We start from the raw sequence: 71,939 nt of genomic DNA, 5'->3' as shown, positions 1-71,939 counted from the left end.
CTTAAAGGACTACAGACACCTCATTTTTGGGTTCGTGTTTTAGCATTTGTAATGATGCCTGGGACATTACTGTATACGGATCACCACGTCACATTTGCCTACGACTGCTAGATAATTTATAATCGAATTTCGTTTCTCATCTGTTTCGGCTTCAACAGCCGAGCGATGGCTGTGACGTCCCAGTCAAGTCTAGTCACGCGAGGGATGAAAATACAGCGATATAAGCATTGCTATGTCATTTGAATTCACTACAATGATAAAGCCAGCCTACCTCAAGAGCAAGAATCATTACAAGTGAAGAATGAGCGATTATATCGCTTTTTTTTTTTCATGCCGCGCATCGACATGATTCTGCCGTCACACTCACCTCTCTGATATCGAAACCGATACTATAGTGAGAAAAGAAAATTCAGTTGAACATTATTTAGCGGTCGTAACCGAAAACTGCGTGCAGATTGATATACAGTAATGATTTACGGATCATTAAGAATAAAAATGCCACCACAATTTGGTGTCTGTAGTCCTTTAAAAGTTGTCACTGTTGCTAGATAATGGTTTCCGATTTGGTATTTAAAGGTGGTTCTTTCTTTCGAGTTAGTCATTGCAACAGTTTTTTTAGCGTAATGGCCATTTGCTATGTGGAACACCAGGTCTGCAGTTTAAGGTTACCTATAGTAATAAGAAGTGGATATTTCGCGATAGATTATGCAGCCATCTGCAAAAAGCTTTAATTTTACTGTCATGTCAGCAGTGATTTTATTAATGAAGCCAAAAAAGGAGCGGCCCGAAAACTGAGCCCTGCGGGACGCAATACTCAATTGATGAAAAATTGGAAAGCACATCGTCTATGCTGACGGCCTGGTATATAGACCGTTTCACCCATAAAGTTAATACACAGACTCTAGAGGGAAAGCTGAGCAGGGTAACGCGCTTCCCACTGGTTCGCCGCCATCATCAAATTTATCATTGTGGCCAGCACAGTTTCTGCTCACTGCGTCAAAAATGAACAATGGTTTTAACAAAAATTTTAAAAACCGCTGCCGATAACACAACTGTACAAAATTTCTATACATTTTTTTCAAGTTTCAAGCATATTATATGATCTTTCAGGCACCTTCTTGGTCGTAAAGGAATGATGTAGAACGATTGGAAACCATGTTTGCGAGCAGACGTAGCAGATCAACAGTAAACACACACGAGCACCCTTTGACATTTACTGTATGCAGCACTAGCCATCCCGGATAGATCAAGGGCCGTTGCTGTGGAATTCGTCAGTTTTTTTTTTTAATATACCGTGGTCGTCGTCTTGCACCAAAGCAAATTTCTGACGTGTTTTCAGGTGATCGGGCACAGAGGAGATGCATGTGCGCTCGACGGACGAAATGCATGCGAAGCGCGAAACAATCGCAGGGATAGCCGGCCTTGCGATAACAACTCAGAAGAAGCAGGACATCTATGTGATGTTACAGTAGGTTACGCGACGCAGCATCGTCTGCACGCTGGCTCCGCTGCTAAGGCGTCACCGAAATTTACATCTTTCTTTTACTGATACTATAGGATCGGCAGTAAGACAGTTCCATGAGAGACCATTTACTCTAGCGCTGAGCAATTACAAAGCGTCGTCGGGTGTGCCTTCGATGCGAAACAATTTAGGCCTAGCGACGCTCGACGAGAGTGCCGTAGACCGCCGCGCCAGCGGGCAGGGCCGCTTTCGTAAGCGCTGCTGTATGTGCTGCGAATTTGTCGTCTTCTTTCATGGTGCAGCTGAGAGCGCACGTTTTTCGACGTTTCGCTCAAGAATACGTCGTGCAAACGATGCTGGTACGGGACGGGGGTATACGATGTTGATGCGCCACAAGCGAACACCAAGGCTTTATAAAAACGTCGACGGATGGTACTTTGATACTTCTTTTATGTGCTGGTCTTGAACCGTGGTTTAACTTGAAAGTATACATTTTTGAAGCAGGACAGCTCGATCCTATATCAAAATGGGTCGCACTTCATGTTAAATTAATGCGGCGATAACTGGAAAGCATCTTGCGTAGTATCTTCATTCCGCGTTCGGTAGCTGCCCGTACGGTCCATTCTCTGTGTTTGTGTGTGCAGCTACCATTTCGATTATAAAATATAATTGAAAATACATGTATCGTGAAAGATATAACAGATACATCCTCATTGCGGAAGTGGAGCGCAGTCCTTCGCAGTCACCCCGGCCGCTAGTGCTGTTTCCAACAGCTGCCGCTATGTCAAACGGATGGTATACGGTTTGCTGGCGCGCTCAAACAAAGCACAAATAGCACCAAGGTGTCGGATAGCTTTCACGAGCACCGCGAAACAGCACTTTTACACTGCCGCACCGCAGCAACACGCACAGCACAGCCCAAGATGGCGTAAGAGGAGCCGGAGCGGACGTTCTCAGTTGGGCTCATACGGGGCGCCACCATCAAACTAAGATGGCTGCACACAGGCATCGAAACTATAGTGCCTAGATATTCTAGGCACTGTATCGAAACTAAAAAGCCTAAAAAGGTCTATATATAGATAGATATATATATATAGAAGCATAAGATAGATATGCTTCAATCCAAGCCAGGCATGGGATACGCGATCGAAGGCTTTTTCAAAGTCGAGAAAAATGTTAATTTGGCCTTGCCTGTCTAGAGCAGACATGGAGGAAGGAAACAACTTAGGAGAGGCCATGGAAGAAGGAAACAACTTAGGAGAGGCCCTTGCCATTCCAAATGCATTGGAGAAAGTGTGGCGGAAATGACGTCAAAATTTAGGGTTAGACAAGTCGGGCCATTAGCAACGGCGACGCTGTTGCTATGAAAACTCGGGCCACTAGCAACAGCGTTGCTAAGGGCCCTAGGTACGTGAACGTCGCGGAGAAAGAAAATGCGGAGGGTGAAGGAGGAGGAGAGACGTTGCAGCGTGCAGTCGCGGCGCGGTCGCGCCGGCTTCAAAAATATGACGTCAGGGCCTCTGCTAAGTTCTTTCCTTTTTCCATGGGAGAGGCCCTTGCCATTCCCAATGCATCGGAGAAAGTGTGGCGGAAGTGACGTCAAAATTTAGGGTTAGCCAAGTCGGGCCACTAGCAACGGCGACGCTGTTGCTATGAAAACTCGGGCCACTAGCAACAGCGTTGCTAATGGCCCTAACTGATTGATTTATTTATAGGAAGGGAAAGGCGCGGTAACTGTCTCACTTGTTTTCTGTGGACACCACAACCGCGCTGTAAGGGAAGGGAGGAAGGTGGGAGTGAAAGTGGAAAGAGAGAAAGGGGAGCCGTAGTGGAGGGCTACGGAGTAATTTTGACCACCTGGGGATCTTTAACGTGCGCTGACATCGCACAGCACACGGACGCCACTTCGTTTCGCCTCCATCTAGGTACGTGAGCGTCGCGGAGAAAGAAAAGCGGAGGGTAAAGAAGGAGGAGAGATGTTGCAGCGTCCGGTCGCGGCGCGGCTGCGCCGGCTTCAAAAAAATGACGTCAGGGCCTCTCCTAAGTTCTTTCCTTCCTTCATGAGAGCAGATATGCAAGGTCATGAACTGTTTCTAGTAGTTGTGTTACAGTTGATAGTCCTTTGTGGAAAATGAGTTGTGCGTCAGTAATAATCTGATTTTCTTCGACGAAAACTGAGAGAGAGAGAGTAAACTTTAATTGTTTAACGGAATAGCGTGGGTGGTTTCCTCAGACCAGGATACCATTGGCCTGGGCTGTCTCCCGGGCCCTGGTGAGCAGGCTGCGCTGCTCAGAGAGACCCGTGTGGGCCAGCTCTGCCTCCCACTCCGCTTGGCTGAGCGCTCGAGCTTTATATTTCTCTAATTGCTCTTTGCATTTCCATATCATGTGTGAAGGATGTCCGAGACTTCACCGCATGCAGTGCATGTGTTATTTTTTAATTTTTCGGGCCAGATTTTGTGGTACTTTGCTAGGTTTTGGAATGTCCTAGCCTGTATGTTCATCCAGGTTACTGCCTCCTGCCTGCTGAAGTCATTGTGCGGTTCTGCGTATCGTACTTTCTTTCTCATTTGAAGTATTGTATTAGTTCCCCGTATGTGAGAGGGGTTGAAGGCTCTGGGGCAGCTGACGCAGGTGCCCGGAAAGTATGCCCTCGGGGTATTCTGTCAGCAGCCTCATTGCCGTCGATTCCCTCGTGTGCCGGTATGCACATGATTGTGTGCTTCATGTTGCCCGTCTTTTTTTCCTGCTCCATTATTCGGTGTGCCTGTTTGCATACGCGCCCCAGGAGGAAGGAACGACAGGCCTTTTGGGAATCGCTCAGTATTATGTGTTTTCTACCTTGGTTTCTGGCGTGTTTAACTGCAAGGGCGATTGCAACTTCCTCTGCATCTTCTATGTAGTTATTGGTCTTGATCGATGAGCTGGTCACCTCGGAAACTGAGACGAGCTTGGATATGATGTGCTCAAGCATCATATTTAACATTTAGGAGAAACTTGTTTCATTAAAGTAAGGTTTATAATGTAACAAAACATTATATAACATTATCATAAAATTCAAGTCAACATTAGTAAAATGTTTCTTATGAATGTTCTACTAATATTAGTTTTATGTCACAGAATGTTTGCCAACATTCAGGCAACTTAGATAACAGTTTTATAGCATTATACTAATGTTCGGTGCTACATGGGACACAAAGTTTCGGAACATACTCGGTTCATTCATCAGGTGAACCTGTAAGCGAGTTCTTGGTGGTGGTTTATTAAAAATAATCAAAGAGGAAGTAAAGGAATGTTGCCGGACGCGGCAATTGATATCTGTGGTGGAAGTAGATGGGCCCAGGATCTTTTCGTGCTCACAGGTCAGGCGAGGACTGTGAGGCAGAACATGTCAGCCCGATTGGTTGTATCTTTCTATAACATCGATTGCTCGCTGGAGTGTGTGTTCAATTTCTACGTCACTTCCCCTGCACATCCACAGAATCAGATCATCTGCATATAATGTATGGTGTAGTCCCTGGATTTCCTCTAGTTTTGCGGAGAGGCCAAGCATAGCGATATTAAACTGGGTCGGGGACAACACCGATCCCTGCGGTGTGGCTTTGTTTCCCAGTCGAATACCTTCTACTGTGTGTCCCCCCATACTGATAGTTGCCATTCTATCACTGAGGAAATCGCGTATGTAGTTGTACGTGCGAATTCTCCTACGTCCATGCACTGAGATTCTGCAGAATAGCCGAGTGCTTCACGTTATCAAGCTTTTGGCACGTCTAGACCAACAATCACCCTGGTGTCTACTGTTGAACTGTATATTATTTGTTCTTTTAGCTGTAACATGACATCGCATGCGGCCAAATACGCTCTAAATCCGATCATGGTGTTCGGATAGATATCGTTGTCCTCCAAAAACCTTAGGCGAGCAGCCCCGTGGCATCGCGGAATATCTGCGCCGTTCACCGCAACCCGACCGGTCTTCACGTCGCGACCTTCGCTCTCTACCGCACCCCCCCCCCCTTTCCCCCTTCGCAGCAATCGGCGGGAAAACCTCTCCCCTCGTTGAGAAAACAAAGCCCAAAACCTCTCCCTTCGTCGGGAAAACAAAGCCCGGCGACGTCTGGAGGTGGCGTTGCCGAACCCGTTCCTGTTAAAGAGCCTCCACGTGCCTCGCCCAGTTCCCCAACGCGAACCGACGACCTTTCCGACGACCTTCTCGATGACCATCCCGACGAACTTCGCGTCTAACTTCTCGGCGAACTTACCGATGGAGCTTCCAACGACCCTCCCTGCACAGTGTACCATAATTTTGATGTGATCGACGGATACGACGCGACGGCACTCGTTGACACCAGTGCAGACTATTCTGTTATGAGTGGGGAGCTATGCCGCTGACTCCGCAAGGTAACGACGCAGTGGGATGGCTCCGATATCATGACCGCTGGAGGCCACCTCGTGAGACCAATCGGCTGATGCACTGCTTGTATTGAGATTAACGGCCTCACGTGCCCGGTCACCTTCGTTGTACTATCGAATTGTTCCAGACATTATTCTCAGCATGGATATTTTGAGCGATTGTATCGCTGTAATAGACTTTACCGACCGCCGCCTCACGCTTCGTCGACCTCGATATACTTTGGCGTAAATAAAGCCCCAAGTTTGCACGGTACGCGTCTTGGCGGAGCACGTGACTTTACCGCCTCAGTCTAGCGTGTTTATCCTTGTCACGTCCGACCATGTTGCTTCTGGCGAAGTTCTGCTGGAAGGAAGTGCTCAGCTGCTTCTTGAACAGGGGCGTTGCTCGAGGTCTCGCGCAGCCGGATACTGGCTGCGCACACGTCCTTGTCACCAACTTTCGCGGCACTCCACAGCACTTTACGAAAGGCACGGTACCATCGAGAGCATTAACGCCCCTATTCAAGTTGTTGCCCTGTCCGAAGGTGCTTTCTCTCCCTTGTCTTCGCAGCAGAACGGTGCACCTTTGGGTGTAAGCATTGCGCCAAATCTCTCTGTGAGCGAGAGAGCCAAATTGATAGCGCTGCTTGCGGAATTCCAAGAATGCTTCTCCACGTCACCCAGAGTTCGCCAGACGACCATTGCCAAACACAGAATAATTACCGATGACGCTGCTCACCCTGTTCGTCAGTCGCCTTACCGAGTTTCTTTAAAGGAACGCGAAGTTATTCAGAATCAATTGCGCGAAATGCTGGCCGACGATATAATACCCAACCCTCGCACAGCCCATGGGCAGCTCCAGTGGTACTAGTTAAGAAAAAGGATGGCACTCGATTCCGTGCTGACTATTGCCGCCTCAACAACGTCATCGAGAAGGATGTTTATCCCCTTCCTCGCGTTGATGACGCACTAGATCATCTACGACATCCCCGTTACTTTTCATCCATCGATCTGAAAATTGGTTATTGGCAAATCAAAGTTGATGAGCGCGACCAAGAGAAGACTGCTTTTATCGTGCACCCCGGATGGTCTGTATGAAAGTGATGCCTTTCGGCCTCTGTACCGCTCCAGCAACCTTTCAGCGCGTTATGGACACCGGCCCATACGAGGTCGTTCGTCGTATAGGTGACGTGAATTACGAGGTACTTCCGATTGTACCGAGCACATCTCGTCGGCCCCCTCATTCTGAAGTGGTGCATGTGGTTCGCCTGTGTCAGTCGTAAAGGGGAAGAAGAGGAAAATCGCGCTGAGTGCAGCTCCTGTTTTCTGGCTCCTGCGCCTCAGCGCCCCAACCCCGTCCTTTGACCCTGTCCTTCTAGAGTGATATCCGGGTAGCCGAAAAAAACCTGTGACAATATGACTGCTACGACACCAGTCTGTGCTAACCGAGGCAGTGATGGCGACATAGAACACAACTTACAATCAGCCTTCAACATCATTGTACAATCGCGCACGTGGCCGGCTTAGCCTGCTCCCCTTCCAAATCAGAATTCTTCTGCTTTCCCAGGCCACATGACCCCGCCAAACCTCCCATCTCACTCACGCTAGGTAATCACCCCATTCCCCGTGTCCAAGATTCGCGTCCTCACTCCCACGGCGCGCACGGCGAAAATATGTATAAAAGCTCTCCAAGCCCAAACCCAGCAAGCCACTCGTCTCATCCGGCGCGTGGCGAACTGGCTCGCGGGTCTGCGAGAACGGAACACCCCGCCTCACCCAAGCCTACATCACGAGCCGCACGGCGTACGTATTTCCCTAACCCTGTCCACCCTCCGGTCGAAAATATTTACTTCCCCGGTGACTTGAGACTTCGCCCCCAGAATGCAAGGCCGCAAAATGTCTTTGAAAAGAGTAACTAATAACGCAGTTACAGCCACCTCGCTCACCCGATTCTGTCGTGTTTCTCTCCTTCCGTTCCCTCGCAAAGGTTTTTCACTCTCCTACCCGGTCGTCTAGCCTCCGCAAGACAAATTCCCTTTCCTCCTCTGCGTTTGGCGGGAGGTGGGGCGTGGCACTCCGCCTGCGCGAAAAAAAAAAAAAAAGAAAACGGGCGAGGGAGCGCGCACCTCTGGATTCAGTCGGGCCGTGGCGAGGGAAAAGCGCGCAGCGAGCGGTAGACACCCATCCTTCACCCTCAGACAGCGAGACGGACCAATGGACGTCGTTCGCGGGAAGTACGTCATTACTGTGGCTCGACGGGGCAGCGCAGGAAACGGGGAAGCTGGCTTCCCGAAGGAGAGCGTGAGAGAGCTTTGATTTGTATTTTCGTTGCTTTGCGGTGCGCGTGTCACTGTAGCATTTTGCACAGACTATCTCCGGTACCTGATCGAAACACTGGGCTCATGAGCTGCATGAAGGCAATGAAGGTCGCCCTCCGTTTACCCCCTCCCCCCCCCCCCCCCCCCAGCGCTACTACCCTGCTCCTCAACCTCGGAACACACGTGGGTACTGCGGCAGGCCACACTCTGCCCTCACAGCTGGGCATAACCTCGATCACCCATCTTACCCAACCCAGTCAAAAAATTTCAATGGGTCCAATTGAGAATTTTTCAGTTGAAATGAATTGATCAAAAACCAATTGTGTTTTCACCACCCATTGGGCCTGGCCATTTGATATGAATTGGTGCTTCAAATTGGAAATAATTGGTCACCCATGAAGACCAAATGGTTCACCAATTGAACTCAAATGGCATACCGATGAGCCCAAAATGGTTTGAACTCATATAGCTGAAGAAAAAAAGAGAATTGAGATGCAATTTCATTGTTTTCTGTCCAGAAGTTACAGGGGAGCCGACTTTTATATAACTGGAAAGAAATTACAAGTTTTTACAGAAATTATGAGACAAGCATGCATCACACACACGGAACTAACACAGATTCAATGTATATATCCACAGGATACTTTGCAGACTTATATACTCCATTCTTTGGACAGAGCTGCTGGGACCAGTGGCACCACTCTGTTATTCAGAGTTAACTTATTTAATTATGCCTGCACTTAAAGTGGACACGATAAAATCAATAAGGTTAAGCAGCTTATACTTTTTATAAGAACTTTTCACTGTTGTCTCTTTATAGACGTATGTATATGTGCACATCTCAGTCAAGGATATTACTGACTTTGGAACGTTTCCTTATAACCAATGGGAAGCCCAGTTGAAAGCCAAATTGGTTTCAATTGGGCGTCCCATTTGGGAGAGAAGGAATCCCAATTGAGATGCCCCGTTGGTTTCTTCATTCCCAATTGGGAGTCATGAAACCAACTGAGCGTCCCAATTTGGAGTGAAGAAACCAACTGGGCCCCCCCAATCGGGATATAAGAAACCCATTGGACTTCCCAATTGGGAGTGAATAAACCGGTTGGGCTGGACAGTACCCATTGGACAAGCCATTTGGGATTGGCAGAACCAACTCAATCTGATTGGTCGTCCTAATTGGACCCATTGACTTTTTTTTTTTTTTGACTGGGAGGGGGTCCCCCGTCCTACGTTCCCATCGCATCATCCCTCCGATCCCCACGCACATGCACCCCGAGCACGACGGGGAACGCAGGGCAGCCCGCGCCAAAACCCCGCACAAGGAGTACGGCAACAGTTTCGAGGTAGCCTACATGGATGTGGCAGACTCGTCGGGTTCACGCATGGTCCTCGCCATCGCTAACAATCAGGCACAATTACTTGCATCCGGCTCCATCACCACAGACTCCTCCGAAATCGAAGAGGAAGCAGCCATTGCGCTCGCTCTCATCTCCACATATGCTACCAAAATTATCTCCGACTAAAAACCCGCACTGTCCAATTTCGCTAATGGCCTGGTATCCCGCACCGCGACTCGGCTTCTACACTCTTGGCACCCCACCACCCTGTAACCCTCATCTGGGCTCCAGCATACGCAGGCCTCCCAGATAACGAGGTCCACTCCCTCGCACGCGGTCTCACTTTTTGGGCATGAGTCGGATCCCCACGCCAGCCCAGGAGCGTCTGCTTACCTTTACAGAAATCCTTACCTACTACAGACAGTCGGCATGTTGACGCACCGCCGGCTCTCCTCCCTCCCACTGGTGCCGACTCCAGACGCGTACTGCTCCTTCTGCTCCATGCCCGCTACCCTAGTTCCTCTCCTCCTGTAAGCTCTGCGGGAAACTCGTGTCATCCTCATATGCCCTACCATCTCACATCTACAACTACAGCGGAGTCACTGGGAGATTCTCCTGGCCAGCTCCCCTGCTGCAGACCAGCGCTGGGTCATCAACTCCCTGAATTGGATAGCGCTAGCGCTCCAGGGGCTGTCTTTTGCCCTGAAAGGGCAGCCCCTAAGGGCTGCCTCGTGCCATGTAAGGGAGGGGGTCTGCCCTCTCTACATTTTTTGGCAGTAAATATGTTACCACCACCCTGCTGCCAGACACGGTCGCAGCTTTTTGAGGCTGCGAGGCAGTGCAAGGGTGCCCCTGCCAAGGACATGTTCGTGATATATAAATGCTACGGGGCTTCAAGCGGTAGACGCCAACGTCGCCGATGCACTTTTTTTCTTTTTCACACGGGGCTTCAAACTGTTCACAAAGGGAGTATGCTTCTTTGGTTTATCGTGGCTCTCCCGTTACCTTCACCTTCAGGTCTTACTGCCACGACACTGTTGGCAACTCGCCCTAAATCCATCAGAACACGCTTCTCTCTACTCCCGATTTGGTTGTGGGGTTAAGTTCACAAAGCGACTCAGATTGTGAGGGTCGCAGCAGCAGAGGACTAGTCGGAGATTTCAATCACCTGGGGTTCTTAACGTGCATTGACATCTCACAGTACACGGGCGCCTTGCCTTTCGCAGCCGTCGAAGCGGCTGCCGCGGCCGGGATTTGGTCCGCGTCGTTGGGTTTAGCAGTCGGGCGCCGTAACCACCGAAACTTCCTACTCACCGCCTTCAACAATGCCCGACAGGGCGATTGCCTGCTTTGACCACGCACGCCAAATAGAAAAATCCCGACTACTTGCCTCGCATATCTCGCATCTGGACTACTCAACCGCTGCCACCATAGTTTCTCCCCCGGGCTCCCTCATTATGACCTCGTCTTGCTCTGGCCATCACACCGCGTTGGGTTTCCCTAAAGCCTTGTATACATGGACTCGACAGCACCGGGTCGAGTAAGTGTCGAGTAAGTGAGGAGCCACCATAGTGAGGTCACCATTACTCGACCCGATTGGTGTCTACACGAACTCGCTTTCTAGCGAGTAAGTATCGCAGCGGCGCGTAGCGTCGAGATTTGTAGTTATTGTGCAAATTTTTTACTCGTATTTGATTCCGTTGTCTTTTACTTTGAGAGCTTCGATTATTCTTTTTTATCATTGATGAGGGCTAAAAAGCATTCAACTTCGCTGACGCTCATCGCCGCTCCGGTTGCTTTTTTATCCCTGAGTTCGCCATAACTCGACTCGCTGACTCGACAGCGTCTACATGCTTTTAGACAAGCGGGTCAAGCGAGTTAACCTACCCCCTGCAAGCGAGTTAACGCGACCCGCTCCGCGGCTATTTTACTCGACCCGACTGGGTATACATGAACCCGACAACTGGTTTTTTACTCGACAGGCTTACTCGACCCGACTTTGTCGAGTCCATGTATACAGGGCTTAAGATTTGTTCCGTATTAGTGGTATGCTAGTAGTGGCCCGCGTCATATGTCCTGCGCCACCATACGAAATCCCGGCCTTCCCGAAGTTCAGCGCGACGTAAAAATGTCGCCTGTACCTCAACTAAACCACATTTCTCGTAGTCTCCACTCGAGGTCGCATCAGCGTTGATCGACGAATCAGATTGCGCCACAGTCGCCTCGATAGCATCAAACAATCTCAGAAAATTTCACAGGCACACCTTGGCCCTTCGGAAAACTAGTAGTAATGACAAAATAAGGAACACTCGAATACTCTTCAGCGACCAAGAATCAAGATAACGTGTGTTTCGTCATTTTCCCTTTGAATGAATTTGCGAACGAGTAAAAAGGAAAGGATCGATGCGCTCATATTTGGGCCTCGGCTTGTTCCAGGTATATATCCTCGGCGACCCTTTTGAAGCTCTGCTAAGCAATCGCTTTGCATGAGGGACTGACAACACGAGCTGTGGGCATGTTGGTTTTGCATGATGAATCGACACAGGGAATGTAGAAGCTGACACAACACAGTGCCGAACTGACTTGTATTTGGTGCGCTGAGCGTGTCGTAGGAGACAAAAATAAAGCCATCGCTGAAAATTGTGAGCTCATACTTTCAGGGTACCAAATCATTTTCCCGATAAATGTACTGACGGGGTACTAGAAAGATAGAGCATATCGTTACCGTGTTTAGGTTAGTTTATCGTGTTACCGGACAGCGAACTTTTCGGTTAGCGTTGCAAAACACAGAACGCGTTTTTAGCATAGTGTTTTTAGTTACCATCCTGCTTCTTGATCTCTGTTGCCTTAATCATATACAGCTGATCAAAAATAACCAAAGTTTGGTTTATGGGGTTTAACGTCCGAAAGTGGCTCAGCCTATGAGACGCCGCAGTGGAGGGCTCTGGAAATTTCGAACGCGTTCTTTAACGTGCACTGGCATCGCACAGCACGCGGGCGTAATCGAAAAGGGGAAAAATTGGGACTCAGAGAAGATAGCACGAAAGTGTAGCGGGGTGCGGCAGCAAGAAAGGTCTAGGAGCTTTGATAAAATATACAATGGTGCCCCAGTTCTGTGAGCAGTTCGATAGTATTTTCTTTTTTTGCCCTTAATGTACATTTATACGCTGATCGCGCCAAATAAATGTCGGTTGTTAGTTCATGAATACATTATATTCTGGTTCACTAGTTTCTAGTCTTCCCTCAACTCTTCTCAGGTCGCGTGCCGTTGCGCTGCCTCACGTCTATCATGCTGAAGTGATTGCGCCAAGCATGATCGCGATAGGCTCTTTCATCGCAGTCGATTCAGCAGCACCAGCAAAGTACTAAATGCCGTTTCCTTCCCCGTGCATAACGCAAGCACCGCCACGCTAGCAACCAGAGGACACTGGGGCTTTTTACGTGCTTGGCCTCCATGCCACAGTTCATGCTTCAAATAGCACCGCCCCTTTCAGGGGAGACCCACAAATCCCGAAACTAGGCCTCCTTTAAATGGCTCAGTCGCCGAAACATGACGAAAAAATGACACGGACATTTAAGTGCGTGCGCATCCAAAACTACTGATTTTATTACACGACCACTGTTATGAGATTACAATGTGAAATGGACCATGACAAATTGTGTGGCACAGTTAGGCTCTATTCATCCGGGACAGAGAATTGATGACGCTTTCCGTTGTCAAGTGTGCGCGAATACATGTGCGGTTGCAGCGCAGGAGGGGTGGGTGGAGATGCACGTATACGACTCCAGTGTGCCTGCTCCGGCAACCGCGCGCCCTGGCTTTTGTTCACCTATTCGCGCCACACTGCATATGGTGCAGCAACCAGAGCAGGGCAACGGAGCGTAGACGTGCAGACACCGAGGCTCTCCACTCTAGTAGCGGCGTGCGCGCTTGGCATCCATGTCGTAATCAGCGCGGTCCAAAGCGTCCCTGCGCATCATCATGTCTCGCAGGCCTGCCGGCGCGTTGCGGCCGCCGTTCATGACGCCAGTGCCCAGAGACTGCTGCGATGGCTGCTGGCCGGGGCTTCCTTGGCCGCCGATACCTTGCTCGAACCGGGTCTGCCGCTGCTCGACAAACAGAAGCTGTTTCAGTGCCTGCGGCACTCGCAAACGGCGGAGGGTCTGTCCGTGTTGTGTACACAAGACGCGGGCACTAGCGCAGCAAACCAGAGTAACCGGATCTGGAAACAGTACTTCGGACACCCACGCACACTTCGCTTGTGTCACACCCAGGAACCACATGTGAATCAAAGCTCGCAGTTTTAATTCCATCAATATAGTCGGCTGCAACCACCACTATTGGTGGACAGCTGACGACATACTGGGTAGATCTGCGACAGCCTGAACAATGTGCACAAACTGCCTAAGGTTTCGTGCTACACTCTGAATAACCTTGAAATCCCTCAAAATCTAAGTTCAAGTATTTCACTGTTACCTCTTCAGACTACCAGTGGCTCGGTGACGGCCAGCCTGAGCCACTTCGCACAATCCAACAGGAACGGCAGTGACAATTCATCACTTTTCGAATTGAGAAGATTTGTATGGCTGCATTCAAATGAGACGCGCCGCTTCAAAGAAATGCACATCATTCCTTTGGATAGGACTAGCCCAATCATGCGAACATGTCGAGCCATGCAACAGACAACCCATGACCACAGAAGACAAATATTTTTGCACTTTTGTGCTCGATTTGGCCTCTGCACCGAGAGCGACAATGACACGCAACACTTGCATCACAAGAACTGCCGTTGCACCGTCACAAACACTTACCAAACACATCTGACTGCACAGCTGCAGTGAATAAATTTACAAATCTCAAAAGACAAAGGGTACAACAAAGAAGGAAAATATTGGGCAATCATAACTTTCCACTACAACTTTCATAAAAAAACCCTAACCATGAGAAAAGCGGGTAAACAGAACCAAGGGGATTATTTATTAATGCCTTTACTGCCACACAGAACTAATAAAGGAATATTGAACACTGCTGCAACGGAAGAAAACGGCACATGAAGCAGTGCCCTGGAAAGCCATATCTGACTGTTTCCTACCTCTATTCAGTGCTGGAAACAGAGAAAAATAAGCAACTCCCAGCTTGAAACTGCTGCAGCATTCAGCCAAGTGAGCTTCTGGTTCATAATATGAAAGCATTGAATCACAGTGGGGTGGATTGGCATTGAGATAAACTGTGGAAAGAAGGGTAAGTACTACAAGGATGCTATAGGCATGAGTATATTGTACAATATACTCACCCCCAGCGTACAAAGCACGTAACAATATATTACTCTCTCTCCAAGAAGCAGGAAGCAGACACGAGTTTGAATAGTGCAGCAGCAATTTTTTAAAATTTAAAAATCGCACGCACACAACTAACAACATAGTTGCAATTAACTTGCAACTACGGGATCACAAAGAAAGCAGTTGCAAGCTATAAGAGATTAGAAAAAAAAAAAGGGGGGGGGGGGGGGGGGGGGTCCTCAACACTTCCTTCCATACTCGCATGCGGATGGACTGATTAGCGGCAAAGAGCACTGCAAATGCTCCCATAGAGAGAGAATGAAGATTTCAGCACTAAGTCTGCCCAGGAGATGAGACACCTTCAAATGAGTGTATGCAGTAAGTGCGAGTATGCATCATTCACTGCATGGCAAGCACTGTAAAAGGCACGAACACAACACTTTCAGCCGGCCATGCTGTAGCATCTGTTAAGTGTTGTGCATACAGTGGTGTCACCTAGTGACAAGAAACCGAAGCAAATGAGCACCGAGTTGAAAAAGCTTTTATCTGTAATTACTGATGGCAAGGATGGCGGTATGGTCAGCCTTTTTGTTCTAAGAAAAAAAATGTAAAAGATCACAAAATGCTTGAGAACTGCATGCAATCGTTATGAAGAGCTATGGCAAATGTCCACTACCTATACCGTATTTACTCGCATAATGCTCGCATTTTTTTTTCACGCAAAATTGATACTAAATTGGGGGTGCAATAATAATGCGGGGAAAATTTTCGAGCAAATGTTTTGGAGCTCTAAAAGGAAATTTAAACAGGTGCGAATCGGGATTCTTAGGACAGCTATTGTAAATATAACCAAAACATTACTTTCAAGCAGAACTTACCCTTGTTACAAAAGTACAGGGTCCTCAAAAGCACAAATTGCTAAAACACTTTATTTACCGCACGCAGCCTCATGATCACTCCCCGTGTTTTGTTGTATAATGCTCACAGCAGACCACACAGTTCTACTCTTGATCAGAGACTTGATCCGAGTCCGTGTTGACACTGCAATCGCTGTCTTCAGTAGCGCACTACGCAGAACTTGTTGACGCCGAAGTGCCTGCTGGCAGCACGGTTGCCCCGCTGTAGCCCTTACTTGAAAGCTTTCAGCTTAAAAGCAGCTGTATAACTTGCGTACCGCCCCACCACGATGCGGCATCAAGAACACGGTAGACGGTGGAACAAAGCAATCAACAGGGACGGAACTAAGGAACAATGATGAGACACAGAGACACCTCGCAAAATGACAATCTACCCGAGCACGCTATCACCGCCTGGTAGCGCGTGCACACGAGGCCAGCTAGGTTCAGTAGCGCTCCAAAGATGGCGCTTGTTACTACTAGCAGACGAATCTCGCGGTGGTAATATTGATGGTGCGATGATTATACGAGGAAAAAGAAATTCCAATTTTTGATGCCCAATGTTGGGGGTGCGAGCACTATGAGAGTAAATACGATACTAAGGTCTAAAGGTAGATTAAATTTCGAATTATCTTGTGTGGCTGATTTCTCTACATAAATTGGAATGAACATCCTGGTTCCCTCCCAAATATCCCCTTATTTAACTCATCGTAGAGCAGAGTAGGAGGAGTCAGCCAACATGAACAGAGCCTTTCAGGCACTTGCATTCTGGCTTACTGCTCTGCTGTCAATGGAGGATTATGTACTCAAAATCATAGTATGGGGCTTGATTCGGCAATATCTTCTCTGAAGCACAAATATGTAGCAGTTATATCAAAACATTACATCATGTCCAAGAACAAGATTTAGAGCGTGGGTACACCTGCAAGACGCATGGAGATATGTCGCACTAAGTGCATGCGTTACTTGGAGAGATGCTGTGTACATAACCACCTCACTGCAAACTCTTAAGTATCCTAGTGAAAGAACTGAAACTTCACACCCATGCTATGTACCGCTTGTCCAAGGATAGAACAGCCAGCGAACTGGGCAACTAGTATGCAATTCTATTTTTTTTTTTAGCAGGACCAATTTGCATATGAACGTTTTTAATGCATGGAACGCCTGCTGAGAATGGCTACCGGCACGAGGTGCGTGCTACCCACTGCCCATCCAGAACTACATTAATTCTGAACTAACAGATCAGCTTTGCGTATGTGCAGCCCGTGATTTCGAACAGCTATCTTTTGTGGAAAGGCCAACTTAAATGCAACAGCACAATACACAATTACATAGTCAAAGATGCTGATAACCAACTGTTTTAAACCATAGCATACTAATGAAAGAAGTAATGCAGACTGGTGTTTTTTGCGCAATGAATCCATGGAGGCACACAGCAAGAATTATCGTGTTGCGGAACATGCACTGATGCTGCTAGAGGCGAGAGGTGCTTCAATGCCAGTGCTACTGCTAGACGCTGCCTTAACCACGACCAAACTAGAGAGGAGCGCTGAGTGTGAGCAATTCTGCCCTGCTCTCTGCATGTTTCTGCCCCACAGGTGAGCACTAGTAAGGCATTTCTGTTATATACTTTTCTTTTGAGGGATAAGTAGCAGGCATAAGTTATTATTGTCCCTTGGCCCTTGACTCACTGGGCACTTTACCTGTTACAAAAATACTTTGTGCTGAAGAGACATACCACTTTCCTTCACCCAACTGCCATGCGCTATTGCACTGCAACTTGCACCACAATATGCCTTCCATCCTTGGTCTGTACATCAAACACGAAAACACATGCTACACCATGTCAAGCTCAAGATGATGTCACAAAAATATTGAGCACAAAATAAAAGGCAGCACTTCTACAAGGTTCAGAATACAAGGTGAGCACATGAAAATGATGATTCACCTTCATATGCTAAAAACATGCTATCTGAAGGGCAATGTACAATGGGAGTAGCATTCCACAATGGGAGCAGCATTCCACAATGGGCACAAGCCAATGGTGCATCGTGCTACACAAGTCAGCAAAGCCAGCATGCCCCACCATCCCACTTCATTCTAAATGCACCCTTTATTCCGTAGCATCTATGGAGTTAGCAAAGAGTTGTGAATCAGACACTTACAATGAGAAGATGCTTAAGTAATAAATTTTATTTGGCTGCTTGAAGCGTCGCAATGGTCTGGAAAGTGCATGTTTTCAAAAGTAGCCATTGTCATGTTGTGGTCTTCGTTAGTGCTTTGTACCAAGCCTCAAGATACAGACTGTAGTTAGCCCCGTCCACATTAGTCTGCAAGAACGAAGCTGTTTTCAGTGCAAATGCAAGCGAAGGTGCAAATCTACTGCTTGGAGCAGAAGACTTTGTTGGTAATTACGACCATATTTTATGTAAGCGACTCCCTCTACTAATATAATGGCTTCAGTGAAAGTACAGATATTTACAATTCTGTAACATAAATATGCTAATTCCTGGTCCCAACTGATACATGATCTAAACTTAGAAGGGCCAGAAATTAAAATGAAAGCCCAAAGCTTGGACACAAAAATTCACTAACAATTTTTTAGCAATTCTGAATGACAATATGCAAAAGATATGCCATATTATGAATAGACACAGACCGAAATATATGCATAGGATTGTTCGTTGATGGGTTTTATATTTATTAAAAGTCGGGTGGTAAAAATCGGGCACTATTTTTGAACTTGAGAGATATCGGGTTTTTAGTGGAAACATTCCAAAATTCGTCTTTTTGAATTAAATTTACGAACTAATAATTTATTCAGATTGTTTTAATCACAGACAAACAATTAGGAGCAAGTTTCAGGCTGGTAAGCAGAGGAAAATTGAAGTTAAGAAAATATTCGGAATAATTTTCATGCTTCTTTGGTAATTAATAATTACCGGCGGTAAAGAGGCCGGACCAGTTTTGGGACATGAGGCATTTTATTCAAACAAGCTGGTCATCAACTTTTAAATATCATTGTTAACATACATCATCTGCATGTTCAGCATTTCACTTTCCACATGAAAGCTGTTTAGTTTTCGAAAGTATCTCAGCTGAGAGAACTTCCTCTCAACATCACGCTACCATTACTTAGGCCCAACAATATCAAAGTGGCATTTGCTAACCCAGGTAGAGCACAGTTGCCTCGCGTCAATAGTCCATGTCTTCAACACTTGCTTTAGTGTGGCTTGTTTCGAGCAAGGACAGGTTTAACGCCTCGCAAAGCGAGTCTACATAGTCAGTCAATGAAAATCACGAGGTGTCAGTAACCATCAGACAATGGACTCAGCAGCCGCTTCTGGAATGGATCTAGTGTAGCCGTTAATTAGGCTAGTACTGTGGGCACAGTTTTTTCCAGAAATCAGGGAAAAATAAGATTTTACCCTACTTTTCAGGAAAATCGGGTTTAATCCAGAAACGAACAACCCTATTTATGCACTACTCACAATGCCTTGTTGCCTGCATTATCAATATCTCAAAGTTCAATCAAGCATTCAGGAAAAAGAATGCACAACCAACTGGTTCAAAAGTGCGCACAAGCATCGCTGTGCTGTCATGATTCTGCAGAAGCACACCAGAAGGCGTCAGTGTCCTCCAAGGACTTCTGCCTGCCTTCAGCTAGAGAAATACCGTAAAAACCCGCGTATAATACGAGTTTTTTTTCCAACTTTCAGCGTTCCAAATTTCCGCCTCGTATTATTTGCGGATCCCAACCAAAATGTCGAAGTTTTGCGAGAAGTTTCGGTTTCGTTGTTGCCGCGTGGCTACGGCTTGGCTTTGTTATCGATGTGCGGCTACAGCTTGGCTTCGTTGCCCTAACGTGGCCGCACCCTGCAGTGGCCACGACGTCGAGGTGTCGTCTCTTCGTTGTTGAGTCGTCGAGTGCGCACAGCATCAGCGCATGTGCTCTTTTTTCTTTAAGTGCACGCTTTTTTCTTTAAGTGAACGAGCAAGATGCCAGGGTCTCGGAAACAGTACTCGGCTGCTTTTAAGAGAAAGGTGATTTTAGTTGCTGAAAACATCGGCAACAGTGCGGCCGGGAGGCAGTTTGGCGTCACCGAGGGAAGCATTCGCGGATGGCGACGACAGAAAGAAGCCCTTTTCGCGTGCAAGGGAATGCGAAGAAGCTTTCGCGGGCCTAAGAATGGCGCATTCCCGGAAATTGAACTCGCTCTGACGGAGTTCGTACGAGAACAGCGAGCATCGCATCTAGCTGTGAGCGTAGAGCTTATGCAGGCAAAAGCTAGGGAGCTTGCAAGGGAAAAGGGAATTCCGAGCTCCGCCTTCAAAGCAAGCAAGCACTGGATACATCGCTATATGTGCCGTGCTGGATTCTCGCTACGCCGGCGAACCTCGATTTCACAAAAGCTGCCCGAATCCTTCGAAGAGCTGCTGGTGGCTTTTCAGCGCCACGTGATTTCTTTGCGAAAGACCAAAAACTTTCAGCTGGGGCAAATAGGCAATGCTGACCAGACGCCGGTTTACCTGGACATGCCATCGCCCCTCACCGTCCATGAGAAGGGCTCTAAACAAGTTTGTATCCGGTCTACTGGAAACGAGAAGACGCCGGTTACAGTCATGCTATCGTGCACGGCAGACGGCCGCAAGCTCCCGCCCTATGTCATCTTCAAGCGCAAGACAATGCCGAAAGGTGAGGAGCTGCCGAAGAATGTCATCGTGAGATGCCTGAAAAAGGTTGGATGAACGAGGATCTTGTCCTCGACTGGGTGGAGTCAGTGTGGTGCAAACGGCCCGGTGCACTGTTGTCCTTTCCATCCATCCTCGTGCTGGACGCGTTTCGTTGCCATTTGGCCGACTCGGTGAAGAGGCTGCTAAGCGACTGCCGCACAGAACTTGTGATTCCGGGTGGGATGACCTCACAACTTCAGCCTCTCGACGTTTGTGTCAACAAACCCTTCAAGGACGCAGTCAAGCGATGCTACGCGGAATGGATGCGGTCAGGTGAGCCAGCATGTGACGCTGGCCGGGCGGCTGAAGCGAGCATCGCCAGCCACGCTATGCAAATGGATTGTGGACGCGTGGGCAAGCATCCCAGAGGAGCTTGTGCGCCGTTCGTTTAAGAAGTGCGGCATCTCAAACGCCCTCGATGGCACAGAAGATGAGTACCTGTGGGATGATTTGTCCGACAAAGAAATTTCCGAGGAAAGCGCTGCTGAAGATGAAAGTGATTGAAGCGTGAGGTCCGATTATAATAAATGTCTTGTTTTTTCTCTCTCGTATTATATGCGGTAAAAACTTTTTTTTTCCATTTCGGGTCTCCAGAATTTCACCTCGTATTATATTCGGGTTCGTATTATACGCGGGTTTTTACGGTAACTGACCTAGTATACTTCACCTCAGTACTATCTGGTAAACACTATGACTACTGTAACGGAGTGAACAGCATAAGAAAACTGGCCAATACATGCAAACGCTCAAATAAGAAATGCGACATAAACAATGTGATGATGCATGAAGAGCATTCTTTCAGCGCGGCCTTTTATTCACAACCATCATGCACAGCTGCGAAAACAGCATGCATACAGGGGTTAAACCTAGCAAAAGCTTTCATTTTTCCGTGTGGCTTTTCAGAGAAAAAAGAAATTGACACACTAATAAAAGAATACCGTATGATGCACGAGACTATATTAATATATCCCGGGGAAGGGTGGCCATTTCATGCAATCATGCTGGCAGACAATTTCACAACATGAAAGGCGAGTATTGTTAAAAAAGCACAAGCAAGAAGAACCTTACCGCTGCTCCAGAAACCCCTTGTGGTGCACCATCACGGTAGCCACTTTCATAGGCGGCTGCAAAGTAGAAGCAGAGAGGCACAACATTCTCACTTCTCCCCATGAAAAGAAACCGCTATCGAATGCAGTGAACATACTCACGCAAGTGGCAAAAATGATTCAATTAAAATTTAAAGTGTGATTTTTCACCCTACATCGTCAAAAAGAGTGAGTGAAAAGGACACACCACAGAAGCCTTATGTGTCTTGTTGCATTACGTGGTGTTAAGATTAAAAGTATGCGGTGTTTAAAAAATTGGTACTAGGGTTTAATGTTCGAAGCTCACACATGGGCAATGAGGGACTACTTCAAGTGCCTGGGATCCTTCAATTCAAAGTAGATACAGACTGCTCTGCCTCCATTAAAACCTGTCGATCTTGAGCTGGATGCCAAACCAACGAGCACTGGGTATTAAGAATGAAGGACCACCACAAACAGAGCCTTAAAATGAATGTCACACTACAGATATGACCACCATAGAGAAAAATAATGCCAGAATTCCTTATATTTTCTAGTTCTCTGCATGGTGCAATGCAGCAATAAGGTTTGGCCGCATAGTCACAAGTGCATAGTGTCCGGTTCAGACACTGAACTCGCATTACCCATCCAAATGTCTGGCCCCCCTCCTTTTTTTTTTTTCAAACGAGAAGTGGTGAGCCTGGGCCAAGCATATGCCACTCACCCATGGCAAGCAGTCCAGGAGGTGGTGGCGGTGGCGGCACACCACGAAACTCTTCCTCCCGCCGCCGCGAGCGCATTTCATCATCTTGTCGCTGCTGCTGAAACAGCGCCTCTTCACGCCTTCGCCTCTCCTCTTCGCGCCTTCTTTCTTCCTCCCGTCTGCACAGGGCCACGCACATCCACTAAGCTTCTTTTTTCATTTCTAGACAAGCACAAAGCACACAATTTTCTCTGCCTAGGAAATCCTCAGGGATGCTGAATGGAGAAAATGTAGACATTCTTAAGGTTTAATGCAGTAGACAAGTTCTGCTTGTTTATATAACCTGCCATGGCTCTACAGAGCCACATTCAGAAAACAGTAAGATTTCTCCTCACATGCATACTCACCTCTTTGAATAAATGCAAACATGCTTCTGATTGAGCCATTTGCCATTTTCATTTTATCACGCACTTGAACACAACAAGCACATAATATTACCCCTCGCTAAACAAATGGTTCTACATCTTCATTCCTTTCAGGTAAATGGAGTTTCAATTTGTGTTTCAAGACAGATGTACTAGAAACACCATAAGTTAATGGAACGCAGGGCTAAGCCGTGTGTCTGATTTCGTTCAAGCACACAGCAGTGTGGTCACTTTCTTTCTTACTGGACTAACCTGTTCCTCACATACTGGAAACACCTCTACTCCAATGGCTGCCACAGTATAGCAGATGGATTTCAATCCTCAACTCAACTACTTTTTTGCGCTTAAGGAACGAAACATTACATGCCTTCCAACTTGCTCATGAAAAAAATAAATAAAACTGACCTCATCTCTCGCTCCCGTGCCATAAGACTGCTCTGTTCCTCCATTCTTCGGAGCTCTGGAAAGAAAAAGCACAATTTGCTAGTCAGACACTTCTTAGTTATTCCCTGCAATGCAGAATTCCTGTTGCTATTTAAAAATTCAACGGACAGCCTACAAAGCTGATCGTTATACCATATTTGGATGGCTGACGATGCTCTACCCAATGCATAGAGTGATCCACTAAGAGATACCAAGGACAAATTGAAGTAAATCTGCTTCCAGAAATGGTCCAGTAAATTAAAACTGCTTTTGCACCTTTAACTCCTTCATTATTAACACTGCCTTCCACCACCTGCCAGAGGCGCCCTCATGATATTTCGAGGCTGAGAGGACACCTGACATAGGGATATTAATGCTCTCGCATTAAAGACATCACTTTCTAGTATTAAAATTCGATCATAAATCAATGTCTCCATTCAAAGTTATACTTAGTACAATGCTCAAAGCATTAAATCTGCACATTCACCAGTAATTTTCAGACCCATTTCCTCGTCTCTTGATCACTCTACTGATATAGGCCAACACAGTGTCTACAAAAATAGGGGGCGCTTCATTTATCAAGCCATATGAGAGCAGCCTTCCTGTCTTCCTTAAGGAGCTGTCTAATTTGAAGCAATGTACTGTCAAACAAATGTGTGCCATAGCATGTCAGACTGCATGAGAAGCTTTGGCGATTCAAAGAGAAGCACTCAACTGATTGAGAGCCTCGGCATGGGAATATGTGCACTGTGTTGTAACAAACATTTAGTTCAACAAATATCAGCTTCGAAATGATGCAGCAAACTCTTTGTTCCAATGATCACTTCCCCGGGTGCAGTGTGAAATGAGAAAATTATTTTGGAAAGTTTTCTCGGCAGCTGTTTCTATTGGTGGCACTTGTGCCCCGTACCCCTACCCATGGAGGAGGGGGGGGGGGGGGGGGGGGGAGTTCCTATGACACAAACATATTGTGATGTTTTAAAGAATACGACATCCCATATTTGCACATTCTTTTCTAGTATATGCGGCAAAACCTTGTCAACATGCTCCCAGTCCATATACTTAAAACTGCAGACAAACTGGCCCACAAAGTTAAGCTATTTTTCTTCGCGTAATACTTTTCCAAACAACGCGATTTTCCAGCCACCTTATTTAGAGACGTTGAAATATAAAAGCGGCCTAAATCCGGGGGCATGCAACATGAAGAGCTGGCATGATGGCTACTGTGTACAATAGCATAAGTGCAAAGGGAACAAAAAAGCCGTTTCGGCAGGGAAGCAATATCAAGAGGAAAGCAGCAGCTGGCGCTTCACAGCGCATAAGAGCGCACAAGAGCATTCTTCACAGTGCCCATGGGATGAAAATTTCTGAAACTACAATTGGGCCGGGCCTAATGCCTAACTAGCATTACCGCGCATGTTGATTCCACAAAATATAGGCCAGCTAACTGATACGACAGTTTTGAAATGCTGCAACCAGTGAATGCCGTTTGGAGCCCGCGATGGCTGGCCATGAGTTCAGGCACATAAAATAAGTACAGTTTCAAATGTTCTGACACCCTTTAAACTGTGACATGCGGGGGGGAAAAAAAAGGAACCCGCTGCACTTGCTCGCCCTTCTTGGCGCAAGCTGGTGCAATTTCGGTAAATTTGGTGCTTTTGAAGCAGAAATTGTTTTTGTATGAACATGGCACAATTGGCACAGCTGTCAGACCCCTGATGCATAATGCAGTCCATATGATCTGTTTCAGAAATGAACTACACACAGACTTCATGTAATTGTATTTAGTTAACAGAATAACGAAAAAAACAAAAAATGGAGGTTTACTTTGCTTACTACCTTCATTCAGAAGTAAAAACGTTAACAAGTATGTACCACACAAACCTCGACCCCGAATTCCTCAAATTTGGTTGGAGGACATATTAATCTCAAGATATTACAAAGCACTTGATCAGCTATTATGTATAGTAGACTCAAAATAATCCAAACACTTCCAGTCAATTCAAACGATTCAAAATTTTTGTTCTCTGGCCATACTTTCAAACCACTTTATAACTGCTTAATTCGTAACACAGGCTAAATTAAATCAAACATTTTATCTCACTCTCAGTATGCAATAAGCGCAGTGGATGAGGTCAGATACATCAGACTTGTGGTACCATGTGAGCTGAAAATTTGGCCCCTACAAATGAATAACTTGACTGCGTTCCAGAGTGGGTACATGCTGAAGTCCAAACCACACTCCAAGCAATCGCATGTGCCTCATCGCAGCCAGCGTTGCCAAGGTAGCGGTTTTCTTGCTAAATCTAGCAGGTTTTTGCACAGTTTAGCCGAAAAAAAAAAATGTTTTCTTGCGGAAGGTGGGATTTTTAGCCGTTTTTATGTCCTGGTGTTCTTATTGGCGGTTTTTTTGGACATACAATTTTTGTTTATAATCGTGTAAATTCTTTGCAATTATATTAATTTCTGCAGGAATGCTATGAGCCTGTGTCGTCATCGAGACCTCAAGATGTTGATATTCTAATATGCCCGATATGCCTTAAACTGATTTATATGGCATTATTTCTTACGCAATCGTCGACTCTGCTGATGCCAGGCGTTCGCGTTCCTGGCATCAGCCGGCAAAAGTTTGGGAACGAGTCACTGTGGGACCCTAAGTATCGAAAAAAAAATTCTCCCATTCAAATGCAATAGAAGAAACCAAGACTTGTCAGCTGGAACTACCGCAGGAGCACAGCTGCATTCCGAGATTAAGTAAACTACAGAGATGCTGTCAAGTGCGCGCACCCTGATCGTGGGCAGAAAGAACGAACGAATAGAAAGACTGCGACGCATGTGTGTTGGCGTTTGTGTGTATGTGCGTGCGTGTGTGCAAGAGAAGCGGCCGTGGATGACGCCTCCTTGTGAAAGGCCCGAACTTGGGAGGGAGTCTGCGGGCTGGCGCCGCACGGCCGGCCGGCGATGTCGGCCGAAGAAAAGCGCCGCTCCCGAGAGGACACCCGATCCTCCCTCAACCACCCCCAGCCGTGCCAGCGAGTTGTTTCCAGGAATTCGGAGGAGAGCTTGCAATGGCTGCTACGCTGACGCCGGACGACGGGGGAAGAGCAGAACCCGGAGAGGGGGAGAAGGAATCCGAGCGACGCGGCGAGTTTCGGGTGCCGTGACGAGAGGCCGCACCCTGACTGAAGTGAAGTTGTGCTGCAATTTGTATATAGTGTAAATAAATTATGTATTCTGCAATTAGAGCGAATTCCGGTCCATGTAATCGGGAGATGAGAGAAATTTGAAGAAAACAACAAGAAAAGAAGAACCTGATATTTAACTGATGCTTAAGACAAAAATCTTCCTTGAGCTAGCAAAGTTTGCTCTTTCCATGCTGGTGATGCTCTGGCAGAACGTAAAGGTTGGAAGCAACTCATTCACTTAAACATTATCACTTGCAAACAGGAAACAGAGTGAAAGAAATGACAAATCCCACCTTAATTTTTCGAGCTGCAGGGTAAATGCTGCTCAAATTACTCTGCTCGCAAAAGTAATCCAAACGATTGGCACTGCCGGCGGTCGGGATTGCACCCAGGTACTGTGCCGGAGTACCCGGGTTTGATCCCCACCATCGGTGACTGTGCTTCGAAGGTGGTGAAACGAAGAGGCATCCATGTGCTATGTCAACACCCGTTTGAGCCCCAGGAGGTCGAAATTACTCCGAAGCCCTCCACTATGGCCCCTCTTCCTATCTTTCCGCTTTAACTCCCACCTTCCTCCCTTTCCTTCCGGTGCAGTTCAGATGTCCATGGAACAAGTATGACAGATACTGCACCTTTTCTTTCCTGTAAACCGATTACAGTCGAAACCCGCGATAGCGAAATCTCGAGAAAACGAAATTCTCGCCGCAACGAAATATTTCCGAGATCCCGGCAAATGCCCATAGGGGCCAATGTATTTCGTATCTCTCGGTAACGAAACATTTTTGTACCGCAATCCCACGATAACGAAATTTGCTGCAGCGTCGGTCCGCATACTGTCTCCCATATTATGAATAACAGCGTCAAAAAAGCACTCAAATTGAGCAAACTGCAATAGCGCGCTTGCGTGGCTACAGCGAGAGCATTGGCGCCTGGCAACCTTGCAGCCGGAACAACTTTAAAAACTTTAGCCACCTTGAGCCGGTGCTAGCCACCATACCGGCGCAGCGCGTGTCCTCTGTGATCGGTTCCGCGTGGTTGTTTATCTCGGAGGCTATGTTCAGGGAAGGCAGCCTCGCAGCGACACCATCAGGGGGCGACACTAGATCATCAGCGCTGCACTTTTAGGCCTGCGAGCGGTGCACATGTGTTCGTTGTGTGTGGTGGCGGTGTGTATGAGCAGCAGTCCGCACGTTTGCGTTTGAGATGTCTCTGCAAGAGAAGGCTGCCATCATTGCTCAAGCAGAAAAAGGCAGGAAAAAAATGGATATCGCCGACGAGTACGGGATTGCGTGCAGCTCACTGTCGACAATTTTGAAAAGCAAGGCAGCCATTCTCGGTGCGCTTGAGAATGGTGCTCGAGCACAGCATAAAACAGTGACGGCTGCGGTGTTCCCGGACGTTGACAAGGCGGTGTTTGCCTGGTTCTGTGAACAGCGCGCAAACAAAGTGCCTCTGTCTGGCAAACTGCTGCAACAGAAGGCTCTGGACTTTGCCTGCATGCTCGGGCATGACCAATTCAGAGCAAGCGCTGGCTGGCTGGGATCACTTCTTGCAGTGTGAGAATAGAACCATGAAGTTGCTGCAAGGCAAGGCTCGGCAAACTAAGCTGACTGACTTTTGGCAATAAATTTTCTTTTTGCGGGCTGTTTTCTATCTTTTCTCATTTTCGCGGCAACGAAATTCTCGCGAAAGCGAATTTTTTTGCTGTCCCCGGCGATTTCGTTATTGCGGGTTTCGACTGTATTATATTATTGGCACGATATGGGTATGTTGGCAGAAGTGCTGGGATCCCAGCCAGAACCAGGTATGACCGCAGAGGGCTCGGAAAACCAAGATGAAGCAGAAGTCATTTTGGGAATGAAAGTGATAGTCAGGAAAGAAAGACACACTTTTGAAACTTTGATTTGCAGACGTGATATACTAGAAAATGGCAGTATTTGTAGCTCGAAGTCCCAGGTCAAAGAAAAAGGTGCTTTCTTATATATTCAACATATTAGCTATATTTTAAGGTGCACTTCTGAAAACAAAAACAACTGGTCCCCTAAAGTTTGAATTATTGAGAGTCTACTATATGGCCTAGAGAAATGATGTCTACAAATGTATGCCAGCGATAACAAAAAAACTAATTCAATGCTAAATCAATATTTCTTCCCATCCCATTGAATAAGAATATGACGAACTGCTCTTGCCAAGGTGGCAGTAATTTTGAGGAAACTCTCCTTCAGGAACAACGGCAGGCTTGTATTCATGGAAGCGCTCGCTTATTACGAAATCTGTCGGTTGCCCACCTGAAGACAAGCATGAAAAGCAAATGAGAGTCAACAGTTCACACAACAGAAACACAAAGCAACTAAGTTATGTATGCAGTTCCCACAAGCAGCTTTGCACCTCACTTTGACTAGCGCTATGTATCAACCTTTAAAAGCTGTATAGCACTGGAAGGCTGTAAAACAAGAAAAGATGGAAATGTTATAATGGTTATGAACTGCCAGCTTTTCTTGATAAGGACAGAGAGGGAGAAGCATGGCAGTACACAAATAATTCTAACTTGAATAATTTATACTTTTGGTTCATTGAAACAAACTTCAAAATTATGGCTAGCCAGATGTATGATTAATGGCACTTTAAAGCCGCTGAACTGGCACAATGATTTTGGTTAATTCACTTCATTCAAATTTCCCACCTTCCTCCGACACAGCATGAAAGTGATTTTCTGGGCACAGTCAACAGTACATAGGTGAAGATTTGCTGCCACTGAGTGCATCTGGTGAAGTAGAAAAACATGCCTACGCCATACTGCTACAGGAGCAGGGAGACCACATTGCCAATGGAAGCCAGGCGAGCCATCCCGTGATTTTGTGCATAGCCCACCCAGTCCAGCCAACACAAACTAGGCGGTGATGGCTCAGTGCATAAATGGGATGAAAACTTGGCCTTCATGACTGCGCTTTTCTCCCTTTTTGTTTCGAAGGTCTGAATAAGTTGGTTGTGCACAATCAAAAAAGCAAGAAAACAAATAAATGCTTTAAAAAGTCAATTAAACAAAAATAATAATAAGAAGGGCTCATGCACAAGCAACACTGCTTGGCTCTGATGACTGGTGTCTCCATAGTCACACAAATTGAGTTTTTCACAAAGGCTAACATTTTAAATGTACATCTGTAATGAGCACGCTCTCACAGTTGCATGAATAGTTTATATAAAGCCTCATTGACACATTTGTAAAAAGAATGCAAAAAAAAGCATGTTTATTCGCGGTGATAAAAACTGCCCAATTTTGAAAAATGTCACAGCAGTTCAGGTGTCCACAGAAAAAGTATGACATATGTTGCGCCTTTCCGTTCCTGTAAACCAATTTAATTTAAACAGTCTACAATTCTGAGCACATGTTCTGAGCAGCTCCTCATCTAATGCAAAAAAATTGAAGGGGGAGAGGTCTTTAGTACACATTGATGGCTGCTGGGGCTCTCCGGGCAAAGAAGTTCGGCCTTTGGTATAGATAGTAACTTGTGAGCATGGCCAATCGTGTTAGTTGGCAATTCATACATCTTGAGCATGCTTAAAATCTATGTGCAGAGAGGCGTCCCAAAATTTCACAACCAGAAAGATGCAATATGGCATATTTTGCGTGTTCTGAATTACTTATATTATGTTTCTTTATCTTTAGCATCATGCTTTCTTTTTACTTCTTACTGTTGCATTTTTCAGTAGGCTCTCACTGAGATTTTTTTCTCCATGTTGTATGTAATGTTAAATTAATACCTATGTTCGTGAAAGACAATCGAAATAGCTACATTTTGGTATAGGTTATACCCAGATGCTGTAAAAGATGTATTGAATAAATTTTTTTTTTTCCCTCAAGACCTGAAAGAATCGCCTGTTTTTTCATGGTCCCCAAATAGCTAAGGCGCATTCTAAAAGTCTGAACAAAAATCTCTGGTCCCTTCAAGTTTGACTCAATGATAGCCGATAGTGCTAGGAAATGCAATGCATTCTTCACGGTCTGCAATTTATTCACACAATGAACAAGATAAGATTGTTGCATTACAACATAAAAAACACGAAGCAGAAAAGGTGCCACTAAGCAAAATAATATGCATATTCAAAAAATGAAAAGTGATAAAAAAAACATGCACTTAATAAAGCTGGCACTGTAAATAAGTGAACCAAGTTAGTGTCCCCATAGTCCCAATTTTTTTAGCAAAGGCTATTGCTTAAAATACATTAGCATTTATAGACATTCAGCCATGCATAGCTTCTTTTTTCAACTCTCGCAGAATTCAGTCCATATTTGCATTTTGGTGAGCCCCTTACACCAATGACATGTGGTAAAGCTATCGCAATGCTGTGCGATGTCAGCGCACGTTAAAGATCCCCAGGTGGTCGAAATTACTTCGCAGCCCTCCACTACGGCTCCCCTTTCTCTCTTTCTACTTTCACTTCCACCTTCCTCCCTTCCCTTACGGCACGGTTCAGGTGTACACAGAGCAAGTGTGACAGTTACTGCGCCTTTCCCTTCCTGTGAACCAATTTTTATTAATTGCCTCCAGTTGTGACTTTGCTCATGCTGCATCCCCCGAACACTGCCTGCTCGTATCCAAATGAATATTTGTAGTTATCAAATGGTTCCCTCCAATGTTCCTAGGACACCACAAAGAAGTCACCGCCTTGCTCCTCATGAAGTCATGTTTCAGCGGGAACGGGCGCCTCATATGTTGGCTCGTTGACTTTTTTTGATGCCTCGCCCTTTTGCACCTAGGCACTGCAGAAAAGCAACTGTGGCGGGTGAGCGTCGCTGATCAGTTGTGCCTGTCACGAGCGCTCATTAACAGATGTCCAACTGATTGCAAAATGTATTATATGACCACAATTTGTCAAAATTTCGAATGTAGTAACCAGGAAAATGTGTTATCCGGGAACATATTAAGTGGGGAAAAGACAGTGTAACTTTATGGGAGACATTTTGAACATTTGAAATGAAAAATCATATCACAATGTTCTACTGTATTTGCCTCTGATCTGCATTAGTCATGAGCACGCTCACCAAGTTGCATAAGCAGTTTATTTAAAGTCTTACTGACATGTTTTTAAATAGAATGCAGAATGAAGCGTATTGTTCATAATAATAAAAGCCCCCCAATATTGAAAAAATATATACAGTTGAACCCCTTTATAAGGGACATGCGCTAAGTAGCAGTTTTTGTCTCTTATATGAGAGGTCCCTTATAAGCGGGCACCAAGTTCACATTTTCTAACCAAACGTTACTTCGACATAGGCATCCTACATATTCTATGGTGAGGCAGACAAAAGTAAAGAAAAATAAAGTGCCTCTGCCTGTGCCACTTAGTAAACAGCTGAAATATGCAAAAAAGAAGGGTACATCATGTTGTTAAAAGCGTCATTATAGTTTTCGTTTACATGCCTTTGCTTGGTGGACCGCCACACACTTCACAACTTTCTTGCATTTATTTATTGCTAAAATAGTTGTAAATGTTGATCTGTTTCATGGCTGCATTGATGCTGTTCCAACAAAGCCTCGTCCAGCTTGAATATCAGGCCAAGAGCCTCATGGCCGTTGGGCCAAAGCTGTATATATTGGCAAGCTAAGTTTGTGTGATTGCAAAGTGCGATTGCAATGTGACATGGCACCGCAACTAGCAATTCGAAATTAAGTTATGTGTCTGGTAACACTACAAGAACTCAAGTAAAAAAAGCGCCACAAAATCATAAAAGTAGCGAAAACTACGAAACAGCACCAGCAGAAATATCACTCAGAAATTTATGCTTGTTTGAGAAAGGATAACAGCAGCTGTGAGTAACAAGTCTGTGAATCAGACTGAAAATAAATGCCAGAACAGAACCACTTGTTTTTATGCCATTTTGACCTTGGCTTGGCTATGTCTCGCTTTCTAGGCACAATGGCTTATTTATGCCAGCGGCCCTAGTTGAGCGCTTTCTTTGCACTTACCAGATAGATTTGTCGCTCATACTGAAATAACAAATACGGTGATTCTTGATAGCAAGCTGCACTAAGTGGAGAACCCAATGCACACTCCTGGTATGCTCGCATGTGCTGTTGCGCTTGTGCTCTTTGTGGGAAGCCTGAAGACCTTCTCTACGTTGCATTCCCACTGCAGGCGCTTCTTTTAGTCATTTCATAGCTGACTGACCTGCTCTTGATTTGCTAAAGTTAATAATGACAATGCAGGTGTGTCTTTCTTCTTTTGTTTTCACTGTAGCTGCAGCTGAACCTGGCGATGGATGGTGCCACATCTAATGTAAAATGTCTGTTCCAAACAAGACTGAGTACCAAGCTAAGAATTTGTCCTTCATAGCCAATTGTCTTCTACATCCAATATCTGTTAAAAAAGAGGTCCAATTAATGAAGTCACAGGGCAGCCAACCATTTGGGTGAATGTCTCTTATAACGGGGTTCAGCTGTATATAACAGTTTACATTTTCACTTCGTATAAATCTTGCATTCTTACAACAAAAGTTCTGAGCAGCTCATCTAATGCCCACAAAATACAGTCTGCATTTAAAGTGTTCTTTGAGAGGAAGGAACATTGCATCATACCCGAGCCATTCACAGCAATGATAAAACTGATGGTCTTTTACTTGTTAGTGGACGCTTCGCCCCTTTGCACCAACCCACTGTGGGACCACAGCACAAATTAATGTTGCAGCAGCCTCCAGACCCAACTCGCTCGCATGTAAGCATCCGCGTATTTCATTACATGCTTTAACCTGTTGCACCAACGCCCTCTGAAGAAGCCCCTGCATTTACTCCTCTTCGCATCAATGAAACGATCTGTTTGTGTGTGAACGCAGTTTTTTTTATGCTTTGCCCCTTTGCACCAAGGCATTGCTGAAGAGCCACCACAGCAGGCAGCTGCCACTGCATTCCTGCACTTCGATGTCTCATACTCAGAGGTTCCGCCTACTTGTATCTTAATCATGAAATGCTTTCAACTCCCACTATCGGCACACTGCCGGTGACCCTGGTTTCAGAAAGAAGGAAAACATGAAGATGAACCTAGACAAGGTCTAGAAGTTTTCCGGGTCATCCCCAGGTGCCTGTATGCTGTGCTCTCACTGGAACAGCGCATGCATCAACAAGTGTCTTCCCATACTTGGGGACAACTTTCTGTGGCTATAATGTCACACTACAGAGCTAAAATGCATCAGCTCACTCCACAACAGACTACACTCCTAGATATTTTGTGGATCTCACTCTGGGATGTTATACAAGTATGGAATTATTAATGTTATTGCTAGCTCAAGATTATACTCCAATACTAGCCAGCAGAACATGAGTATAACACACCATGCGCATGTCGGAGGTACCACGAAGACATCTGCCCAGTGTCCAAGCTGTTTTCGGTACACTTTCACAATTGTGCTTGTTTTGACAATGTGCGCCATGTGGTTGACTGACCAGACAGAAATATATCTTAAAATAGACCTTCAGTTGCATAAAGAAACATATTTCTACATATCTGCCTGCTCAAAAACTATTCATTAAAAGACACAACTGAAACTGAAACCATAACTCAGGCAAGATATGTATGAACTACTCGGCGTACCAACACTGTAAGGAACGTTTCACCTCGTAGACTTGGCTGCATAGCCACAGAAAGCAGTCTGTGAGTATAGGCTTATGGCGAACAAAGCCTCCACATGGCACGAAAGAGTCTATGCTTAAACCTTCAAGCTCAAGAGGCACATGCAAATTCTTGGCGGCCCATGAAGACGGGCAAGGCATCAACGCTGCGCCAGTTTCTGTTACTGAATTGCGCTTGCCAAGCTAAACTATACACCACAGGTCTCGTGGCGCCATCCATCAACATGACATGTCCCCACTCGACGGCGCAGCAAGAGAATTTAACTAGAGATCATAAGTGTGCTATCCAATGTGCTATCAGGATATTCAAAACTGCAGCAGACGCAGGGCAGAGGGAAGCAACGACACTTCAAGTGGCCTACCTATCTACCCTTCTAACCAAAGCGCTACGCCAGTAATAAACTAATAAACCTATTTCAAACTTACATCAGTGATGTTTTTTTCACACACAGTTAGTTGCTAACCATAGTATACAGAACGAATTTGTCCATATTTTGAACGCCCTAGCCAGGAAATCATGTTATCTGAGAACATATTAACTTAAAGAAAATTAGTGCAACTCTACGGAACATTTTTATAGACCCTGGTAATCACAGGAACAGGGAACATACCAACGAGGTTTCAATGTACACAGCAAGGCAGTGAGGTGTCAGAAGGTAATGGGGCCAACTAGTGCAACCAGTTGCAATGTCCACCAATACAGCCACAAGAACAATGCATGATGTTTAGAGAATCTTTGATAAATAACTGCACTATATGAGCTCAAAGTCAAGAAATACCAATGTGCCTTTTCTCTTAACTTCGTCTGTGATGACCAATATTCGTAAATTCCTTGCATGCTCCCAGCACAGGCACCCTGGACAGCTGTCTTTCATGCACACAAAAACAACAGAACACATCTGGAGACTATGCTCACTTTCGCGCAGCATATTCGCCTCGTGCTCGTAAAGGAGAGCCTCCATCTGGTCCTCAAGTGAGCGGCGGCACGAGAGGATGTCTTGCTCGAGCTGCTCGCGCCGTGCCCGCTCGTCTTCGTATAGCTTCTTCCAGCGCATAGCGAACTCGTACTCAAACGAGCCCATCTCAGCCAGCCGGGGTCCAGCCTCACGCTCCTTCTGGTACTGCTTGTTGTTTGGTTGGAAGTTCATCTCTGGCAGGCCATCATCCTCGTCGCGCTGCTCCAGTGGCTCCACAACAACTGGCCGAGGGGTGCTGCCAGAAAAGGACATTCAGGGGCTAGGCTACATAAATGAGCTCTGCTTTCATATCAAACTGCCCGCAAGGTGCATTTGATGCAGCAGTAAATCAGGCTGCGTGCGTTACTGAGAGAAGATGCTCCTGAAGGCCCTGGTGATCCTGTAGCACCACTGCCGAAGCATGCAAAAGGAACAAGTGTTAGGCATGTGCAAGGCACCATGTTCACTGGACACAGCCACTCGGGCATCCACCTGGCCAACCGAAATGAATGTGGTTGCCACTGCAACTTAATTTTCCATTTCTCACGTCGCTAGGCGCCGTGACACTTTGCAGGAGGACCACAAAGCTGCATGTCCTTTGAACAAAGCTCCTTATTGCGAATGTTCTCCAAGAGAGAGCATGCAAAAATCCTGAGCAAGAGGAGAAAAGACCTCCATCCTGGTCAGATGGCTTGCCTCACCAGTGGAAAAAGAAATTCCATTTAAAGTTAAACAGCTTCTAGTATGTGTGCATCCACCCTTCCCCAGCTGAGACGACCTTGAGTGCCATTGTGCCTTTCCTTCCTCTCCCCCATAAACTCTGCCCGTATTTCTCTATTCATCCTCTAAACTTAAGTTTAGACCAAGTAAGGCATCACAGAACTTAAATGCAAGGTAAGGTGGCCCCTGTTTACAAATCTGGTTATAAACATTCACCTTTTAACTATCGGCTGTGTCACTACCAGCATCCCATGCAAGATGTTGGAGCATATTCTTCTTTCACACATTCTCACTTTTCTTGAATAAAACTTTTTTCAACCCTCTCTGCATAGTTTTAGGAAGTATTATTAATGCAAAGCACAGCTGCTCTTTTCACACATAAGGTTCAAGCAAACTCCAGACCGTTGCTCAATCGCCAACTGCATTTGCCTAGGTTTTGCACAGGCAATTGGTAATGTTTATCACCATCATTTGTTATTAAAACTGCGCACGATAGGATTACACACTAAAATTTAAGCACGGCTGGAACTTTTCCTTACACACCATCAGCAATTTGTTGCAGTAAAATGTTCATTCCTCCATTCACCCTGTTCTTCCCTGCATTCCCTAACGCACCATGCTGGGGCACCTGCTTTATGACTGCATTTTTTTCCGGGAAATAACAAATGACAATGACCAGCAGCCGTTTTGGTCTGACCTTAACACTATCTCATCCTGATGCAAAAATTTGGCACATGACGCTGAACGCTGACAAGTGTAAACTTATGCATATTTCTTGTGTTGATAATCGTTCACCTCTATACTCTTAATGGTGTGTTGACCTGTTACAACATACAAGTCAAGTACCTCAGAATTTCTATTACCTCGAACCTTGGTAGGGCCACACACGTAGAGCCCATTACTAACAAAGCTAATTAATTACATATTCGAATATTTGAGACACAACCTTTACGCAGCCACTACAAACATCAAGCTTTTTCTAAATAACACACTAGTATGCTCACAGCTGGAATATGTTTCATCAATCTCCTCGAAATGGTACAGAGCAGAACAAACAAAAAACTGAACACTGTATTCAGAGGTTGAGTCATTTCCTAAAGTGTTGTTCCTGTCCTCAATTTGAGTCCCCTGATTGGTGGAAACAGAGCAATCGGATGCCAGTTCAATTGCCACCACACCTGGTTGCAATATTTCCACTAGTCAGATAAGGGTGAGAATGGCGAGAACTAACCCTTCTGAATGCACAAACTCAGAACACAGGCCTAACAGGCTTTATCCTTTACTCTGGGCTTAGTTTCCCTTACATCACAGCGCAATATAGCATGCCAGTGCCTCTTTCAGAAAATGTTCCACGAGTGCCCCTTCTCATATTTCAACACAATCAAAAAACAAACCTAAAGTAGGCATTACCACGAGCAAAACTAAAACATTCCTGGACTTGGACTCTTTTATTCCTCGTATATAATATGGCAGAAACCATCTTTTTTCTTCCATTGCGACAATTCCTGACCCTTCACCATTTTAAGCTGATGTATATATTTAAACTGTATTTTTTTCTTTTGACCACTTATTGTTTCTCTACTCTTATTTGGTATTTATTCAGTATTTTATGTATCACCCACTCCCCTTATGTATCACCCTTTGTAATCTGCACAGAGGGCCAAATAATAAGATAAACAAATAGATAAATACTAGTCAAAAAACATCCACTGCCTCTTCCTGCCCATCCAGCATCTTCCAGAGTACATTTCTTCCAACATCGGTGTGCTGTCTGACCGCCTTACCCTCTCCTATCAAGGACAGTTTCCCAAATGGTGCAACAACACAATTACACCTCATGTGCACGACGCTCAACTACCCGCCAACAGTAGCTTTACTTAGGTCTGCTGCCATCTTGTGCACATTTTCTATCAGGAACTGCAACTATGAGGGAATAAAGTCTAGTCTCCTTATAGAATGAAAGCCAACTGACCTTGTCAAGATGAAGCACTCCTCGGAGCATCGCTTCAGTGCTTGTTGGGCAGCCTGCTTGCGGGAAAACTCGACGATCCCTTCACCAACCGAGCGACCACGGTCATCCACAATGACCACAGCTCTTTCCACCTCTCCAAAGACCGAGAAGGCAAGCTCCAGTAGTTCATTGGTCACCCACTGGCTGAAGTTTTTCACTTTGAGGGCTGCGCTATGGGTGGCAAACCGTACACGCAGCGGCTTCTGCTGCATTGGCATGAAGTCTAAGGCTGCTTTAGCTGCTTCAGCATTTTGTCGGGTGTCCTGCGTAAAGTACAAGCAAATGTGAATGGATGACCAGTAACACAATTTGTCCATGCACCTTGCATTCTGAATGACTTCACATTAATCACTGCCAAAATAGTGCAGTTTAATATGCCCATTCTCAACGCAAAACATTTAAGCTGAGCTTGAACTGCAAGCGGTACTGCATCACATTCTGTACATTCATCTTCCTCGCAGATTGGTGCAAGAGAAAGGTCAGTCACTGCCAACTGTGTGGTCAAACTAAAGTTCACCACGACCCGTCACAGTAGAGCCGGCAGTTTCAATTTGTGCTGAAGTCACTGCACACATCATCACTGGATGTGAAGTCTGCATCGAGCTTCCTGTGTCTCTTGCACTAAGTTTTGGTTTTGTACGTAAAAAAACTAATTTCCTTGTGCTGCAGCCCTTGGAAAATTAGTTTTTCTTCATTTTTAAATGGAATAATTAAAAGGTTAACTAGAAAGTTTTTGTTCAAAAGTTGTGTAATTAGAACAGCTTTGCAGTGCATTGTGTCTACTGTACCTGAAAGTTCTATTCCTGCAAATATTTATCCACTTTGAACTCACTATTTTCAGGAATTCTTTAAATGTTTGTTGAAACACACCGTACAATTCTTTTTCACTGAATACTTTCAAATTTTTCCGTGTCCTCCTTGGTGTGGGAAGCTTTGTACTCATGAGAAATTTTTAAGCTTCCCTTTTGAGAAAGCACAAATATCTGTGATGTGTATGGACACTGGTAGTAGATTGGGTAAACTGAATGCCGCCGTTTTGAGTAGAGTGCCTCGATGCGCGCTCTCTTACGCCGCTCCGTGGAAGGTGGAGACATTTTTTGAAAGGGTCAATGCCGCCTCAACAAGCACGCCATATTTGAGCCCATGCCATGTTTCGCTTCTGTTAGCTGCAAGTGCGGCGTCATGTTTCTCGTCTATTTCAATTTTGCTCGGCCGCGAGACAAGGAAAACATGACAGCGTGATGCATGTCTGCGTACACTAATCACGCCCGAAATGGGTGCACAATGTCTGCATGTTCTAGAGATAGAAAAAGAAGACTCTAATAGAGGAGACAACCTGGGCCACCTTGGTCTTTAGTCTGCTCCGTGCTGTATTTGAGCGCGTGTTTAAGTGCGTGCACGCGGTTGCTGCTCTCCTCCTCCTGCCACGTTCTGGCCACCGTCGCGTTCTGATAAAGGGGGCAAAAAAAAAATCTACAATGAAAAAATTATGCCGCGCTTTTCGCGTAACTTATGTAGTAAATGGTAACAGGGTAGTTGTCGCCCCCCCCCCCTTTTTTTTAAGTATCTCATACTGCTCGTATCTCACACTGCTGTTTGTCCCTGGCAGTGCCGCAGCAGCCATCGCAAAACCAAGTCGGCCTCAAACAGACATGTCAATTGTTCTAGCCTCATATGCGATCCAGCTTTGGGAGCTCAAAACTGCGCACTCGATCGATTGAGGAGGTAACTGAACAGGGATTGCACAGATTAGCTGAGAACTAAGAATACAAAGGTTTTCGTGGACAGATGTCCCCGTCTGCATGGAAAGTCATCAGGCATTTGCTCGGTGTTCATCTCGTGGAAAGAGAAAACTGCTGCAATAATGGCATGCCTCGGCTTCTAGTCAATGACCCTGGTCGTTAGAAACCCCTCATCGTTAAAGGCAGATAGGTCATTAATTTTGGAAGGCAGTGCTGCAGCAGCGAACTTCCCCTGGCTGCTGTCGCCATGAACCAAAGGGTAAGGTGGCACGCTTTGTGCCTTTGTAGGGAACACGTCCAAAACATGCCAAAAACAGGCACCAAGGCGCCGGTAGCATCCTATGTAGTCGTCACCGTGCTGAAGCGAATGGGTCATTATGGTGGAATTTACTTTCGTTGACCTTTTCGAGAGGTTGCCTAAAACGTCTGTCCTCAAAGAGTTGATGGGCCGCTTTCAAGTGAGCAGTAACAAGGGGAAGGGAAGCTCCCCAACCGGCGCCCGGAGCACTCGTCGCTGTGTACACGCGTATCAATGATTCTCCACAAGAAGGCTGCACCCTTCATTCTATGAACAGCATGGACAAAGACATCAGGCTTTCACCTTACTTTACTCTCCCGCACTTTAACAACACAAGACGTGCCACCTCGGGTCCCTCAAAATATCTGTTGCTTGCCACTCGCCACTGAGTAGCGAATCTTTTTTTATGTCTCAAAGCCTGCCAACAAGCGCTTTTTGAAAACAATGTTTGCGATGATCGTTTTTCAGAACCTGAAGCGACGTCAGTTTATCAGTCAATCATAATTTCTCGCTTTCCAAAGCACCGATAAAAAACATGTTTCCAACTAGCCTCTTTGTCAGCCGGGGAACCGAAAAAAGCAAAATAAGAAACCCCTAAGAAACCACACAGACGAAGAGCACCGCCTTTGCGCGCATCTCTACGTGACTGTTCCCCCTCCTCCTCATTTTCCTGCTCCATCAGCACGTGCGGATGCACCTGGCACGCGCTCCCGCTCGGGTGGGCTGCGCAGGCTCCACAGACGGCCGTGCGCTGTGCGGCTGCATGTAGGTTTTGCCTCTTATCTCCACTCCGTCAAGAACCGAGCGCTGCCGTCGTGGAGCAAACTCCAGCTTGGGTTCCCTATAGACTATAAAAGTGAAATGTGACAAGTGGCAGCCAGCCAACAGTTAACGATTACACAGTACTATATTCCCTATTTCATTTCCTTGCTATGTGTATTACACTGTAATACACAATGTGTCTTACACTCTTCCTTGCAATTTTTACACTCCTTGAAAAATTACCGAAAGCAATAATTCCTTTATTGTGACAGTGAGAAAGCAGGAGATATGACAACGTTTGGGCCGCATGTGTCTCTCTTGTTGCACCCTATTCATGATCCCACAACCAGTTTGGTGGTCGTGGGGAAAGCTATGCAAAGGAGCTAACTTCCACATTGTGGCAAAGGGTCATATTTGGAGTGCCATGTAAGATAAAGTTATTAATTTTAGGGCTCAATAAAATGCTGACTTTACATGAAGAGGCTTCACAAAATAAGATACAATATTGGATGTCACAAATACATGTGAAATACCTCCCTCTAGCATCGCTAGTATGAGTGTGTATACTTCCAAAAAATAACCGGTATAGAATACGCAGCCATAGAGGCCCTTCACTTTATAAAAATATGGCACTTTATAATTTGCGCTATCTGCCTTCTGTTTATATTGATATGTGTCACCTATGAGCAATGCAGATTAGTTTCGAGAAAGTGCATGCGGCCATAGTGCACGCTCCCTAAGCGTATGAGAAGCGTGGACCAAAATATGGAAGGTGCTCGTAGCAGACGACGTGGTTGTCTCCGGCCTAGAAGAGGGCGCATGCGTCGAAGCGCCCTACTTTTGAGAACGCTGTAGCACCATTTATAGGCGCTGCAGAAAAACTATGGCTCTGGATTGCCAAATGAGCCAGCCACGATATACATAGCATTTTCGCTTTAACTTTTCCAGGAAGTTTTCGTAACTGGCCGCTCATAACATCACTGCAAGTGATTTTCAGCCTCAAGCAAGACTGTTTCGCACATCTCGCGGTGGCAGGGGCAAGCACAGTGTCCGCAAGTGGAGCAAATGATTCCGTTAATGCATGGTTCCTTTGCATGAAAAAGAATACTGTGACTGACTTTTTCAATTTCATTTGTAGAACAGTTTTTGCCCAATTTTGTTCCATGCTCCACTCTTCACACCAATCATTAATGAACGGCTTATAACACCACCTGCAGAGAGGTACAGCAGATTTTAACCACTGTGGGTTCTGAAATATCATCAAACAGCATTTTTACCTTCCTCCTTCAATGAATTACAGGCACTACAGCTGAACACCACAGACACCAAGGAAACACAGTTGCAATAATGAGAATTACAACATGTAGGTGACACGGCAATTAGAAATAAAATTGTAAACTCACTCGTGAAATGCACTGGCAAGAAGATGATAAACAATGGAAGGCAGGATTAACCATTACGCCTGCCATCCCTTGAAACATTTAAGTTACAGTCTAGCAGACTTACTTTTTACTGGTTTCTTAAGTAACGTTTTAGCTAACACACACACACATAACACGCACACAAAAAAAGAACACAGCTAATTTAGCAAGAAGCTGTCACAAGGATTTAAGCCTCGGTATTTTCTTGTTGTTCTCTTATGCATTTCAGTTAAACAATTCATTATTTGTCAAAATTTAAGAGGCCAGGCGGTTTGATTCCGAGCCCAGCTGTTAACGCATTCCCAGAGTTCCAAATTTTCTGAAGGTGAGAAGATTCTTTATCCTACCCCATCCAACTGAAAGGACTTTCATGAATGCTAAAGGAGCTCCACTAGATGGCTTATACCAGTGTTACATGAGCAGTTTCAACTGCTGTGCAGCATTTCAACTAACGTTGAACTGAACGGCAGTCGACTGTAGTTACACGGAACATATCGCGAAACTCAGTTGTCCCTCAAAATCACGCGATCCCGCCACATGCAAGCAATTTAAAAAAAAAGTGCTTTATTTTATTTTTCAGTATAAATTACTTTGTACAACATTTGCACGCTTTATATTATTAAATCGCGCGTTCTCTCTTTCAAGTACGCGATAACTGAATTTGACACAAACTCAAGTCAATCCATTCGAGGCACGTCTGGCTTCACTGCTTAATCATAGATTTTTTTTGTGCCGCTTCACGTGCTTGTGTTTTGACACTCATTTGAGTCAATAAAGTTGCAGGCTGGAACTTGCGCTAGCTAGGGCAGCTACCTTCTGCGTGATTTTACAATGTATAGCGGTTGGAAATGCCGCCGATTTTCTTGATGCGGTGCGTCTGCTGACAGCCATCTTGTCAGTTGACTGGTTCAACTGCGACTGCCGACCTCAGTTGAGCTGAACTGCAATTGAGATTTCAACTGCAGTTGGCGCTGCCGTGTAACATTGCTAACTAATTTTGACAAAGACTAAGTGGCTTCCTACTAGTGAAGTCAGTTTTCCAAACAATGTCCCTTAAACAGGTTCTTGCCTGAAACTTGTACACTTACTGCAAATGTACAATAAATGATTCAAGTTGAGACTGCAAATAATCAATGCACTGATGGAACATTACTGTGCTAAAAGCACCAGCAGTTCATTTCACGCATGTCTTTCAAATGAGATGGAAACAACTTTAAAGTATAGACATCTAATTCTTGTTTGCGTGTTTTATTCTTTGTTATCATATATAAGACGTTACTGTACGTGGACACCATGTAGTATTCACCTACACCTACGACCACTAAATAATTTATAATCAAATATTTCCTCTCAGTTGTTCCGAATGAGATTTCAATAACTCAGCGATGACATTGATGTCAAAGTTCTATATAGGTTATGTAAGGGACAAAAAAACTGCGATACAAACACTCCTTTGTTATTTCTATTCGCTGCAACCCCAGCTTGCCTCAAGAGCTAAAATCACAAGTGAAGAAGTGCCGATTACATAAGTTTTGTGACGCTTCACATGACCACTGCTCAGCTGTTGAAACCAAATTATCAAAAGTATCGTTTGTAGGCGAATGTTGTGTCGTGATCTATGCACAGTAATGTCTTACACACTAGCGACAATACATGCACCCAAAATTTGTGTCTACACTTCTTCAAGTGGCTAGGATGATTAGACGCACTTTAAATTTTGAGCAGTGTGATGTGATGACCACTTCAAGACTACACGGCTTCAAGTGACTTATACAGGCACCTTATGCAGTCTGAACGAAATGACAGGTGTATTCTACAGTGCAGAGACAAAATTTTACTGCCTACTCCCTATACCAGTGTGCTATTTTATCAGCGCACCACTGAGACGATGTAACATTACTGCTTTTCAAAGAAGAAAAAAATAACTGCAGTTTTACTCCATGCACGTCGTGAAATGACGTGGAACGCAACGTTTAGGGGCTAAGGCGCTCAGAACCTTTTATAACACTTGCGATGACCGCTTCAAAACTGCATGGCTTCAATTCCCGGAGTTACTTCGCACAGGAGACCCCCAAAGTGAGCTCAGTGAGCAACTGCAGACCGCATCATCTGAAGGCATTTCACACCCCAAGACTGTCCTGTCAGTTTCACGCCAAGGCGGTCGGCTTTGCCGCACATCGCCCTTCGGTAGCACCGATCAAACGGGGCTGGTGCACCACGTGTGAGGTGTTTCACGGCGCTCAATAGAAACAGCCGCGTAACACAAGTCTGTGCACGAATCGGATCAACACACACAGAAATCAAGGCCACTCCTGCCGGCACCGGGTAGAACCATGCCGCCGGACGCCATTTTTAAACGTACCAGCTTGACGAAGCCGAAGCCCTTGGATGTGTTGAGAAAGATCTCTGCCACTTCGCCGTAGTTTTCAAACAGCTTACGGAACTGTTCCTCTGTGAAGTTACTGGGCAGGTTACCCACGAACAGGCGGCACCGACCGGTGAACTTTTTGGGTTCTACGGTGCGAGTTTCCAGGCCGGTGGTAGGGCCGCGCAGGTACGAGAGCTGCTCCAGCACCGGGTCCGTCGCGGACATCGGTCCGCGTGGACGATCCCAACGACCCTTGGGCGGCTGTGGACTGTCGCGGGCGGGCGGGCCCCTGGACTCGGCGGCGCCCCACCGATCGCCCATTGCCGACTGAGCCGACGCCATGTTCATCCTGTCGTTCATGGAGCGTTGAACTGTTCGCACAAAGGGCGCGACGCGCGAAGCCTGCTACGGCTGCCTTCCTCGCGTCAAACCGGCACGCGGACCGGAACGCCGGAACTACCAAAGGGTGCTGCGTGCTGCTGCGCCGCACGACGCGACGCCTACAAAGCCCGCCAAGTATCATTCGGCTGCGCTAAGTCACGTGATCAACACGCGGCGTTTCGCGCTCCTCGCACACGTCTTCCGCCATGCAAAAGAATCTCTGAGAAACAAAACGTCATAGGAATGAAAAGCATGTTTGTGATATACGACAAGCTACAGTCGTTCATGCTACACTTTGTTTCGCGATGTAATCTGCGCGCGGTTCATTTTTACCTTCTTTAAAAAAGAAACCATGGCCATGGCTACAGCCTTCTAGAACACTGTAGGAGCCACCATAGCCATGGCTGAACGCACGGAGGAAGGAAGATCCTGCACGGAGTGCAAACTGTGCAAACCATGGGTACAAATAATAATTTGTGGCTAGCTGTTGAAATGTACGCACAGAAGATTGGACTCGGCGAAAAGAGGGTAAAAAAAAAAGAATAAAGGCGCGCAGGTTCAAACGATTACCACGTCAGAACAAGCACGGCATATGCCGAGGTGGAGCCCATTCACCAAAAATTGCTCAAACAGCTCAATTTCAAGTTATTAGTGAAATTGTGCCATGGCCGAACGCACGGAGCGCAAATTATAGGTACAAATAATGATTTGCGGCTAGCTGTAAAACCTTTTCTCTTTCCAATATTTGAAATGCAACGCACAGAGGATTGGACTCGGCGAAAAGAGGATGGGGAGAATAAGAAAGGCGCGCAAGTTCAAACGATTACCGCCACAGAACAGGCGCGGCATATGCTGAGGTGGAGTAAATTTACCAAAATTAACACCACTCTAAAAGCTCAGTTCCAAATGATTCGTGAAACTGCGCGTTAGAATCAAGCGATATATGCTGGCAATACTTTTTAAAAATTTGAGCAAAAAGAAACGGGTACTCGGCGTGCTTTCCATGCGCTTTCGCCCACACGTCAGGTTACAAAATAAACCTTTGCTCATCCCCTCATGCCTGAATTCCTTAGTTTTGATAAGCCCCTAAAACTTGTACACGCAATAGTAATTGCGCTAACATCGTTTACATGAGCCGAGCCGACACTAGCAAGTCGAGCCGGAATTAACGCGCCATACAAATGTAGGGTCGAGTTATCCCAATCTGAGCGCGGATAATGACCGCATATCTATCGGGCCGAGATCGCCGCTTCAATCACGCGCAGATCCCCTCAGAAGAGAAACATGCACCCATACGAGCAGCTTTTGCTACCTGCCTCATGAAGTACGTGCCAGCCAATTACCCGAGGGGATGCACTAACCGCTGTCCGGCCAGTCTTTACCCCACTTTGCTCACGTAAACCTCCTGGCTGTTTGACATAAGCAAGGTGTCATTGCAAAGTAATTTGCGATCAAGACATAAGACCAACAATTTTAATGTCTCTGGTTTGGTATTACTCATACAACAGGCATGTGCACGCATCCCTGGGACATCCCAGGAATTCCGGTTATGGGAGATAGGGACGTCCTAGGGAAGTCCGGATAAGTCCCACAACAATCCCCAAAGCAAGAAGTGACACCTTCCTCCCTTTCCTTAGGGTGCGGTTCAGGTGTCCATAGAACAAGTCTGATATATAATGTGCCTTTCCTTTCCTCTGAATCAATATTACTTCCTCGGGACGTCTCAAAAAATACCACTGTGGCACATTTGGGGTGTTTTGGGAGCTTACTGGGACATTGTTTAGGAGGCTTTCCTCGGCATACTGTTATTCTAGGCCCTGTTTTTTTGCAGGGGCCTCGCAAGAAGTATGCAATTATGTCCTCCAAAAATTCTTTGTTTTCAGTTCATGTTTACTAAATAGTACTGAGCTCCTAGCGGACTCAACATGATAGCTTAAATTTGTATTGGGACAAGACAGGGCTGGTGTGGGCAAAATATTGAGGTAGAGTTGAATTTCAACAAAAAAGTGGCCACCGCGCTGCAGACCACCATTCTCAACATTATTTCTAGTTAAATATTTTTTGTGTTGAACTCAATGAGTTGAAATATGGGTTGATTCAACACATGTATATCTTTGGCTGAAAAAAAAAAAAAAAATTCTTATCCATGTATTCGAAAAACGTCTGTGTCGAATAAATTTTCAGGAATGTTATACACTGTATGCCTGTAATGGGGTTTTGTTTTAGACATACAAGGAATTTTGCATCATCATCATCATCAGCCCAACTATACCCACTGCAGGGCGAAGGCCTTTCCCATATTTCTCTACTTAACCCGTTTCTGTGCTAGCTGCATCCACTTGACCTAACTTTCTGCCGCCCCCTGCTACGCTTTCCTTCCCTTGGAATCCAGTTTGTTACCCTAAGCGACCATCGGTTATCCTCTCTTCGCACTACATGTGCTGCCCATGCCCATTTCTTCTTCTTAATTTCCACTAGAATGTCGGTAACTTGAGTTATTTCTCTGACCCACTCTGCACGCTTCCTATCTCTTAATGTTACCCCTACCATTTTTCGTTCCATAGCCCTCTGGGTTGTCCTCAACTTAAGTAGAATTCTCTTGGTTAGCCTCCACGTTTCAGCCCCATAGGCGAGTACAGGTAAGATGCAACTGTTGTATACTTTCCTCTTGAGCGATACCGGTAAGCTGCTAGTCATAATCTGCGAGTGCTTGCCAAATGCGCTCCATCCCAATCTTATTCTTCTTGTTATTTCCTATTCATGGTCCGGATCTGCGGTTACTACCTGTCCTAAGTAGACATATTCGCCGACTACTTCCAGTACTTCGCTACCTAATGTAAACTGCTGTTCCTTCCCGAGGCTGTTGAACATTACCTTAGTCTTCTGCATATTGATTTTCAAGCCTACCTTTCTACTTTTCCTGTCTAGGTCATCAATCATTATTTGCAGTTCATCCCCCGAGTTGCTTAGCAAGGCAATGTCATCAGCAAATCGCAGATTACCGAGGTATTCTCCATCTACCCTTATCCCTAACTGCTCCCATTCCAAGTCTCTGAATACTTCCTCTAAGCAAGCTGTGAATAGTACTGAGGAGATTGTGTCTCCTTGCCTAACACCTTTCTTTATGGGAATTTTGTTACTTTCTTTATGCAGAACTATGGTTGCTGTGCAGCCGCTATATATATCTTCCAGCACTTTCACGTACGGCTCGTCTACACCCTGTCGACCTGTGTGTGTTATTATATGTACTATGTATAATAACACACACAGCAGAAACTGAAACAGAAATCAGAACATGCACTAGCAAAGCGTGTCTGGCAGATACGATAGTTCAGTTGGGAATAACACGACGGAAGGGCTAGCTACTTACATATCTTTCTAAAGCACAATTCATCCCGCTTCAATTATTTCGTTTGTCAATCGATTTTTGTGCGCTTTTAAAATCAGGCATTTTTTTTACAAGGGAAATGGATATGAAAATGCGGCAGTGGGCCAACACATCCTTTCCACAGATCTTAAAGTCTCGCCCATGCTCTCAAAACCTATCATGCACACACATGCCCATTTGTCCTATATATATATATATATATATATATATATATATATATATATATATATTGCTTGCCACAGGACAGGAGAAACATATTTGATAGAAGACATTTTCTTTGCAACTGGCAATTTTTCCCCATGCTTTTTTGTGCAGCTGACAGTCTTTTGGTGCACAGATGGCTCAACGTATTGGGGGCTGGAAAAACCACTCTGGCACTAGATTAGTGCACTACTTCTTTATATTATGAAAAATCCTATGAATGTACAGGATGACAGCAACTTTTTTCTTTCTTAACAGAGCTTCATGACTGGCCTCTGCAATTTGATGGCATACTTTCTTCGGAACATCTTGGGCGGCAGAAACAAAGACATGGGAAGGGCACCCAGCGCTTTCAAGCTACTTGCGGTGTTGTGAAAAAAAACTTTCATTCATAAGATGCGGGCAAGACACCTCAATTGAGAGAATTAAATAAAAGAGAGCAATGGATTGTTTTAAAAGTTTAGAGTATGATAAAATAAAGGTATAACAATAGGCAGAACGGTAGGGTTGATGAAGGCTGTCCTAGGTTTCATATGTTGTAGTTGGAAGGGGGAGAGAAAGCTAAGATCGGTGAAGAGGATATTGCTGCAAGTTATACTAACTTCTTATGTGGCATGGAAAAACTAGCTCATTAATAGGCCATCCTACAACATGAAAACGAAGGTAATACTGGGTGCCATCTTTCATAGGTTGCAAGGCTTACAGGGTTATGTGGTGGTACATATATACAAAGTCTATGTCACATGATGGATTACATTCATGGGCATAGCTGAACATTGTGTTCAGAAAGCCAGGCATCCATGATAAATGCCTAACTTCCTAATGAACCATTTAAATTTTACCAAAACAGGAATTTAATTTTATTGCACAAAATGGTAATATGCTTTATTTAAAGTGCAAAAAATGTCACAAAATGTTTTTCCAACAGAACAATCCTTTGTTTGACCAGCAAAGCTAAAATATGAACATAGGCTTATGACAATCGCGGCTCATTGAAAGTCTGCCGCGGTGTTTATAACATCAAACCAAAATTATTACAGCCCCTTGCTCTTGTTATGAGTCCTGTTTTCAATACCTTTGCATTCTCAACTAAATGCATTACGTGAAAAAAACTTGCATAATTGTCAACACAAATATAACAAAGGCTCCCAAGATTAAAAACAAAGCATTGGAGGAATTGACGTGCATAAAATTTTGTATCTACAGAGCCTTAAACCTGCCTTCATGCATGACAGATGCTATAACCTTGTCGAGGTGTGCCTTAAAAGGAAGTCTAAGTTGTTTCTTAGTTGACTTTGTCTAAATCAAGCAGCCACAGTCTGTGAAATTACTGACAGAAAATTAGCTGCATTCTACTACGTGTTTATTTTTTGTTTTTTTAGTTAGTTCACAGGAGAGGAAAGGTGCAGTATCTGTCTCACTTGCTCTGTGGACACCTGAACCCTCCCTAGGGGAAGGGAAGAAGGTGGGAGTGAAAAAGGAAAGATAGAAAGGGGTGCTGTAGTGGAGGGCTCTGGAGTAATTTCGACCACCTGGGGATCTTTAATGTGCACTGACATCGCACAGCACACGGACGGACGCCTCTTCATCTCGCCTCCATCGAAATGCAACCAATAAGGTTGACTTTTCCAGTTCACAGCAGAAATTGATACGCCAGCAGCAACATCCTTCTTGAATGTAGCATGTTTCAAAACCATTAGCAACAAGTGAGGTGTTTAGTTTTGTTACAAGAGAGCAACATTGAGTAGTACATATCAAAACAACTGTGCTATAAAGGAAAGCTATATACAGCATTTGCAGAGCCTTTGTAGTTGAAAAATTTGTCTACGTCCCGAGACTGAGCCTGAGACTAATGCCTATCCATGGTAGTTGTTCTACCTAATGGGCTAATTAGTATGGCTAGCTGATAGTAGAGTGGAAGCAAATTGATCAACAACTCCAAGTGGACAAGGTGTTGGACCAATGTTTAGGGGAATCCCCCTTAAGGTGGAGTAGATTTGTAAGAAGGTAGTAAATTTAAATTTATTTTAACACTATTCATGGAATTGCATGAATGTTAACAGCCGTTTAATTTTTTTGTTAATGTGATAGCGTTAAAGGCCTCATTCTGCAGAAAATCTGGCACCATCGGCACTGTGAAGAAAAAATCACGAGCACGGCTCTGGCAGGTGGTAGATCACCAGTGACATGGTCGACTACTGATTCGTTGATGGGTAGTGTGGCATAACGTGACTACACAATGTTGTCACGATAATATCACAAAGTTGGGAGGATCTGCCAACTCAGGTTTCTCATTTGAGGTGGGAGGGTGGGACAGCTCGGAATCCACCTTTCAGTGCTCTTGTATGCGGGGTCAGGGACGCTATACTCCCAGGCCACGTAGGCAAGTCCATATGGATTGGTTAAAGCCGGGCTTTATATCAGTTTTGGATGGTCAGTTTTGACTGGTTGCTGGATAATGTGGTGGCTTAGGACTGTATGCTAATAAGAATTTGTGAGATATTAGAAGCACAAATTAAGAAACATACCTGTATGAGACTGAATTGATCATAACAGTGGGGCCTATTGAAAGCAATTTACCGTTATCACGAATTCGCAAGCATCAACTTAAGCCGCCTTTTCCGAACGCAGCAAGCTTACCCACTAGGCCTGTGAGCTGTCAGAAAAAACGAACTTCTTAAAATGTTAACATGTGGGAAGTTTACTGGAGAATATTGCAGATTATTAATTCTCAATTTATATAACCTAAAATTTTCCACCACCGAAAATTACGAACTTAAGTCATATGAGGAAGTGCGGCGCTGGGAGATAGGAGATGAATGAGAAAGAAGAGAACAAGGGAGTCAGTGTTCGGCGAGTGACCATGTTTCTGTGACTGCGTCTGTCTCCTGTGTCTGTGATCCCTCCCCATATGCATCTATATCCTAAGTGTACTCCTAGCTTGTAACAATATATAGACCCTTCTTAATTCAACAAATAAAAAAACTACATTACTGCAGTTTTATGATATTAATACTAATCTGAAGATGGCTAATCTCAAATTGCACTCTACACTAAAATGCTGATTAAGGCCATTTTCTGCCCAAACACTCGAAAAGTTTCTGTACATTACGTAAATGTAAATCTGGTTAGTTGACCTTTGGGTGGTCTTAATTATACTGCACTCCCTACAGCTAATGTTGTTTTGAGACATTAGTTTATTTATTATACGCTGGCTGTTAGCAGAGATGCACAAAGAGAACAGAGAGGGACATGTGGATTTGTTTTTTTTTTTTTTTGCTGAAGGTGCACTGCTTTCACTGATATTGTAGTTACAAGTTCAGATGAATATATAAATAACCTCAAGCAGAACTTTTACAATACATTCAGCAAGGTAGGAAGTTTTCTGCAGCTGTTAAAAGGTTTTACTAAAGCAGTTGACCAAACCAAAGACATTTAAATGCTATAAACTTTTGTCCAGCATCAATCTATGTAGTGTTTTAAATTTGGCATACATTAAAATGATGTATACGCTAGCCAGACAATTTATAAATGTTGAGGGCAACGAATTTTGTTTCAGTTTAAATAGGAATAAAAGCAAGGACAGCACAATGTTAAACTTGCTTTCGATGAGCCTTAGCTGGAATAGTTGTAGCCCTAGGAGGAGTAAAACGCATAGTCTCAAGGTGTTTGAACTTTGCCTTCAGTGCAACACAATTATGGAGAAAACCTGGCCATCACAAGCTATTTTGCATTGTTACCTTGTTTATAAGTGCTACTAGTCAATCTTAGTTCACATGCTATGTGTAGGGACTAGCTTTTAGAACTGTTGCTGCGGGTCACTGCTGCTGGTAATTTTTACATCATGCAATGGGCTGATATAGGTTAGAATTTTTCACAAGCGAGGCTTTTTGTTTTGCTCTTCCTTGGTCACTGCATCCTTTTTTCCTTCTTCCTTGCTGGAGCTAGATTTTGAATCTTTTTGCTGCCCAGGTTTACTGCCAGCTTTGTCGTGGCCCTTGGCTTTTCCGGCAGGTCTGGTCTCTTCAATGAAAGAGTCACCCTCAGACTCTTCAGGAGACAGCAGAAACTTATTCTTGGCACTCAGTGACTCTTGCTTTTGCATGGGCCCACCGCAGAGCATCATGCGTGCTCTGTTGTAGCCCAGACGTGGTGGCAGACAGCCTGGGTGGTAAAATGGTCCTGCATGGTAGCTAGGGTAGCTTGGTCCAAATGCATACGGGCCTGCCGAAGATTGGCTATGGAACGGAGCATTCTGAGCAGACCCACATGTAGAGCTGTAGGGAGAGCTGTGTAGACTGAACAGTGGCTGTACTACTGGTTGAATGATTGGAATGCTGCCTTTGTTTAAGGACATTGAGCCTTTGCGCTCCTCACAGTGAAGCGGTCTTTGTCCCCCATCCTCACCCCGCTTTGAGAACACGCTAATGTCATTCCATGAGCCCATGCCAGCACCTCCTTCACTCACCATGCCTTTTGAGCCTCTTTTGTTACTCAGATGGCTTTCATATGTGTCTTCAATCTCATCTTGTGTGCTAGTCTTACTCTTAATGACACTGTCACTGGCAGATTTGATAGTTGCCTGGGGAGACGCCCTATTCTGCCCTGGGACTGCTGGTGAAGTCGCTCCTGATGGTTTCAACTCATCCTTCCAACTGGAAAGTGAAGGCTTTCTGACTGACGTGGCTGGTTTCTTAGTAGTGACAGTTGAAGACTGTGCTTTGGTTGGTGCACTCGTCACTCCTTGTTTCTTGTCTTTTTCTACAGGCAAAACGGGCTGTGGTTGGCTTGGTGGACTTGTCACTCCTAGCTTTTTGTTTGTTTCTGAGGATGAAACAGACTTTGCTTTGCTAGGTGTACTTGTTACTCCTTGCTTTTTGTCTTTTTCCGGAGATGAAACAGACTGTGCTTTGCTCAGTGAACCTGTCACTCCTGGCTTCTTGCCTTTTTCCAGAGAGGTATTCATTGCGACTTTGCTTGGGCCCTTGTTATCACAGGCAGCTGCTTGGCCTTTCTTGGGAATCACCTTTTTTTCTTTTTGCCCCTCAGTCCCAGCTTGGTCTAATGGAACAGCTGGGGTACTCGTGGATATCTTGGCTTTGCTGTCCCCTGAAGAAATAAGCAAATCTCGTCAGCTAAATTTGCCGACAAGATACAAACAAAACCTCATAGCTGCTAAGCCATGCATGCGATGCAGTTAAAAAAAAAAAAAAGCAGTTATCATTCAATTTTGGGGCAAGCTTCAATTAATCACCATTGCTCTCTCAGAGCTATAAGTTCATGTCATTACTTTTCGTGTGCACTGGGTCAATCAGTGCATAAGATTTTGGAGTGATGTAGAGACTTAGCTGTGTATGTACTATTACCACTTTATAGCAAATTATTCTAACTAAGCTATAATTAAATATACATAACTACAACAACACCTGCTAGCAGAACCTTACAAACCCTGTATAACTGCAATGCAGTCTTCACTCATTTTAAGAAGAAATATGCATTTAAGTTTTCCTAAAGTTCCTCAAAACACACTCCAGAAGAATCTTTTTGTCTTAGCACAAATATGACAAGGCAAAAATTGCTTCGGCTGTATGAACGTTTCAATAAAAATTAGAGGATGCTCAAGCTTTGCCTTCAGAGCACACATAATAGCATAATAGCAACACTGCCTTTTCATTCCACAAATTTTAAAAATATTTTTTGCTTAAATAGGCTTCTGGGGAAGGAAAGTTACAGTTTCTGTTTCACTTTTTGGTGTACACCTACACTGAACTTGTTATCTGCTTTATAAAAAAGTAAAGGCGCAGTATATCTGTTATAGTTCTGCAGACACTTGAACCGGGCCATAGGGGAAGAGACACTGCTTCAACTACAGGCCTTCATTTCTTACATTTCCAACAAAAACAGAGCTGAAACTCGGCGGACACCCGAGTTGCTTAATGGGAAGGGACATTGCTTCAACTGCAGGCCTCCATTTCTCCTGCCAAGATCTGAATTCTTCCGATAAGATCTGAGTCAAAACTAGGATATGGAGACGGCTTTTCGACCGAACACACTGTACATGCTCTCACATAATAACTACTGCTGCATTACTACGAGAAACTCCCAAAATGACAAGGTGCAATAAATGTGAAAATACATAAGAGAGCAGTGGATTATTCCTCAATGCCCACATTTCACTGGGCAATTAGTTTGTTTTTCATTACTTTACATCAGTGAAAATAGAAAGCACAGAAAACTGTTAAATGAAATAGAAGAAATATGGATGTGATGGGTAAGATGTGTCCAACACAGAGTTGTGCACTTGTTGTGTCCCTATATTCTCTCTGTGCCCGTGTTTACGCACTCATGTTAGCTGTGCAAAGCCATTGCTAGACCTTTGTAACTAACGCTGTCTAGTGAAAATGCTAGGGAATGACATCACTAACAATTCAGCGTCTTATGTGCTTGTTTCAAATATTTCATTTTATGCAAAGCATCTCTCGTGTTCTTACAAAACCCTTCCCATGTGAAAAGTGTGGAATAATCTAGCATGCAGTTTAGTAAGTAGCAGTAGCAAATCACTATTTCTAAAACAAATATTAATGCTTCCAAATAAGGTAAATCAGAGTACAATTCAAACAGAAACATTCTTTTAGTTGATGCCTGAGAAGCAGTTGAAGCATGCTTCCTTGTTATACAAGGTTTACCTATTTATGTATTAACTGCATTTTTTTTTATCCTTCTCAGCAAACAGGAAAGGTGGAGTGTGAATGCTCCAACAGTGACCTTGAAACTGAGTAAACAGGCATGGCAGCAGACCTTGGCATCTGTGTTGTCAGTAATTTTCTCGAGAAGTGTTCAAAAGTTGTGAAATGTGAAAATCTGGACTTGCACTGATGGTAACAGCAACAGAATCTTTTCGAGTAGGCTTAATTAAAAACACACAACTCCATCCGACTTTTCTTCTCAGTACGAGCTTGTTCTGGCTATGGCAGCAAAAAAACCCATTCATTGCTAAAAAACACTGACAAATTTCCCCGCCATTGGATTCAGACTTGCGGCACCTAAACCAAGAGGAATTCCTCTTCTGTGATCACCCTTCTGAAAGCAAATGACACAGGTGTAGTAGCCTAGTCTAGGCTCTGAGTACAAAATATACATGTTATAAAAAAGCATATTAGTGCCCCTTTCTACATCACCACCTGTGATAAATCCCGCACCTTCCAATGCGACCAATAAACGAAATGGCTGTCCATGCACTGGAAAGCACCCTCATTTACCAACAATAATGTACACTTGCCCACACTCAAGTAATGTTGGGCACTTTCATATTAGATTTCTTATCTGATGAGCAGACATCATGCAGTGCAACCTTTTTAATTAAAAATTGCCTAATGTGTACTTCTGGTTGACTCGAAGTGACTTTTCCATTCCTTCATCTTTTTCAGAAAGGAACACGAAGGGAGTTCAGCCCCAATGGAGTTGTCGCCGTGTCACAAGGCTAAGAACGAGTTTCTCAGAAACGCAGTCAGGATCCCATTTGGCGCTGTTCACTTTGTGTATGCATATAAAAAAATCAAGTTAAAAACATGTAAAATAATTTTTAGCTGCTTTATTTTCAACAGTTTTAATTAAATTTCAAATATAAATGTATTCCTAATTCATGTGAAAGGAATGCGCTGTTACTTTTACTAGCATAGCGGGTTTGTCCGTTCTGCTGGCCTCAATGTGCTTGCAAAAGTCTAGCGTGCATGCGGGGATATTTGCGCATTTACCTTTTTCCTGCTTTTACGCTGTGCTACAGTATTAAAATTAGTTATAAACACAAAATTAGTGTATGTTTTTTTTTTTTTTCTTGTACTAAAGCTCACGGGGAACCAGAGTACTCCCTATGCTAGGAACTTCCTTAAACTCCCTCTCCTAAAGGAGTGCCGTGGGACAAGGTGCATATCTCCATTGAGATAAAGACTACCTTGGTTGAAAGGAGTTAAAGAGAGTTCAGCCATGTCCGTGTGACAGCAGTATAAAAGGCTGGCCATAATTTGAACAGCACGGAATTTAAACTAATTTCCACGTCAACCTTCCCCCCCAAGTTCAATTTTTTTAAATAGGACTGAAATGCAAGAATTAACATCTGGTATAAAAGACTGTTTCCCTTGCCACATTCACTTAATACTGAGTTAGCTGAAACAAACACAAGATTCAATCGAAAAAAATCAATGAGGGGATTCGCCTACTGATCTGAAGAACTCTGGCTCAGTTGCGGCCCAGCCGCATTTTGATGGTGGTGAAATGAAGTCGCCCATGTGCTGTGTGATTAACTTTATGGGAGCAAGCACATCAAGTGAAGCACTGTTATTTAGAAATTTTCAACCAACACAACTAGAGCATCCTCTGAACTGCTTACCAGCACGTTTTCTGTCAGTAGGTGGTGGCTCTTTGGGTGGAGGACTTGTGTCTTTCCCTACATCCTGTAGCTGCTCCTCGTCAGTAGCTGGCCTAAATAATGAAGACAAGTCTGCCTCAGCCTTTGCATCATTCACTCAGTGACATGAGCATTTCAGTCAACAGGGGACAAAGACAAAGGACTGTTTTAAACATTATTTATTTCCTCCTCAGCATTCACTCACTGCAAAGCTCAGGAGTATCAAAACTCCAACACCTTAGTGATGATATCCTCATGCTGATATTTCCCAACATGCACAAAAGATGTGCTCAGCGTCAAGGTCAAGGTCTCCCTGTACACGCTGCCAGAGCAGGTTGATGGGTCACTAAGGCCCCTAATTGTTTTCCATGATACCACAAAGATTTAAGCTTTTTTTTCTTCCGTAAAACTGAGCAATGGCAGCCACATTCAATTTTTCTTCTTTACTGGTAATGCTTATGAACATCAGAAAAGAACAGAATCACGGGAGAATGATTAGTTAACTAAATTTGCATGAACAAAATGTGCAGAGGGAGTTCTCAGGAGAACATTAAAAGGAAGATTAACGTGATTATAATGTTATCAAAAACTGTTCAGGCCAGCCATAGGTGAGACACCCCGCCCCAAATGCAGATGGCATGCTAAAAGAAGAAGTGATGGATTGTCAACAACACTTTAGAAGCAACATTTTAGACACGTGTCTAGTAATACAAAGCCTCCACTATGGCAGTTCTGGCAGCCCCCCAGACTCTACTACTCCTTGGTGCTTAGAACCGCCCAGTCCTATGCCTTTCTTTGCATTCCCTACTTCACTTAAATCTCGCAGCACATTCTCTTTCTCAAAAACCCATGTGGCCTTCTTTCTACAGTCACAGCCGCTTATGCACAATGCTACATGCCTTGTCCCTAGGTCATGCAAAACCTGCCTTCTCCTAGCATTTCCTAAGCCATATGGAGAAGACAGCTTCAGCAACATTGAAGGATTGGTGGAAAAAAAAATTATTCACACTACATACATATCATGGCCTTGAATAAAACATGATCTGAATTAATAGTTGCCATTTCCAGTGGAGTACATTAAAACCTGACTGATATGTTTAAAAAAAAAATGCTGAGAAAAAAACTTGTTACCCGGAAAAACATGATCCGAACTGCCTAATATTAAAAAAAATTTAACAGCTGAATGAGGTACAAAGGCATTTAAAATTGAGACTTTCACTGCATAAAAGTGTAGATTAACATTTATAGACACCAAGTATGCACAGCTCCTTTTTTTTTTTTAGCTCTCGCAGAATTCAGTCAGTATTTGCGTTAACCTAAGGGAAGAGATTTAGCAACAGATCTGGTTCGCAGAAGAAATGACGAGCCGGGATCGCTTCCTTAGTTGTTAAAGGGTGCTTCACCCCTTACGCCAGTGACATGTGGAGAAGTCATTGAGGTGGCTTTTAGAGTCGCTGCGCTTTTGTTCATGCTGCTTTTCCCTGACCCTGCCCGCTCGTACGCAAGTGAGTACAGTAGAAGCTTGTTAATTTGAACTTCATGGGACCAAAAGTTCGAATTATCGAATGGCCTCGAAAAAGCTGACAAGAACCACTTGCTATATGGTAAATTTCCCGTATTTACTCGTGTAAAGACCCCCTCTATTGCAGACTCTGTTCTCAATTCGTGGAATACAAAATTTCCTGCCACAGAAAGTTATGTGCCTTAGTTATTATACTGATTTACATTTCTACTGGATTCTAACTCTGTTAAGGGCCCAGATCTAAACAGGGCTTACACCAACAACTTGTAACATCACATAACATAAGCTGTGAGCAAGACAAACTGCACATGAACTCAAGGTCACTGATGACATGCACACGATACAAACTAAGTTTGGTGCCATAAAATCAGTTTGCAAATAAAATAACTTAAAATCACGAGGAGCCCTGAATGACCCATGAGAGGCAAGAAGCTGCAGTAGCGAAATATGATGAAAGTGTTTGGCTTACGCATCGTCAATATGTATTGCTGCTGTTAGGTGCCTAAAAAGTTAGCTATGAGTGGACTAAGCGGAAATGAAATGCTGCCTCATCATCTTTCTTCCACAGTCATTCATCCCTGCAATCAACATTCGTGATGCAACAGTAATTAAGGTCTGTATAGCAGAACTTGACATGTGCAGGTGCACACATGCAATTTTTCAATTTGCATGCAGCATGGACAGCAGGAAAATCTTCACCGCACAGAAAAGTGTTACTTGTGACAGAAACACCACCACAATCCCAATTCAAGGCCAGCTGCCTAGGTTCGCACGCACGCACACATGCACACACGCGCGCGCGCGCACACACACGCGCACACACACACACACACACACACACACACACACACACACACACACACACACACACACACACACACACACACACACACACACACACACACACACACACACACACACACACACACACACACACACACACACACACACACACACACACACACACACACACACACACACACACACACAGCAACAGACTCACGGTGGTGCCCAAGGGTAGCAGCGTCGCCAAATGCGGTTACAGAGCTGTTGGCCATCTGCAAAATTGGCGACCATAGTGCAAGGGTCATTTACGCCGAGGAACAAGGGATACAGTAGGTGGAAGTAGATAGTGGTCACTCCATTGCTGCTGGTTGGTGCCAGACACCACATCAGGAACAGCAGCTGCAGAGTTCAAACAAGCAGCATTAAAGATACCAATACTACACAGACTGTAGCTATGCTGATGACAACATTAAGTGTGAAGAGCTAGTAAACAGTCCAGAAACCAACAGTATGGCATTAGAAAAAGTGGCCAATACTGCAGCACATGACATACAAGTTCCTTCTTCTCCTTAGCTTTACGTGGCTGACACCATGCCTGCCAAAGACCTTAAACCATTCATGCCCGAAAGGTGCTTTCCATCCTCACTATACTTTTGCACAGTTTGAATGCTATTATAGTAGCACTAATAAAAATAAAATTTCGCTTCTGGCTGCATGGTTTTGCATCCTCGAAAAAAAAAGAAAAGGTATTCACAAGTGCATCAAAGGAATGAAATCTATACATTTGTCACCGTTCTTTGTTCAAACAGCAAGGGATTATAATGAAACCCTTTATGCTTGCCTTGAAGAGCCAGAAGAGTGGGAAGTGCTCCCAGATCTGCTCAGTAAAGTGGTCCATCATACCAAACAAGCCAAAAATTATCCAGAAGACAATCCACCGGCTGTCATCGTTCTTGGTGGAACTTTCTATGTTGTGAAAGCTGTCAACGAAAAATAGCACCGTTGTAACAAAATTTAACCGAGTAGGATGTTGTAAGAGCTTTTGCACACAGATGGAAATTAATGGACATGCTGATGTGCAATGCGCAGTGCGAGTGTGTGTTGCAGTCTGCATGCATGGCAAATGGCTTTGGTAATAAACATTCCATATGCACTTTCCGCAAAGAAATTCCTGAGTTTGAACCAGCTCCGCTCCAAATTTTATTTTACTGTGTACATACCCTACTTACTAGGAAGCTTGAATAAGCAGCACAGTTGTACACATCACAAGACCCACCAATCAATTAGTGCCCAGCCATGTCACCTGCCACTTATCAGAGGCATGCCCATAATTTTGTGGAACCCGGAGATGCTCTTCATTAAACACATTGGCAGGACGATCGTACCTTTCAACAGTGTGGCAACTCTTTTGATCTCCCTGTTTGTCATAACCAAGTGGTGAAGACATGGTTGTTCGTTTTATCCAAAATGCAACTCCATAACCTCAATACATATTTTAATGGTAACATTATTATCGTTTGTAATAAGCATGCATTATAAATGCGGCCATTTTAAATGTGCTCGACAGTAATTTCCTCAGCCAAAACAGATTTGTAGAAATGTATCTCCTATGCTTCTGCATTCCGTTTGTTCATTTTAATGATATCATAATTTGTATGATGCAAATTTTTTGCGACCCTGCGAAGTATAATTGAAATTCTACAATGTCTGTGTAGACTAGAAGTTAATATGATGGCTGTAACAGAAAGCTGGAAACAATTCTAAAAATTGAGCGAAGACAGATAACTTTTTCAGCTCCAAGGCCTTGATTTCTTTTCCAGTGTAAGGCATGAAGGATGGTATAATGAAAGGCGAAAGCAATATGCTAGGAATCAACCGTGTATTCGAGTGTCGCTATGTAAAAAAGCTCTGTGGTTTGTGCTGGATACTCAATCTTGTAGTGTCACATGATTTTTCAGCTGTGTGTTTTGTTGGCGTTATGGCTCAGCAGCTTATAAATGCATGCCTGAGAGGAAAACGAAAATGGGTGCTTACGAAGAGTAGGCAGCAATGATATAAATGATGAAGTTGCAGACAAGTGGGGCATTCTGGCTGGTGACCATGTAGACGCACAGCAGCGTGACCATGACTGGAGGTGGGTGGCCACAGCAAAAGGTGAAAGACAATGCGCATCTTCAGGAGGGCACCAAACAGATAAAAGCACTCTCAAGGATAGATTACACATAACATAATTAAATACCGAAGAAAAATAGAATACTGAACAGGCATTGGCATAGCTCAGTGGCAGGGGCACTGGGCACGAAATTCAGAGGTAGTGGGTTCATATCCCACCGGCGGCATGTGGTTCTTTTTCTTCTACTTTCTAATAAACTATCTGCACAATTGCATTACATGATTACATTATTCTTTCACACTGAATAGTAAAAAGAAAAAAATTCCCGTATGCTTTGTTGGCATTACTGGCTGTTGGCTCCCTTTGTACTTAGCAGAAGTACCCTATGTGAGCAAACTAAATGTGGAATTTATTGCACTGTACATGAAGCAAGCTGAAGACAATGAGCATAAAATCAGCTCATGTTATCCTACTTGAAAATGCACTGCTAAATTTTCTTTTTTTTCGATCCACTGCTATACGTTTCAGTTATCCCACAGCAATGCTATTTTTTGTTCTTTTTGGTTTTTGCTTTCCATCTTGCTCCGAGCACTTTAAAAGTGCTCAGCAGAGTAGTCATGTGCCTTTCTCATGTCACTCCAATTGCAGCATAGCTATTTCCCACTCCGAAAGCAGGCACACCACGTGTCTTTCTCTATGCAGCAAGCAATGCACATTAGCATAGTGCAACTTGCGGTATGCCACTGTGAACTGCCACCGCACGCTGCCAGTGCTCACACGGTGATTGGTCATGACGTGGCAGAGCCGGTCCATAGTGGAAGAGTTAGGCCTTTCTCTGACATTGCCGCTCCTTCGGTGCCATCGGTGGACCTCCTCATTCCCGTGACGAAAACTTGAATTCTCCATTAAATAACCTCGAAAGAAGCACCGTGATAATGCAAGGAGGGGAATTTAAGGGCACAGCCAGGAACCCGTTCTTGGAATTTTGTGGGAGCACAAGCAGCCGCCATGTTTACATCTCATGGGAGCGGCTTTCATAGACATGCTGATGTGTTTCATTTCAGCTCTAGTTTTCTAATGCTGGCTGGTGGGAAACTGATTAATGTTATGCTGTGGGGTCCTCTAATCATATCACGGAGGCATTTAGGTTGTTTAAAACCCAAAATAAAATAAAAGAACACGCATCATGATGTTTAAAGTTCGACGCAACAAATGACTGCCGACTAATCGCGCTAAACTGCATTTTGGCATCAAACAGGACCAGACTGCTGTTCCTATCTGGGGGTCAAAGTTCAGATGACGCTTTCACGCTCTTAAATTTTAGTTTGTAGAAGACAACACGCGCCGCGTGACGCATGGCTGGTGCTGAAACATAACCACATCGGATGTCTGCCAGCACAGGTGCAATGATGTCCTGTGTTTTCCCCACACAGGCAGGAGGCTCCCCCCTCCAAGAAAACATGCTCCCGCGAGACAACTTTCCCGCAGCACACTGCGATGCTGCGCAGAAGCCATCTTGTAGGGGCTCAATTTCCTGAGCAGAAGCAAATGTTACATCTTTCTTCCTTGACAGTGTTGCACAGATGCCCCTTGAGCGTGTGCCGTTGCGTGGGGCTCCCAAGGCTCGCAGTTGTTGCCAAAGTTCACCATAAACGAGGTACATTTATCTCAGGCATTTTTTTTCTTTTTTGTTTACATTGAACCTAACGGAAAACCCGAGGCAATGGTTGCACATAGTTCATGTTATCCTAGAATTCATCCTAATGGGAATATACTATACTTGAAATATATAAAATAAATAATGTATTAGAAAATACTATGAAATCTTTCGCAACTTTTTAGCTTAAAGAATGCTCAGGAGCATCCACTATGATGAAAGTACACCTGCTGTCGAAAGTTTAAGGAGAATGACTATGGCAAAGAATTTTGATTCTTCTGCCAAATTTCTGCTTTTTGCAACCTACTGACAAGCCCTCTCATGCTCTCATCTTAATGTACCTCCTTGCCTTTCCACATATTTATACCCATCTAGCTTTTGACAAATAAACAGTTGTTAGCAGTGCTTTCTCGTGAGAGAGTCCTTTCCTAATATGTATGCAGCTAGCACTTTCCAAAACCAGAAGGAGGTAACATGCCTGAGTGACATGGCTGTGTCCGAGATATGGTTGGTTGGTTTGTGGGGTTTAACGTCCCAAAGCAACTCAGGCTATGAGAGACGCTGTGTCCGAGATATGGAATGCTACAAATTAGGCATGTGCCTATCACTGCATCATATAATTTTCTTCCTGGCAGCTTTGGATACACCAGAACATCAAAACTGCTCTGAGTCACGAGGCCAATTTAGGTTGCCTCCTCTACAAGTTGACGGACAAGAACAATGCCATTCATACTGACTGAGAGTGCTGAATGCTATTTCCAGCAGTGAGTCTGGTCTAATACCCACAAGTGGATTACTTTTGTAGTTTCATAACACAAGACAGACCAAACAATACTTTTTATGTCAGCACTTTGTTTAAGAATGCATTTTTTGTTTTTAACTGGTCTCATTGAATGCACAATCTGACACATTCACTCTGCACGCTGTCAGCTTTACGCTACATTCCACTTTGCTTACTGTGGCATGGTGTCTATTATTGAAGATTAGATCTAGCCACCAGTAAGAATGAGAGACAATGAAAAGGGGTAATAATATACAGAACCATCAGCATTCGTATCCATGCCTGTAGTTACTCACTAATGAAAAGGGTGGATCTCCTTTGCCCTGTCTGCCACTCAAGCATGCTGAAGGTGCTTTGCAGCCGTGGCCCCACCTCATGCAGGCCCTGCTCCAGGGCAGCCAGAAGTGAGGCCACATCTTCGCAAACGGCCGGCTGCTGCATCCACCTTAGCCTGGGGACCCAGATGGTGCGTGCTTTGCTCATCCGACCCCCCTCAGGTAACCCAGCCAGCCTCCGCAGGCCCTGCAAGGGCTGGGAGAGCCATGTCCCCTCCATGCTGTTCTTCATCTTCTTCTTCTTCTTCCTTGATATTTGGCACATACCCACGAAGGGGGATTGGCCAGGGTACAATCCCCCTTCATGGGTATGGCCAAATATTCATCTTCTGCTTTGTCAACCACCCATTATCACACTTCCTCTTCTTCCTTAACAGATCTGATATCTTTCAGTGGCAGGTTTAGTCAAACACTACACAATGCAAGAGCTACCTTCCACGCCAGAATTAGTCCTCTAAATTTATGTGTGGTAGTCATTTTTCAACAAACCTCTACTTGCAGTTTCTAAATTTATTGCGGGTTATCTATACTATGACGGAAGCAAAAGGACTACAACAAGTACAGCCAATGCCATAGTCTTTTTGCACTTTTTTTTTTATAATTTAAAGTTATAGATGCATTCTTTTTTTTATAGCAAAAGGGGTTAAAAATTTGGTGTAGTTACATAGCCCTATGTTCTGCCCTGGAATCTACTGACTGCTCCATTGCTCAGAGCACACCAAGAAAAAAAAAAAAGAAAATATATAATTGTTCTTTTGTTTGACCTCAAATTTCGCATAGAGGTAGAATCACCTTTGGGTGGGTATTTGTCTTATACAGGAGGGCCGGAGCTCCTTCATCTGCTTTTTTTAAATCACAAGTTCTACTCTCTCTCTATAAAAAATCTTCTCTGATGAAATGACGAACAAAAAAGAAATTGAGCAGCTAGATGCTGCTGAACATGGATAACAACTGTTAGTTGACCTCAGTTATGCAACTTTATTATAACTGAGGTTATAACTTTGATACAACGAAGGTTGCATGCTCGGTACATCCAAAGTCATGTGTTGCGCATGCATCTTCGTTATACATACTCGCGATAACATGTTTGTTATATCCAAAATGACGTGGTATGCATGTGTTTTCATTTGTAGGACCCTCAAGCTTTGCCTTTAAGGGTACGACACAATAGTGTAGGCTACCACCCTATGTATAAAGCCCAACTTTAACGAAGCCGGATGAACGTGCCCGATTCGGCATCCAAGAGCACTGGAAGGTTGATTCTTGTTCCACCTTTCTACTTCAAAAATAAGCAACTTGAGTTGGCAGCTCCTTATAACTTTCTGATATTATCATATGGTTTTGTTAAGGCACACAAACCATGAAAGAATCAGTGCTCAGCCATGTGAGCTAACAGCTACCACCTGCCACATGGTATATGTGCATCTTCGCTATGTGTTTGTTATATCCAAGGTCAATGGTCAACCAAGAAATAACGTGAAACTCAATCCAGGAATAACACAAAATCCGCAAATTAATGCAGCAGAGTTAACTCTCTAAAGCTTCTTGCAGCAGTGATACTGGTCATCTTTCCCTCACTGTAGAAATAAATGTTCTACTTTTTGAGCCCGTGACGACAGAGAACACTTTCTATCGGTAAGTGCAAGATACCGCCACTAGTGCCACAGCTCTGAGCTAATGAGGACTTTATGCTTAATTCTGACATCAGGCAAGTGCCCCACCAGATGTAATATAAAATAAAACTTACCTATAAATGCCACATTTGTGTGAAATTGAAATTTGAGGCCAAACAAGAGAAAGGTTAGGCACAGAGAATTTTTTTCCTTGTGTGCTTTGAGTGAAGCAACAGTCAGTATGGTGTCAGCTTACAGTAACAGCTTAATTATGGCATGAATTAGATTAATCAATTTATATCATTTGATTTTGCTGAGCTGAATATGCCCTTGAATTAAATGTAAAACACTTTCCATCTGCCATGATTAGCAGATGGCAAAGTGATGAGGAGTGGAGGAAGAGGCCAGAAGGTGACTACCATGGACAAAGGAGGCTCTAATGAGAAAAGAGGAATGTGTAACCTCAGGTCATTGCCATGGAAACAGCCCACTGGGCAGCTACCATGAAAGATGAAAGGCCAATCAGTCAACGCCTAACAGCTTTAGCCCCACAAATTTCAGTCTCCAACTTCTTTCCCTTCTTGAATTTTGTGCTGATGTGTCTGTTCATCGTTTTCTCGTCTCTCAAGGGAATGAATTTTTCTCCCTCCGACCCACCTGCCTTAGAGATATATATGTCATTTCTTCAAATACAAGGCAGCAACAGACCCAAATGCATTTGCCTAGAGTGCATGAGCAGTATGTTGCAAAGCAGACTGTAATGCCTCACTATATATGCTAGAGTCTGCAGCCAATGGCCCATCTTATTCCCTTTCCTGCCTAGCCTTAGCTGTAGAGCCACATAAAGTTGTCTGCGTGCACAGAAACCAAAACCCCGCAAGATGAATTGTGAATGGGCTCTTTAGGGAACAAAATGCTGACAAAACAAAAATTTAGTGCAATAGTGGATATGGTTTAAATCATGTGAGCCAGGTCTATTGTTAATTATTCATGAAATAATGCTTTGGTTACAGCAATAGTAAATATTACACTATTCTTGTGTTTACTGCTGTTGACTACAGTCGAACCCGGATATATCGAACTCGAAGGGGATCGCGAAATAGTTCGATATATCGATAATTCGATATACAGAAATCGGCTTGGGACAGCACTTACGATGCGAAAAAACGATACCGCATTTGTCACGTAATCAACTCACTCGCATAATGATCCCACCCTTCACTTTTGCCCTCGAGAATCTGGAAAAAAAAAAGAAAGAAAAGCGTCAAGGCCAGCTCGCTCACATGCAAGCGATTAAGCGGTCTCAGCGACGAGCAGCAGCGACAGAGCAAAAAATTAAATTTCCAACTTGTTAACTGCGTCCCTCTGCCGTTCGAGTTCCAGCCACCGCGGCAGCTCGAAACAAGGTTTCTGTGTCGCCGCCGCGGCAGAAATCGCCAGCGTTTTCGCTTGCATGTCGCGCTCCGTTTCGGTTGTCTCATCCGCAGCTCTTTCTTGGCAGCGTGCCAAGATGCTGCGCAGCGATAACGTCGCCGCGTGTTTATCTTTTTATAGCTCCTGCGGCGGCGGGGAGCGAACTTGGCAGACTGCCCGTGGCGGCTTAATTGCACAAGCCTGGTTCGATTTATCACGCCGCGCTTGGGGCGGGCGTAATCCACTGCCACAAAATATTGGAAAGCGTGATACAGTAGCTGCAAATGCTGTTTGAAGTGAAAAATGCTAAAAGCCGGTGTCATGATCGCAGCTGACCGCGTGCTTTCGTTAATTCATACATGCAAGAATAAACGACTCCCGCAAAAAAAAAAAAAAAAAAAAAAAAAAAAAAAAACCCGCTTTGTAACGCCATATCTTACGCTACGCCGCGCGTACAGCACAACGATAAAAATAGACGACTCTCGGAAAAAAAAAAAAAAAAAAAAAAAAAAAAAAAAAGATCTGCCGCCTGTTAACTTCCGCAGGTGCCATAGCCACATCAGCCGCTGCGCGCAGAGGGTTCGCAACACACGCTGGGGAAAGCGTCCGGCGCTCTGTCTGAAAACGGGCTTGGCGCATGCGTAGCGTGTGCTACTGCGAACGAAGGCCGGGAAAGAGAAAGGAGAGAGATAGCTCGGCAAAAGAATGGGCACACCCTTGCGCTTCGCTTAGGTCTCTTCGATTTGCCTGCACCAGCTGCACTAGTTCAAGTAGTGCAGAACCGCCTTCCTCGTTAAGCCAGTGCCGCGCGCGCCGTCTGCACTTCTCTCCTTGTTTTGTCAAGGTGCAAGGCTAGTTCTGCACGAGTTCTCGCTCACTCTGCACTCGCTCCAGAAGAGGTGCAGAAAAAAGTGCAGCATGGCGTACGCTCCGCTTGGCCAAGAGCAGACGACGCTGCGCATCGTTCTGCATAGCTTTTGTAAAGTCCGTCTCCTTCAGAACCCGGATGGTTCGCTGCTAACGGATCCGCAAATAGTTGCGTATACAAGGTAGTTGGGCTGTATGCTGGTGATTGGCATTTTGTTGATGGAGGAGAGGTATTGTACGTAGTTGTGGCCACATATGTAGTGGTACGTGGCCGCGATGGCATCTTCGCGCGCGTTGTCCTACGTAGTATTTTTTTTTTTATCGCGTTGTGACCTCGGAAGACGGGTGGATGCGAACAGAAATCAGTTGCGATCAATCGAGTTTCTGTCGTGCCAAGTGTGTGTGCCACAAGACAGCTTGCGCAGCGACTATGCGACATCAAACTTGTCGCCCACGGAGCACATAGAATGTCTGAGAGCGCAATGAGGTACAAACATACGTGCGTCAACTAGTGCTTTTGGACTAAATTTGTAAGTTCGTGGAAACCAATCAAGCGTCTTGTTAGGCAGTCTTAATTATTTAAACTAGTACTCGTGGCAACTGCTTACAACGTTAATTCTCTCGTACCCAGGCGCATGAATGGCACCTTCGCAGACCGTCTGATATAACGATTGTGCGCAGTCGCACGTATTTGGTCAATTGGTGTCACTGTTAGTCGTCGCCACTCTCCGATCGAGCGCTGTAGGATTACGGCAGCTGGCTTCGAAACTGGACGTGATCATGTCACAGCACGCGATGCATGATGCGCGCACGCGTCTGCTAGGTTGCAGAGTCCTACACTTGCGTACTCGTTTTGGCATCTGCCGCCGTACGCCAGTGTCGGAACTGGCACTGCACGCTCACGTGGCCACCTGGTACCGCTGCAGCACTTTTCAGAACTAGTGCAGCCAGTGCAAGCCAAATCGAAGAGACCTGTCGCGTTTTTCCCCACTCGTTCCCACCTGTTCTCTGTCGTTCATTCACGCACATGGCTTGCAAACGTCACGTGCTGGCGCGCGGGAAACTTAAACTGATTTATTTTTTATAGGAAGGGAAAGGCGCGGTAACTGTCTCACTTGTTTTCCGTGGACACCACAACCGCGCCGTAAGGGAAGGGAGGAAGTTGGGAGTGAAAGTGGAAAGAGAAAGCGGAGCCGCAGTGGAGGGCTACGGAGTATTTTCGACCACCTGGGGATCTTTAACGTGCGCCGACATCGCACAGCACACGGACGCCTCTTCGTTTCGCCTCCATCGAAACGCAGCCGCCGAGGTCGGGTTCGAACCCGGGTACTCTGGCACAGTAGTCGGGCGTCTTACCACTGCACCACCCCGGCGGGGCGCGCGGGAAGCGATAACCGCAAATGCGCGCGCCTTTAGGGAATGGGCGCGGCGCTGCTCTAGCGAACTGTCCCCTCTCATTACTTCCGCGCGCAGCTTGAAAACGTCACGCGGCAAACGGCCGAGGGTGATGCGATCGTCTTTGGGAAAGGCACACTTTCCAGTGCGTGGTGCGGAGTTCGATATATCGAACGACCGGTGAATTGAGTTCGATATATGACGCGGCTTTCCTATACTTTTACATGGGATTTTCAGGGGGTTATTCCGTGAATTCGATATAACCGAAATTTGATATATCCGGGTTCGTCTGTATAAGCATATGGAAACTTTGACAGTTTTTGAATTATGGTTAATGTCTGAAGGCAACTCATGCTATGAGGGAAGCCAAAATGAAGGGCTCTAGATAATTTCAAACACCTGTGGTCCTTGACGTGCCTGACATTGCACAGCAAAGCAATCACCTTGAGTTTCGCCATCATTAAAACGGAGCCACTGCCACCAAGGTAAGAGCCTAGATATTTTGGCAGTGTGTGTAACTAGTGCTAAATGGCAACCTGACGAGGACTAAAAATTTGCTGAAATTATGCAGAGTTAAAATGAAAGGAAACATTTTTATACAGTTGTTGCTATGAATGAAGCCATCAGACGGAAGGAACAGGAAGTCAGAACAAGCCTGCTAGAATGATTAAGGTTCCAAAGTTAAGATTCATACACTCCAATGCTTTGTTATATAATATTAAAAAAAAGGCTGTGCCATGATCAGATACGAAATATTTTCAGTTATTCCGTAGTCTTTAATACTTACTGATAGAGCTGTATGTGGATTGTTTTTTCATTCTTGTTTTGCATTTACTCATGCTGACAGCCTTTATATGCACCTCCTGCAGCCTTTCGCCATGCTTCATGCGCAACAAAATGGCTGTCACGGTGACAGCCATTTTGTTGCGCACAAAGCATGGCGAAAGGCTGCAGGCTTATCTAATCTGCTTATCGTAATTTCTTGTGGCTTGCATTACTAATGCTATGCTCTGCACCAAAAAATGGTGCCAGTGATATCACTTGAAAACCTCCTATAGCACAGTTTAGCATCAACCCTAAAGGAAAGCTTTTGTGTCTTTATTTTCCTCATAACTTTCACCCCTACAAACCATGTGATGCACCAGATTGCAGCCACTAGTTCACACCAAAATACCACAGCCTATGAAACAGGCATTGGTCAAACGTTTTTTAGCCAATAACTACATTTAAAGTATTACTAATTGCACAGTAAGTGGGGGATACACTGATACTGAGCTGCATATGAGTGCCTTTTGCCCCCATCGGGATTGAATTTCAAGACCTGGAGCTCAGCAGCTGAACAGCAAAGCCACTGTAGTCATATGCTGTAGTGGGTAGTATCACAACCTTCAGTGCAAAATAACATAGCTATAAAGCGGTAATCACATGAGGCGACAACCCCTAGCGATCCGTCGCGAGACGCAGCTGCCAACGCCTGTCGTTGCCGCTGGTGCACACCGCATGGAACGATGGGGCTCAGCGACAAAGAGGCGCGTTTTCAGCGTTGCTCACCGCCACCTTGTCGTTCGGTCAAAGGGAGTGCAATCATGCTATATCCCGTTTTTTAACACTAAACAGCATGAAGTATGATAAAACACTGATGAAATTTCTTGTAATGCATCGCATTTTAAGGGATCACAGCAAAGCGGTGCGCTACTACACTGCGATGGCGATTTGCATTGCAAGCAGTGACTTTCTTCTGCTCCTTTCGAAAATTACCACACTGGGCTTTTTTTTTTTTTTTTACTACCCTTCCAAGCTTTTACTGAGATGTCTCGATGCGCTCATAATACACGGATCAGACGAAGTGAGCATCTGCAGGCACCAGGTTCATCGCCCAAATCAGACTAAAAAAACAAACTTAACCTGGGGGGAAAAAAAAAAGCACCCCACAACCTTCTACGGTTGGCAGCCTCGCGAGCTGCTTCCGGGCGACACGCAAAATTTTCTAAAAACCCAGAAACTGAGTGACAGCGATGAGCGGCAATGCTTTGGTGGCCCTCAGCCCATCGCGCGAATTGTCGCCTCAAGCGGTTAGCGCTTAAATCCATTGGTTTGCACACAGAAAGTTTTCACACTGAATTAAGTCTCCACTTGGCTATACAACCTCCAGAAAAGTTCTCATAACTGAACTGTGGGAAACAGCAGCACAACTGACAACCTTGCTTCTCAGTGCACTCAGCTACTACCTAACCACAAATCAGGGCGACTCTTTTGGTTTTGTGTGGCTTAATGTCATGAAATGACACATGGGCTATGAGGGTTGTCGAAGCTAAGGTCTCCCAATTAACATCAATGTGCACTCAGACTGCACATCAATTAAATGCTATTATCATTTTCATCTGATGAATGGAAGGGGGCAAAAATTATAATAATGTGCAAGACAGGAAATCCCATATTACCCTTTAATTACAGACAGATCTCTGCAACCAGTACAGCTTATAAATTCTCGAGTATATCATCCTTTCGCGATTCACCACAATAACACAACTGCTGAAGCCGACAATGAACATGAGTGCTCCGACTCAGTAGCCGAGTGCACTAACCACTGATTAACTGTAATGACTTGTATACATCATGTGTGCAATTATCTGAAATACAGAAAATAGTTAACTGCAACACAGATCACCACAATCCAGTATGATCTCTGCATACCGATTTGTGTACATGAACATCAATTTCTATGACACCAGACAATGAGAGGGTCTCATTATTATGCTTTATTAAATGAACAGATTCTTCAGAGTCAACAAAGAGTGCCAATGTGAAGCTTAATGGTAAAGTACTGCTTTCTATTACTTCCCAATTAGAGCCAAATGATATAGCACAATCCTTCCAAACATATCTGTGCTTGTGCAGAACACAATTCGCAACCTCTTGATAGGTGTGTTGAGCTGCAATGGAAAAGTTTATAACTCTCGTCAA

General features: G+C 44.8%; 3 protein-coding genes across 7 annotated transcripts in view; all 3 read right to left on the bottom strand.

Annotated features, from left to right (window-relative positions):
* Positions 1-13,085: 13,085 nt before the first annotated feature.
* On the bottom strand, positions 13,086-44,640 carry LOC146207296 (splicing factor, proline- and glutamine-rich-like). Of its 2 annotated transcripts, none has more exons than XM_084583371.1 (7): positions 44,114-44,640; positions 37,490-37,791; positions 34,758-35,053; positions 23,014-23,068; positions 22,205-22,362; positions 21,485-21,540; positions 13,086-13,613 (listed from the first exon to the last, which is right to left on the bottom strand). In XM_084583371.1, exons 1-7 carry the CDS (start codon positions 44,477-44,479, stop codon positions 13,419-13,421), a joined length of 1,428 nt encoding a protein of 475 aa, XP_084439497.1. In that variant the 5' UTR covers positions 44,480-44,640; the 3' UTR covers positions 13,086-13,418. The 2 variants fall into 2 exon arrangements, with proteins under 2 accessions (XP_084439497.1, XP_084439559.1); XM_084583433.1 differs by lacking the exon at positions 13,086-13,613 and adding an exon at positions 17,854-18,012.
* Positions 44,641-48,234: 3,594 nt separating this feature from the next.
* LOC146207295 (uncharacterized) lies at positions 48,235-67,080 on the bottom strand. 4 transcript variants are annotated; one of them, XM_084583214.1, is made up of 7 exons: positions 66,649-67,080; positions 63,649-66,538; positions 60,836-60,929; positions 59,643-59,781; positions 59,019-59,200; positions 56,476-56,567; positions 48,235-53,198 (listed from the first exon to the last, which is right to left on the bottom strand). In XM_084583214.1, the coding sequence occupies exons 2-7, from the start codon at positions 63,950-63,952 to the stop codon at positions 51,964-51,966; spliced, it is 2,046 nt and encodes a 681-aa protein (XP_084439340.1). In that variant the 5' UTR covers positions 63,953-66,538; positions 66,649-67,080; the 3' UTR covers positions 48,235-51,963. The 4 variants fall into 4 exon arrangements, with proteins under 4 accessions (XP_084439340.1, XP_084439408.1, XP_084439264.1 ...); XM_084583282.1 differs by having other exon boundaries at positions 66,499-66,538; XM_084583138.1 differs by having other exon boundaries at positions 63,649-67,080.
* Positions 67,081-71,718: 4,638 nt separating this feature from the next.
* LOC146207294 (nuclear receptor 2C2-associated protein) overlaps positions 71,719-71,939 on the bottom strand; it is a 1,514-nt gene continuing 1,293 nt past the window's right edge. Inside the window, exon 4 of the mRNA XM_084583073.1 lies at positions 71,719-71,923. Within this exon, the coding sequence (XP_084439199.1) occupies positions 71,810-71,923 (114 nt within the window). The 3' untranslated portion in view covers positions 71,719-71,809. The remainder of the gene's footprint in view (positions 71,924-71,939) is intronic.

The sequence above is a fragment of the Amblyomma maculatum genome, chromosome 1 (genome assembly GCF_055883805.1).
Source record: "Amblyomma maculatum isolate TAMU_Amacu chromosome 1, ASM5588380v1, whole genome shotgun sequence".
NCBI lineage: Eukaryota > Metazoa > Arthropoda > Arachnida > Ixodida > Ixodidae > Amblyomma > Amblyomma maculatum.
This window is presented reverse-complemented; position numbering and strand designations above follow the sequence as displayed.

What these genes read in the sequence shown, in the direction of transcription:
- LOC146207295 (XM_084583115.1), bottom strand. Translation starts at nt 67,036, where the DNA reads ATGACACCGGCTTTTAGCATTTTTCACTTCAAACAGCATTTGCAGCTA. An exon ending in CACTCTTCTGGCTCTTCAAG is followed by an intron (nt 59,201 to 59,642) that starts GCAAGCATAAAG and finishes TGAACTCTGCAG; the next exon opens with CTGCTGTTCCTGATGTGGTG. An exon ending in TGCTACCCTTGGGCACCACC is followed by an intron (nt 56,568 to 59,018) that starts GTGAGTCTGTTG and finishes TTCATTATTTAG; the next exon opens with GCCAGCTACTGACGAGGAGC.
- LOC146207296 (XM_084583371.1), bottom strand. Translation starts at nt 44,479, where the DNA reads ATGAACGACAGGATGAACATGGCGTCGGCTCAGTCGGCAATGGGCGAT. An exon ending in GCTTCGGCTTCGTCAAGCTG is followed by an intron (nt 37,792 to 44,113) that starts GTACGTTTAAAA and finishes TACTTTACGCAG; the next exon opens with GACACCCGACAAAATGCTGA. An exon ending in GCACGGGAGCGAGAGATGAG is followed by an intron (nt 22,363 to 23,013) that starts GTCAGTTTTATT and finishes GGCCCTGTGCAG; the next exon opens with ACGGGAGGAAGAAAGAAGGC.